We start from the raw sequence: 72089 nt of genomic DNA, 5'->3' as shown, positions 1-72089 counted from the left end.
TCCCAGTCAGACAATGGCACTATATGGCAGTAGCAAAAATTGTAGGTGCACGTAATCCCAATATATTCTTTGAATTCCCAGTCAGAAACTGGCACTATATGGCAGTAGCAAGAAATGAGGGTATTTGTAAACCCCAATATATTCTTTGAATTCCCAGTCAGAAACTGGCACTATATGGCAGTAGCAAGAATTGAGGGTATTTGTAAACCCAATATATTCTTTGAATTCCCAGTCAGACAATGGCACTATATAGCAGTAGCAAAAATTGTGGGTGCACGTAACCCCAATATATTCTTTGAATTCCCAGTCAGACAATGGCACTATATACCAGTAGCAAAAATTGTGGGTGCACGTAACCCCAATATATTCTTTGAATTCCCAGTCAGACAATTGCACTATATAGCAGTAGTAAAAATTGTGGGTGCACGTAACCCCAATATATTCTTTGAATTCCCAGTCAGACAATGGCACTATATGGCAGTAGCAAAAATTGTAGGTGCACGTAATCCCAATATATTCTTTGAATTCCCAGTCAGAAAATGGCACTATATGGCAGTAGCAAGAAATGAGGGTATTTGTAAACCCCAATATATTCTTTGAATTCCCAGTCAGAAACTGGCACTATATGGCAGTAGCAAGAATTGAGGGTATTTGTAAACCCAATATATTCTTTGAATTCCTAGTCAGACAATGGCACTATATAGCAGTAGCAAAAATTGTGGGTGCACGTAACCCCAATATATTCTTTGAATTCCCAGTCAGACAATGGCACTATATACCAGTAGCAAAAATTGTGGGTGCACGTAACCCCAATATATTCTTTGAATTCCCAGTCAGACAATTGCACTATATAGTAGTAGAAAAAATTGTGGGTGCACGTAACCCCAATATATTCTTTGAATTCCCAGTCAGACAATGGCACTATATGGCAGTAGCAAAAATTGTAAGTGCACGTAATCCCAATATATTCTTTGAATTCCCAGTCAGAAACTGGCACTATATGGCAGTAGCAAGAAATGAGGGTATTTGTAAACCCCAATATATTCTTTGAATTCCCAGTCAGAAACTGGCACTATATGGCAGTAGCAAGAATTGAGGGTATTTGTAAACCCAATATATTCTTTGAATTCCCAGTCAGATAATGGCACTATATAGCAGTAGCAAAAATTGTGGGTGCACGTAACCCCAATATATTCTTTGAATTCCCAGTCAGACAATGGCACTATATACCAGTAGCAAAAATTGTGGGTGCACGTAACCCCAATATATTCTTTGAATTCCCTGTCAGACAATGGCACTATATACCAGTAGCAAAAATTGTGGGTGCACGTAACCCCAATATATTCTTTGAATTCCCAGTCAGACAATGGCACTAAATAGCAGTAGCAAAAATTGTGGGTGCACGTAACCCCAATATATTCTTTGAATTCCCAGTCAGAAACTGGCACTATATGGCAGTAGCAAGAAATGAGGGTATTTGTAAACCCAATATATTCTTTGAATTCCCAGTCAGACAATGGCACTATATAGCAGTAGCAAAAATTGTGGGTACACGTAACCGCAATATATTCTTTGAATTCCCAGTCAGACAATGGCACTATATACCAGTAGCAAAAATTGTGGGTGCACGTAACCCCAATATATTCTTTGAATTCCCAGTCAGAAACTGGCACTATATGGCAGTAGCAAGAAATGAGGGTATTTGTAAACCCAATATATTCTTTGAATTCCCAGTCAGACAATGGCACTATATAGCAGTAGCAAAAATTGTGGGTGCACGTAACCCCAATATATTCTTTGAATTCCCAGTCAGACAATGGCACTATATACCAGTAGCAAAAATTGTGGGTGCACGTAACCCCAATATATTCGTTGAATTCCCAGTCAGACAATTGCACTATATAGCAGTAGTAAAAATTGTGGGTGCACGTAACCCCAATATATTCTTTGAATTCCCAGTCAGACAATGGCACTATATGGCAGTAGCAAAAATTGTAGGTGCACGTAATCCCAATATATTCTTTGAATTCCCAGTCAGAAACTGGCACTATATGGCAGTAGCAAGAAATGAGGGTATTTGTAAACCCAATATATTCTTTGAATTCCCAGTCAGACAATGGCACTATATACCAGTAGCAAAAATTGTGGGTGCACGTAACCCCAATATATTCTTTGAATTCCCAGTCAGACAATGGCACTATATAGCAGTAGCAAAAATTGTGGGTGCACGTAACCCCAATATATTCTTTGAATTCCCAGTCAGAAACTGGCACTATATGGCAGTAGCAAATATTGTGGGTGCACGTAACCCCAATATATGCTTTGAATTCCCAGTCAGAAACTGGCACTATATGGCAGTAGCAAGAAATGAGGGTATTTGTAAACCCAATATATTCTTTGAATTCCCAGTCAGACAATGGCACTATATAGCAGTAGCAAAAATTGTGGGTGCACGTAACCGCAATATATTCTTTGAATTCCCAGTCAGACAATGGCACTATATACCAGTAGCAAAAATTGTGGGTGCACGTAACCCCAATATATTCTTTGAATTCCCAGTCAGACAATGGCACTATATAGCAGTAGCAAAAATTGTGGGTGCACGTAACCCCAATATATTCTTTGAATTCCCAGTCAGACAATGGCACTATATACCAGTAGCAAAAATTGTGGGTGCACGTAACCCCAATATATTCTTTGAATTCCCAGTCAGACAATGGCACTATATAGCAGTAGCAAAAATTGTGGGTGCACGTAACCCCAATATATTCTTTGAATTCCCAGTCAGAAACTGGCACTATATGGCAGTAGCAAGAAATGAGGGTATTTGTAACCCCAATATATTCTTTGAATTCCCAGTCAGACAATGGCACTATATGGCAGTAGCAAAAATAGTGGGTGTATATAGCCCCAATCCTATTGCTAGGGGACTTGCAGGGTATTTCTGAGGTGAAGGTGGGGGGGGGGCACACCGTTGGAACGGGGATTTGGGGTGTATATATGGGGTATACGGGAATACACTGTCAGTGTATTCCATTCAGGATCCTGGGAAAGCTGGGTTGCGGCGATTGAGCCCGTCAGTGCCACGTTACACTGACAAGCTTCTCCCTGGAATTTAGCTCTTACAAGAGCTGTTGGTTGTCTTCTCCTTCCTATCCTAGCCTGTCCCTGCCTACCCAGAATCTAACCCCTAGCTAACTGGACGGAAACCTCCGTCCCCGGTGAATTGCAAGCTCAGAATGACGCGAAGCTGGGCGTCGCTGTTCTTTTAAATTAGAGGTCACATGTTTTCGGCAGCCAATGGGTTTTGCCTACTTTTTTCAACGTCACCGGTGTCGTAGTTCCTGTCCCACCTACCCTGCGCTGTTATTGGAGCAAAAAAGGCGCCAGGGAAGGTGGGAGGGGAATCGAGTAATGGCGCACTTTACCACGCGGTGTTCGATTCGATTCGAACATGCCGAACAGCCTAATATCCGATCGAACATGAGTTCGATAGAACACTGTTCGCTCATCTCTAGTAAAGGCCTCAGAATGGAAAGTAACCAATGACACTGAGCCACTGGGAAGAAGACAAAGGAATTTTTGGCCAGCTTGGAAAGCGATCTATCCCTCCCCATTGGTTAACAGCACAGTAACCGAAGGCTGTAAAATGGAGTTTTGAATCTCTAACATCTAAGATTTATGACTATGAATCACCTTTCTTCAATATATCTGCTGGCAGTGGAAAAAAAGTTAAGATTCTACTCCAAAGACGAGTACTGGTTCTGGCAGAGGAACTAGTATAAGGCTTTGACGTTTACTCCCTAGTTGTTCTGATTCAAAATCTAAGCAAATCATACAGAGCCATTATAAATCTAAGAGAGATAAACCAATTTCTAAAATACAAGTGGTTCTAACTGGAAGCTTGTTGCTCAATGGTGGACTTGCTGTACTTGAAATGTTTGGTGTTCTTGGATCTTTCTGATACCACATTACTAGAGATGAGCGAGTACTGTTCGGATCAGCCGATCCGAACAGCTTGCTCCATAGAAATGAATGGATGCACCTAGTACTTCCGCTTTGACGGCGGCCAGCCCCTTAACCCCCCGCGTGCCGGCTACGTCCATTCATTTCTATGCGAGCGTGCTGTTCGGATCGGCTGATCCGAACAGTACTCGCTCATCTCTACACATTACCAAATTCCTATTAATCAGGATTCTGAAAAATTGAGAATTGTCCTCTGCATGAATCAACTTCTACATTTCCAGTTGGAGGTTCTCCGTTTTGGCCTCTGTGCAGCCCCAAGAGTCTTGATAAACATGATGGCTAAAGTCATGGGATTTCTTCCCCTTAATAGCAGCTTCATCAAACTCCTTGATAACCTCTCCTCTGCAAAGGGTTCCAAAAACTCTTCTCGATCTGGGGTGGCTCATAATTTGGGAGACTTCAGAAAACTGCCCCAGTCATAAATATTTTTTTTATTTATTTATTTTAGAGGTACCAGACAGAAGTACTTCGGCTGAGCCTAGTCTTTCAGGTACTCAGATGTCTATCAGAGCCCTTTGCCCCATTCTTCCCCTATCTGCTGATATAGGGAGTGGTATGAGAGGAGGAGTAGACGAAGTGTATTCTGCAGAGTCTGTGTCAGCCCTGGCAAAACCTCCTAAGATCAAGGCGTTGGGGAGTACAAACTACCTGTACCCATCTGCAAGCTGCTAGTGAATCTGTGAATAACTCTATATGTGTACAAATATTTTTTGTGCTGGGGAGGACATTTGCCTTGTTGCTTGTGCCAATGATCTTAAAGACCCCAGGAATGCCTCTGAAAGCACCAAAGATCAGCAGTACAACCCACTGAATTGACAGAATGTGACAGTGTTATAGATGCAAAATGTTAGCATTTGGGGCCCCACTTTTTAATTTTGCCCTGGGCCACACTTTGTCTAAAAACAGCCCTTGGCACAGTTTCTTGCCTGCGCCTAGGGCCCATAGTACCCTCAAAGGGGTTTTCCAAGCAAAAATTATTATTTTTTTAAAAAAGCTGTTAGTTCTATTAATGGGTTAATAAATACACCCAAATACCTGTAGCAGTGCTTTGAGTGATTTCTGTGATTCTCTAGGAGCTCCTGGCATGTTCTGTATTTGTTTACTTGGTGTCGCTTCCTGTGCTACTGTCCTACAACTACCATAATGCTTTGCTCCCTCCCCTCCCTCTCTCAATCCCTCCCTCAAACCCCCTCCCTGTCTCCCTCGCTAGCCTGCCCATTATTAGCCCTTCCATCACAATTTTTTTTACTTTTCTAATGGAAGAATGAAAAATGAAAAATGAACAAACATTACAGAAGTAAGCGTTTATTGTGTGGTTTCCATTATAGTCAATGAGAAGCGGCACACAAGGAAGGGGCTCCACCTGAGTCCGTCACAATATCACTGTTAGAGTCTGTTACTTTCACCCTATAACGAATGTCAGTAATGAGAATTCACAACAGTAGTGTGAACATCCCCTTATTAATGTGTGTAGTGAGCAGTCATGCAGGTGGTGTCACCATCACAGTCACTTTGCTCTGTATTTCATCTTTATCTTCTTGATTTCAAACCACATTGAGGAAATTTACTCATTTATTAGACCACCACATGGACATCCCATAGGAATAAAGATACAGACATAAATATATAAGGGAGAAATTGACATTTTATTTCTAGCTAATACTGAGGCAAACAGGGAACTTACCTGACCTACCTGGTTATTTTATCCCTCTATATTAATATTATTGCATCATTCTAATATATAGACTTCATTTTATTGCTCTAAACCTATTTTTTAAATGTATTATTATATAATAAGTATATAACATTTATATATGTAAGCACATGGCTAAACTCAGTATCTAACCTATCTGGGGTTTTTTATTTTAAATAGTTTTTATTTATTTTTATTTTATAAATGTATACTATATTACTGTGTATATGTGTACAATATAAATTGTGTCAAACTAAACCTATTTATAGACCGTGTTGATACAGAGGAAGGCGAAACCCCACCCCCCCTTGAGGAAAGAGCCAATTGTCCTCATGAAGCGGGGAATTTCCTTCCTGACCCCAAATATGGTGATCAGAGCAAGTCCCAGGATCAAAAGCCAGTCTGGTGTGAAAAAAAGTTTATTATTTGTATATAAGCTTTACATTATACGAAACTAAAACTAATTTTTCTTTTTTTCTATTGTTATATTCTGTTATATGAATTATTACTTATCACCTTAGGATCTATTACACTAAACCTATTTAAGGCTGAGTTGATCAAGAGGAAGGCAAAAACCTTTTTGAGGAGTGAGCCAATTGTCCTCAAGGGGAAAAATTCCTTCCTGACCCCAAATATGGCGATCAGATCATGTCTCAGGATCAAAGCCGATATCTAAATCTAACTTTTATCTCTATCTATCTATCTATCTATCTATCTATCTATCTATCTATCTATCTATCTATCTATCTATCTACTTGTATCTGTGTGTATCTATACTTATCCATCTACCTATCTATCTATATCTATATGTCTATCAATGTATCTATGTGTCTATACTTATAGCTAGGTGTGTGTAATGTATGAGTATACCTTACCTGGCCTGTGCTGAGATGAACACATGCACAGGGCACTCCTGGGGTCGCGGGCAGTCTTTAGGAGGTAGTGATGACTGATGCCAGCCAGATATTCGAGGATGTGGGGACAAGCAGGGGCGGATCCAGCGCGGGGCCCCGTGGCCCGGCCCTAACAAAATGGTCCCGGTTAGCCTCGGCATAGTCGGGCAAATGCCGGGGCCCACAGAGCCTCTGGGGGCCCCCAGCACTTGCCTGTCACGATTTCAGCTCATCGGCGTCCGTCCGCCGATGAGCTGAATACATACGCGATGCAGGAGCTGTGAGATCAGCTCCTGCTTTAAAGCTCCGGCCCGGCTTGCGTGTGTAGGCGCAATGACGTCATCACATCACGCTTACACACGCAAGCCGGGCCGGAGCTAAGCAGGAGCTGAGATCACAGCTCCTGCATCGCGTATGTGACTGGAGAGAGGAGCGTCGGGGGAACGATGGAAGGTGAGTGATAGAAGGTGAGTGTATGTGTTTGTTTTGTATTAAATATTAAGGTGGAACATAATGAAGGGGGCCCATGAAACTGGGGGGCAAATGAAGGGGAGGGGGGGAACGGCATGACACTGGGGAAGATGAAGGGGGTGGGGAGAGAACAGCATGAAACTGGGGACAAAGATGGAGGGGGCCCAAAGAAACTGGGGGGCAAATGAAGGGGAGGGGGGGAACAGCATGACACTGGGGCAGATGGAGGGGGGGAGAACGGCATGACACTGGGGCAGATGGAGGGGGGGAGAACGGCATGACACTGGGGCAGATGGAGGGGGGGAGAACGGCATGACACTGGGGCAGATGGAGGGGGGGAGAACGGCATGACACTGGGGCAGATGGAGGGGGGGAGAACGGCATGACACTGGGGCAGATGGAGGGGGGGAGAACGGCATGACACTGGGGCAGATGGAGGGGGGAGAACGGAATTACACTGGGGCAGATGGAGGGGGGGAGAACGGCATGACACTGGGGCAGATGAAGGGGGGAGAACAGCATGACACTGGGGCAGATGGAGGGGGAGAACGGCATGACACTGGGGCAGATGGAGGGGGGGAGAACGGCATGACACTGGGGCAGATGGAGGGGGGGAGAACGGCATGACACTGGGGCAGATGGAGGGGGGGAGAACGGCATGACACTGGGGCAGATGGAGGGGGAGAATGGCATGACACTGGGGCAGATGGAGGGGGAGAACGGCATGACACTGGGGCAGATGAAGGGGGAGAGAACAGCATGACACGGGTGGATGGAGGGGGAGAACAGCATGACACTGGGGCGGATGGAGGGGGGAGAACAGCATGACACTGGGGCAGATGAAGGGGCGAGAACGGCATGACACTGGGGCAGATGAAGGGGCGAGAACGGCATGACACTGGGGCAAATGAAGGGAGAGAACGGCATGACACTGGGGCAAATGAAGGGGGGGAGAACGGCATGACACTGAGGCAGATGAAGGGGGGAGAATGGCATGATACTGGGGCAGATGAAGGGGGGGATGGCATGACACTGGGGCAGATGAAGGGGGGGAGAATGGCATGACACTGGGGCAGATGAAGGGGGGGTAGAATGGCATGACATTGGGGCAGATGAAGGGGGGAGAACGGCATGACACTGGGGCAGAGACGGAGGGGGACATGAAACTGTGGGCAGATAAAGGGGGAGAATGGCATGAAACTGGGGACAGAGATAGAGGGGGGAACATGAAACTAGGGATAGATGAAGGGTGTATATGAAAATGGGGAGAGATGGAGGGGGGACATATAATTTACAGGTGACTGTAGGAGGATTATACTGTGTGGAATCACATGAAAAATGAATGAGAATGGGCGGAGTCAACATAAAAGTGGGCGGGGCCTAATTTGCTACGGCGCGCTGCGCGTAAGGCAAACCCTGGATCCGCCGCTGGGGACAAGGTCCAGGACAACAGCTTGATAGAAGATCTGCAGCACTGGGATGGTTAGAGAGAATGTTGCAGGCAGCCAAGGTGTCTTCCAGCAGCAGAGGTATGGGTCAGGAGGCACAACGTTCTGGGCTGATCCTGTAAGACACAAGAGGGAACACTTTAACATATTATGAATATAGACATGTGAACTAATATAATAGGATGACTGGTATTCTGAGCAGATTTCTACCTGATATGTAACAGTGTGAATTTCTACGATGGTCTAAGCCTATCATTTTTTTAAATTTTTTTTAATGTAGATTGTGAGCCCCACATAGAGCTCACAATGTACATTTTTCCCTATCATTATGTCTTTTTTGGAATATGGGATGGAAATCCATGCAAACACGGGGAGAACATACAAACTCCTTGCAGATGGTTTTATGCCCTTGGCGGGATTTGAACACCAGGACTCCAGCGCTGCAAGGCTGCAGTGCTAACCACTGAGCCACCGTGTGGCCCCTGGTCTAAGCCTTTCATTCTTATGTGTCAATATTAATAGTTTTGCAAGTTTGCTAGTCATATAGAGGAGGTTGTTAACCACATTTACTAACACGAGATATAAGTGAGGAGGGGAAGACTCCAAGAATTTAGTAATGGTACAGGAAGTGTTCTTTATTAGAAACTTTCCCAGGTGTGTGAGATTCAGTTACAATGTTTGAATATAATGGTTGGAGCTCTGTGTATATAGGTATATAGGTGTATAGGGGATACTCACCAGATGGTCGTGGATGCCTTCCCAATCGGGATGTTTCCATGATCCTAAGAAGGCATAGAAACATAGTAATTGGCAGGAGAAATGAGAATAAAGTGCAGAAGGGAGAAGACTAATGAGCGAGCCGCACCAGGAAATTTTCATGTATTCTCATGAATATCATCACTAGAGCAGGAGGATCTTACCGGGTCCACCTTGGTGACATGTACGAAAAATTGGACGCAGCGTGAAGGGTCTGTTCCTCCGGCCACAGAAGGTGTTTGTTCTCCAGAACTGCCTGGGGTGGTATAAATGGCGGCTGTGCTCTCCTCATCTCCAGATCCTCCCAGCAGATACTGTTGAAGAAGGGATGGTCTCTGATGTTACCATTTACACCCAGCCTCTTCTTAGGTTTTCTCTGAAGCAGTCCCATGAGCAGGTGTTGTACATCGGTGTTCAGCCATGTTGAAATTTCTAGTTTGGTTGTGTTGATGGATAATGTCACCGTGTTAAATGGGAAGCATCCTGTTGACATTCTGGACACAATAATCCCTAGGCTCCACCAGTCGACTGCTGCGCCATAATCCTTTCTTAGAAAGATCTCTGGGGCCATATAACGTAAGGTGCCCGCCACTCCATGGATCTTATTGGAGGAGGTGACTTGAGCTTGTTAGATGCCCCCAGGTATGCTTCCCCTGCTGTCCCAGTTGCATTGCAGAGGTGTTGGCATCATTTCCTGAGGTGTCATAGTGGACTTGGTGGCCCTCCTGAGTCGAATGGTGGGATCCCCTGAAACAAAGCATTTTCTCCCATAGACTATAATGGGGTTCGATATTCGTTCGAATAGTCGAATATTGAGCGGCTATTTGAAACGAATATCGAATATTTTATTGTTCGCTCCTCTCTAATGGTTATGTATTTGATTATTTGAAATGCTGTGACCCTTATGCCTTATTTGTATCTACAGTCCTATGAAAAAGTTTGGGCACCCCTATTAATCTTAATCATTTTTAGTTCTAAATATTTTGGTGTTTGCAACAGCCATTTCAGTTTGATATATCTAATAACTGATGGACACAGTAATATTTCAGGATTGAAATGAGGTTTATTGTACTAACAGAAAATGTACAATATGCATTAAACCAAAATTTGACCGGTGCAAAAGTATGGGCACCTCAACAGAAAAGTGACATTAATATTTAGTAGATCCTCCTTTTGCAAAGATAACAGCCTCTAGTCGCTTCCTGTAGCTTTTAATCAGTTCCTGGATCCTGGATGAAGGTATTTTGGACCATTCCTCTTTACAAAACAATTCAAGTTCAGTTAAAAATACAGTTAAGACGAGAAATGTCATGTGTTTTTCTTACCGGACATGCCTGGGGGCTGGGCTTACCTTCCGGCCTCTGGGCTCTCTCTTTTTAGCTTCTGGCCTTGTGCGGCCTGAGTTGGTCTGAGCTGGCGCGGCCTACTTACGGGCGCAGTCTAGTTTCGGCTGCGCACTTTCGGGATCGCGCTGCCAGCACGGCCTACTTTCTGGTGCAGCCTAATTTCGGCTGCGCACCTCGGCCGAAACAGGCCGCACGTCCGGCACGGCCTCAGTAGATGCTTGGGGCATGTCTTGAGACCGCACCCCAGCAGCCTGCGATTGGTCACTCTGGAGGTATGGCCTTGTGGGGTGTGTCTTCCCACCCTAGGGGCCGGTTCCTTGGTGGCCCAGGGGTCTTTTGGCGGCCCGTTTTTGCCGTTTTTTTCACCACCCCAGCCCCAATTTCAGTTTTCTTTGTCAGTCTTCTTTCCTACTCCCTCCTCTCCTGAGGAGGTGAGACTTCATTCACTTGACCTGGGTAGATGTTTGCGCATTTATCTAGAACGTACAAGGTCTTTCAGAAGATCTGAGAACCTCTTGATTAACCTGGCTGGAGGTTTTAGAGGGCAGAAGGCCTCTAAAGCCTCTATTTCCTGTTGTGTTAGGGAAGCCATCAGAGTGGCTTTTTCCTCTCAGGGCCTTTCTCTTCCAGATTGCCTCACGGCGCATTCAACAAGGGTAGTCTCGACTTTGTGGGCAGAGAAGAGGGCCATACCGTTGGAGCAGATCTGCGTGGCAGCTTCCTGGTCCTCTCATAACACCTTTGTGAAGCAATACAGACTGTGCTCACATGCTTCGGACGCTACTGCCTTCGGGTGGTCAGTCTTCAGCTCCGTAAGTCAAGAAAACCCTCCCTAAGGGGATTACTTGACATCTCCCCATATTGTGCTGCTGGTATGATGACAGGGAATGGTGGATTATGTAGATAATCTGTTTTCCCTTAGTCAAAACAGCAGCACAAGGCTTCCCTCCCTATTGTAGGTTTATTGTACTTGTTGTTTTTTGTATTTTGTAACACACAGTGGGGAGGTCTCTGTGCCCTCTTATAGGGCCGAGTCATGCATATTAATTAATTGCTGATTAAAAATTCCGCCTGTCCTACCAGCACACAGGGGCAGAAGTACCCCATACTGTGCTGCTGTTATGACTAAGGGAAAACAGATTATCTACATAACCCACCATTGTTGTACCCAGGAAACCCCACTTAACTATCATATGTGGATATAAACTGCTGTTTTGGCACACAGCAGGATGCAGAAGAGAAGCAGTGCTGTTTGCGTTGGATGTCATGCCAATTTTGCAGAGTTCCTGAAACACAGTGGTGTAATGAGCATGGTCTCAGTAGGTGTGACCGGGCCCGAAGGAGTATGGGGCCTGTGGCCAGCTAGAAATGGCATGACGCCAGGCCCCTTTCCAATGATTGCCAGAGTAGGTGAGACTGCTAGAAATAAGAAATGCTTATATTCACCTCTCCTGGGTTGCTGACAATTTCCAGAATCCTTTCCAGATCTCCTCTGACTTGTGACCTGTTCCTTTATGGACACTTATGCCCTGTCCTGTTGTTAGGCGAAGGCTCACACACAAGGTCCTCCAGTGATTAGGAGGCCAGGGGACTTGATGTTTATTACTCGACCCTCCTGCCTGTTTTCTATTTGTACTTCTGCAATGAACCTCTAATGAAGTGGCCCAGTGCCAGGGATCACAGCAGCTCATGTATAAAGTGACAAGCAGGCACCTCTATGAGAGACAACATGACAGCAAATAACAAGCACACACTTTCTTGTTCTCTGAGCAGCAGTCTTTCCATCTGCACACTGAACGTCTCGGCCTCTGAGTCCTCATCCACTCACTAGTGTTCCCAGCCTATTTACAACAAAATCACAATCAAGGTTTTATTTTACAATAAAATCACAATCAGGGTTTTATTTTTGCCATATGATATGGACGTCAGGTAAAAAAAAATATTTGCAGACTGTAAATCTACTGACAGTTGACAACCATGACTATGTATACAGTGATGTAGAGTCTATAGCATGTGAGGATTTGCTTTATCTGTGTTACATATCTGCTTATTATTCTTTACTCTTATTCTTAAAGAGGACCTTACACCTTCTCCACCAACTCCAACACTTTGCATCCTTAAATAGATGCTTCTCCACTGATTCCCACACATTTGGAATTCTGTAGCCCCCTTCTCTGCTAGCTTTATTAGTATCTCTACTGTCAGGTGGGCAGTCCTTGATTGGAGCAGACAGTCTAGGACCACCCATCTGACAGTTGACTGTATAGTGGATGCTGAATCAAATAGCACTGATTTAATCGAAATTCCATCTGGATGGAATCGCTGCAGCACTGACTGTCAAAGGATTGCAAATTGGTGGATGCAGTGAAAGATCCTCTTAGATTTTTTTCTTTTGAGTGATATTTTCAAACTTATAGCTTTATGGTCTTAAAATTACTACAGTCGCTGACAAAAGTTCTGTCGCTTATCCATGTTGTGGAATCAAAAGCTTATAAACTGACTTTAAATTCATCCATTGGTTTTAGAAATGACTCATATGAAAGCTGAAACCCTCCCAAATGTTTATTTTGTTGAGAAAATAAATTGGCTTCAGCGCTGAAATATTGATCATTTAATGAACACAGAAAGGTCAGATTTTGGCAAGACAAAAGTTTTGTCGCTCACCTAAAGTAATGTGAAAATCAAACCAATAATTCAGTTCCAATACAAAGATATGTTTCCTAACATTGGTGAATGAGGTTGTGGTGCTATTAGAGCAATATTTAATATTTTGTGTGACTTCCATAAACTTGAAGGACGGCATCCTTGCGTTTCAACAATGATTCATACAATTTATTGATGAAGTCATCAGGAATAGCACAGAATACAGTCTTACATGCCTCCCCGATGTCTGCCAAGCTTCCTCTTTCACATCCTACCCCAAATGTGCTCAATGATGTTCATGTCTGGTGACTGGGCTGGCCAGTCCTGGAGTACCTTCATCTTCTTTGCCTTGAGGATCTTTCATGTAGAGATGGATGTATGAGATGGAGCACCATCCTGCTGCAAAATGTGACCCCTTTTATGATTGGGAATGTAAGAGGAAGCTAATACTTCTTGATATTTTAGGCTATTGATATTGCCTTCCACCTTGCAAATGTTTCGCATACCCCCATACTGAATGTAACTCCAGACCATGATCTTACACCCAGAAAACAGTTAAGTTTGGTGGTGGAATCTTGGATCCATACGGGCTCCAGTAGGTCTCCTGCAGTATTTGCGATGGCTGTGATGTAATTCAACTGAAGATTCATCTGAGAAATCCACCTTCTGCCACTTTCCCATTGTCCATCTGTTTAGTAGGCTGTGGGCCTTTAATTGCTTTGTTCAGTGCTGGCTTCTGGGCACTAATTTGACCATGGAGGACATTTCGAGGCAGAATCCTATAAACTGTTCTAGTTGACACAGGGACTTGAGGTGACCAGGCCTGTTGGAGCTCTGCTGCAGTGGAAGAGGGGCTGTTTTTTGATTTTCTAACCAACAAACGTTCCTCCTGAGCAGTTGTCTTGCGGGGTCTGCCGGACCTGGGCTTGTCAAAAACATCTCCAGTCTGTTCAAATCTTTTTTTTAATTCTTTGTTCTTGACACTGGGACACATTAAAGGTGCCAGCCACCTCTGCAGTGGATCTGGTCTTTAGCTTCTTGATAATCAAGGCTTTGGTCACAGGGTTGATTTTTGGCTTGTTGTCAGAGGTGAAGTTGCAGTTCAAGTGAAGGTTTGGGGTGCTGGAGTTCTTCTTATACACACCCACTAATTAACCAATCAATTAGTGAGTACAGGTGAGGCTGTACACTAGGATTGGGTGCATTACATGACAAGGCGACAAAACTTTTGTCTTGATAAAATCTGACCTTTCTGTGTTCATTAAATAATCAATATTTCGCCATTGAAGCCAATTTATTTTCTTAATAAAATAAACATTTGGAAGGGTTTCAGCTTTCATATGAGTCATTTCTTAAACCAATAGATGAATTTAAAGTCAGGTTATAAGCCTTTGATTCCACAACATGAATAAACGACAGAACTTTTGTCAGGGACTGTATACAATATTTTTTTCAACTTACAATGGTCTTCCTGGAACCATTAATATTGTAACTTTAGAATAGAAGCTACTACTGTACGTAATTGTATATGTCTTAATTAAACACCTTGATGCATTTTCACATACATGTACATTGGAGAATGCAGATAATGCCATCCCCATGTACATGTATCTGATGGCGATCAAGTAAGCTAAAAAGCTGAGCCATTTGGAGCTGAAACCGCGAAGATGGTGATAACGCTAATCCCAGGTCTTTAATCCTGAAGATGCAGTGGTCAGTATTGACCATGGCATCCTAAGGGTCTGTAACTAAAATTAAAACCTCTATTAGCCCCAGAAGCGTGATTGCGGGGTGCTCATGGGTTGCTGAGACAAACAGGACGCTAATAATGATAACCCTGTGGCCGCCATCATACCCTTTCTATGAGGACCTACCAAAGCTCAGCAAAAGCTTTTCTTGCAAAAAGAGGGGGTATTTAGTGCTAAACTAGAATGACATTAACCCTTTCCTGACATCAAAGCGGGTGCCAGATCTTTAAAAATGATGACCACTCTGAAGAAGAGCGGCTGCTATAGCTATCTGGTCTCCACTGTAATGTCCACTCTGATTACAGACATTGAATTGTGATGTGTCTCCCCCACAGCCCCCAGACCCTTGTTCCTTGTTTTGATTGTTCATTCAATGTTCATTCATTCAATGATCTCTTTAATGTTTTACTCTGCATCCCCATAATCTGGTCTCTCAGCCTCTCACTAAAACCAAATCAATTCTCTCTAGGCTGTGCTGTTGAAGTCCAAAGAGACAGAAACTGTGCCGTCCGTAGCTGAGAAATTGATTTGGTTATAACCTCGCATCATGCAGTGAAGGCTTCTGGGAAGTCGGGCATGTTGTTCAGGGTGCTTCCCATAGAGGGCAGCAAACAGAGGCACTATCTCCCTGTTTACATCTTGGGAGACAGATTTGCATATTCTTCCCATGTTACTCTGCTACTTCAGAGTATTTGCTTGTCCCCTACCCCTCCCCACCTAATCTAGCCCCCCCCCCCCAGTGACCGTACCCCTCACGTCCTTCACTGTACCCCTCACATTGGTTTTATCCTTTTGTGGAAAACTTTAACAAAAGACTTTAATGAAAAAAGTTCTGTCCTTGCTTTTTTCTTTTCTGTTTGTAAATATATAATGACTGGCCTGTGATATTCTGTTTTTAGGTTTTGTTAAACAAATGTACTAAACTTCTGCATAGCTGCTTCCAGGAAGCATTATGTGCAGTCACACAGTCCAGGCAAACAGGAAGAATAATAAGTATCATACAGATCCGTCTGCTAACAGGCAGCTGACAGCCGGCATCAGTTCCAGTACATTTACACTTGGGTGCCTAATTAAATCTATTCTTCAAAGACCAAATTCACTTTATTGTAAGTCTAGAAAAGTAAGCAAATGCTCTGAGGTACAAGTGTACCAACCATCTACAGCGTAAGTGATGTAAAGCCCTTTCTTACGGGCCTGGGTGACAAAAGTGCATAAGCACATTACAAATTTATGTTGTTGTCACTTTTGATAAGGCTGTGGTGCTGTGTGTAAGGAGCACTTTTTCCTTACTGTTCCGTGAATATACTTAGAAAAAACCTTGGCTATAATTGGGATGAAATCTCTGAGTAAGGAATGTGCAAATTAGACCTCATTGGTAAAAGAGATGAATTTGCTCCTAGCGTCACCTATTGGAAGGCGGCTCCCTATAGACTAATACCTGGTTTGTAAGAGGAACCTAAGGGCATAATCTGGGAATAATAGCCAAGCTAATATAACTCCACTAAAAGGGAGAAGTTCCCATCCAGCTGCTTCGAGGATGGGAACTCACATAGTACAATCGAAATGGGTTTACACAGATTAGCCCTAAGTGGTGGTAGCAGAAAACTTTACAAGCCAAGGAGGGTCAGTGAGACCCATGTTTGCTAGGGGTCTAAATGTAGATGGCTGATATACAGATATGAGGGCAATGATTTGTTACATTGCATGCCATAGTGAAGTAAAATTTAACTTGACGCCTAATACATTACATTTTATTGAGGTTAACATGGTGGTGTGTTGGGCTGTAGTCTGCTTCTTCTACATCTGGAATTTACAGGCACTTTGAGAGGTGCTTCACATACTTAGAGAGGCTTGGAGCAAACTAGTACCAGGGGCTTGTGGGGGGTTTAGAAGGTGGAGAGGATTTAGAGGAACAAAAGGAGAGTTTTGTGGAAAAATAGAGGCCAGCATTGAGCCAAGTATCTAAAGAGGGCAATTTTACAAGGTATAAAAAGAGGTAGCTAAGTAAAGTGGAAAAAGAAGGGTGTTTTGTTATTCCCATCAACTTTTTCTCAAAGTCTGATGGACACCTCATATACACTCACCGGCCACTTTATTAGGCACACCTGTCCAACTACTCGTTAACACTTAATTTCTAATCAGCCAATCACATGGCGGCAACTCAGTGCATTTAGGCATGTAGACATGGTCAAGACAATCTCCTGCAGTTCAAACCGAGCATCAGTATGGGGAAGAAAGGTGATTTGAGTGCCTTTGAACGTGGCATGGTTGTTGGTGCCAGAAGGGCTGGTCTGAGTATTTCAGAAACTGCTGATCTACTGGGATTTTCACGCACAACCATCTCTAGGGTTTACAGAGAATGGTCCGAAAAAGAAAAAACATCCAGTGAGCGGCAGTTCTGTGGGCGGAAATGCGTTGTTGATGCCAGAGGTCAGAGGAGAATGCCCAGACTGGTTTGAGCTGATAGAAAGGCAACAGTGACTCAAATAGCCACCCGTTACAACCAAGGTAGCCAGAAGAGCATCTCTGAACGCACAGTACGTCGAACTTTGAGGCAGATGGGCTACAGCAGCAGAAGACCACACCGGGTGCCACTCCTTTCAGCTAAGAACAGGAAACTGAGGCTACAATTTGCACAAGCTCATCGAAATTGGACAATTGAAGATTGGAAAAACGTTGCCTGGTCTGATGAGTCTCGATTTCTGCTGCGACATTCGGATGGTAGGGTCAGAATTTGGCGTCAACAACATGAAAGCATGGATCCATCCTGCCTTGTATCAACGGTTCAGGCTGGTGGTGGTGGTGTCATGGTGTGGGGAATATTTTCTTGGCACTCTTTGGGCCCCTTGGTACCAATTGAGCATCGTTGCAATGCCAAAGCCTACCTGAGTATTGTTGCTGACCATGTCCATCCCTTTATGACCACAATGTACCCAACATCTGATGGCTACTTTCAGCAGGATAATGCGCCATGTCATAAAGCTGGAATCATCTCAGACTGGTTTCTTGAACATGACAATGAGTTCACTGTACTCCAATGGCCTCCACATTCACCAGATCTCAATCCAATAGAGCATCTTTGGGATGTGGTGGAACGGGAGATTCGCATCATGGATGTGCAGCCGACAAATCTGCGGCAACTGTGTGATGCCATCATGTCAATATGGACCAAAATCTCTGAGGAATGCTTCCAGCACCTTGTTGAATCTATGCCACAAAGAATTGAGGCAGTTCTGAAGGCAAAAGGGGGTCCAACCCATTACTAGCATGGTGTACCTAATAAAGTGGCCGGTGAGTGTATGTATGGAGGATGCCAGGGACTGCATGGAGCATGGTATAAAATAGAGTCTTGAGTAGCCCTTTCCTTCCTCCCCTCCTTTGTTTAAGGGGGCTTGCAAGAATATTTTCTGAGGTGGCCATTGGTATGCTCCAGGACTTCCCGTCCCTTCCTTGGGTAGCATACCGTAGGTGGCATGGTCCAATGATTGATATGGCTCATGAGGAGGCAGCCTGCCCTTTTTTTGGCTACCTCCTTGGGCTTACCTCTTCTAAAACAAGTTGCTTAATCGTTGTTTAACATGTTATAAGATAAACAAAATGAAAACTGTGGCCGACCTTACGGTCGACCTTAAGGTGGTAAAAGATAATATCCAGGCAGTCTGCGATTTGGTCAGGGAGATTATAGATTTATAATTTACGTCTCATGGCTGTGTAATAGTATAAAGTATGAACTGGATTGTGTAAGGTGGGCATTACAGCACTTAAGGCACCGCAATGTTATGGACCCATTTCAGAGTCAGCAAGGTGCAGAGTTGTCCTGTATGATATATGGGTGTGGTAAATGACCAGGTGGCAGGTATGACCTGGCTGAATTTGAGGTGAAGGGTCACAGTTTGATTCAGCATATTTTTTGCAATACAGAGTGTGGGTGGCTATTACTTGGAAACAGATGGAAATGACAGTTTTGTTCCTTAAAGAGGACCTTTCACCATATCTGGGCACAGGCAGTTCTATATACTGCCAGAAAGCTGACAGTGCGCTGAATTCAGCGCACTGTCGGCTTTCCCGATCTGTGCCCGGTGTGAAGAGCTTACGGTCCAGTACCGTAGCTCTTCTATGGTCAGAAGGGCGTTTCTGACCATTAGCCAGAGACGTCCTTCTGCCTCGCGGCGCCAATCGCGCTGTACTGTGGAGCCGGGAGGAACGCCCCCCTCCCTCTGCTCACACAGCTCGTCCGTAGACGAGCATTATCAGGAGAGGGAGGGGGCGTTCCTCCCCGCTCCACAGCACAGCGCGATTGGCGCCGCGAGGCAGAAGGACGTCTCTGGCTAATGGTCAGAAACGCCCTTCTGACTGTAAAGCGCTACGGTACTGGGACCGATAGCGCTTTACACCGGGCACGGATCGGGAAAGCCGACAGTGCGCTGAATTCAGCGCACTGTCAGCTTTCTGGCAGTATATAACACTGCCTGTGCCCAGATATGGTGAAAGGTCCTCTTTAAAGAGTGCAAACACTGTAAAAAAAAAAACCCTCTTCCAGATGGTGCTCTACAAGAAATGTGCAAAGGCATCATGTTTTAGATGAAAGAGTTTAAGTTTTCAGCTAACGAAATAAGGAATTCCCTAAAAAAATTTGCTAGAACAAGAACATGGTACCCAAAGACCTAAGTATAGAAAAATGCACATTGTGTCATCTCATGAGGAATGAATACATTTGAACAAGGTGTATGTTCAGTCCTTCAGTCCTGATTCTCCCCAAATACAGTAGGAGCCTTTTACTGATCTCAGAGGATTTCAGAAGAACAATAAGGTGTCTCTTTGGCTCTCAAAAAGAATGCCAGAAATCTGGCACTAAGGGTTTTGGTTTTTTTCTTTCCAAATTGTAATATCTGGCTAAAAAACAACTTTGGTTCTCTGAATTATGTGAAATATTGGATAGTACATCGCAAAATGAAAAGACTGCAGAAGGTTCTCCAAGAAGAACTATATTAGTTCCAGTTTAATTTCATATGGTATAGCATCTGAATAGCTCCATTTCTGTTAGCCAAACTAATATGCTCATTCACGGCAGTCCTAATGGACAAAGGTGTCACCCTAATGCTGTACTTAAATAACTCGATGTTGGTGGGCTCAACTATTCTAAGATTTTGCATTAGTAATAAACCTGAAAAAAACTACTCAAGTATATTTCTCAAGGAAGACCTTTTTGAGATTCATTATAGATTCCAGCCTCCACCTCAATTCGTGAGATTAGTCTGTGATGCAAAACATAGCTAAGAGTTAAACTCATACAGTCAAGGCCATAAGTGTTGACACCTGTGATGAAGATACCATCAGTTATTTCCAGTTCTGTATTTTTCTTTTGCGTATTACCCCTTCCTGCCGATGGCACTTTTTGACTACCTGACCAAGCTCGATTTTTCAAAACTGACGTGTCACTTTATGTGGCAATAACTTTGGAATGCTTTAACTTACCAAAGTGATTTTGAGCTTGTTTTCTCATAACACATTGTACTTCATGTTAGTGGTAAATTTTGGTTGATACGTTTTGTGTTTAATTATGAAAAAATAGGAAATTTGGTGGAAATTTTGAAAAATATGCATTTTATAAAGTTTGAAATGATTTGCATTGCATACAGATAGTCAGACCGCCAAAATTATATCCTAAATCTCATGTCCCAGATCTCTGCTTTATGTCGGCATCAAACTTTAGTCACCCTTTTATTTTTTATGGACATTATAAGATTTACAAGTGAAACAACAATATTCAAAATTTTCAAGAAATTTCCAAAACCCATTTTTTAAGGGACTAATCCAGTTATGAAGGAGTTTTGAAAGACCCTTGTATTAAACCCCCCCATAAATCACCCCATTTTCAAAACTGCACCCCTTAAATAAACATATACCTAGTATTTAAACCCTATAAGTGCTTAACAGGAATTAAGACAAAACGGAGGTGAAATTTACACGTTTGATTTTATTTTACTAGTATTTTTGTTTAGCCCTAGAATTTGCACATTCACAAGGGGTTAAAGGAGAAAACGCATCCCACAATTTGTTATGCAAGTTGTCCGGACTACCATAGTACCTCACTTGTGGGTGTAAACTAATATATGGACGCACTGCGAGACGCAGAAGGGAAGGCGCGCCAAAGAGCTTTTAGAGGGCAGATCTGGCTGTGATCAGTTTCAGGAACCATGTCGCATTTACAAAGCCTTTGAGGAGTCAAAACAGTGGAAACCTCTAGAAAGTGACCCCGTTTTGAAAACCGCACCCCTCAAAGAATTTATCAAGTGATGTAGTGAGCATTAGTAACCCTGAAGTGAATATGTAAGCTGTGCGGAGTAAATTGGGTACACCAAATTCCATTCTATTTTCCCACTAGCTCCTATGACACGGATGGGGAAGAGGGGCATTCTGGGGGATCAGCGCTGCTGTATTATCTCTCATAAGCTCTAAATATGGGGTGTCCTCTGAAAACGCTCGCACAGCTTATACATTTCCTTCTAGTCGTAACCACTTATGTCCTAATGATTTGGCGACTTTTGGGGGTTTTGTCTTCACATTGTACAAGCAAGATTTTTATTTTTATTTTCTGGCAATCTGGCCATATGAGGGCTTGGTGTTTGCGGTATTAGATGTACTTTGCAATGCCACCATTTTGGGGTGACTGTAACTTATTGACTACATTTTATTAACTCTTTCTCGGTGGGATGTAAAAGGAAACATCAATTCTGGCATTGTTTTTTAGTATTTTTTCCCGTGCAGAGTACAGCATAAGTAACATGTTACCTTTATTCTGTGGGTCGGTACAGTTACGGCGATACCTCTTTTATATTATTTTTGTGTTGCTATTTGTGCAGAATAAAATTCAATTTAGGGGAAAAAATCAATTATTTTTGCGTCACCATCTTCTGAAAGGTATAACATTTTTATTTTACAGTAGACAGAGTGATCAGACCCCTGGCTGCCCATTACCAACCCAGGCACCCCGAAATCGTCGCGGGGGGTGCGGAATCGATCGAAACCGAAACCCCTGAGATGTCGGTGGTCATGTTTGACCACCGGCATCTCAGGGGTTAACACCCGTGATCGGACCTGGTTCCCGACCGCCGGTGTTACAGGTCATTGTCAGCCGTAACATAAGGCTGACACTTGCAGGGCATGATACGCACACAGGTTCTGTGTGCGCACCATGCAGCCGTCGTAGTACTACTGCGGTTTGCGGGAAGTCCTTCCCGGCAGCGCCGTACTATTACAGCGGATGTCGGGAAGGGGTTACACCTTGTACGTATTAACCCATGTGAACATACCCTAACATATACAGAAATACATATCAGTGGATGACAAGCAAATACAGATAAAAGCACATTACAACACATAAAATAAAATGGGAATAAAAAATAGAAAGAAAACAATACCAAAAAGAGTCTCACTGAATCCTGATTCATGGGCCGCAGGGTACTTGCTGAAGTCAGTAAGGGAGCCTCAGTATCCTCACACAGCTTCCAGGACCCAAACTCCCTTTGTATCCTCATGTGATACGATTTAACTCTCCCAGTCTCCTCCCAGGTTACTCCCTGACTATTGTCATTAGGGGGGTAAGTCTAACCCCCCATCATCCTTGAAACCAAATAACCATGAATTGTCATATATCCTCGTCAGATGACCGAATGAATGGGCCTAATTGGGAGGCAGCCTCGTGCTGCGGCTGAATCAGCAGTGGAATCTGCGGCAAGATAGGGCAGCTAGCTTCTTTTTTCCGCTACTAGCTAGCAGAAAAAAGAAGCAAGCGGCTCCCATTGAAGTCAATGGGAGCCGTTTTTGGTATCGGATTTATTGGCTCCCTCAACTTAATATTTAGATTCACATCCTTTGTTTGTTTGTTTGTTTGTTTTTTTAAAAAAACTAAAATCATTCACTTCCTATGACCAACAATAAGTTTTAAGTTTCTTTTACCTTTCAGCTGGAATTTTGGACAACTTTTCCTTTGCAAACTGCTCTGGGTCTCTCATATTCAGGGTGCCTTCTTCCAACTGCAATTTTAAGATCTCTCCACAGGTGTTCAATGAGATTTAGATATGAACTCATTGCTGGCCACTTCAGAACTCTCCATCGCTCCATTTCCATCCATTTCAGGACGCTTTTTGAAATATGTTTGGTTTTATTGTCCTACTGGTAGACCCATAACCTAGGACACAAACCTAGCTTTCTGACACTGGATCCTATATTGAGATTTCATGATGCCTTGCACACAGTCAAGGCACCCAGTGCCAGTGGAAGCTAAACAACGATTGGGAAGGCAAGGACAGTAATAAACTTCCCCTGCATTCTCTAGGGGAGCTCCGGCTGTAGTTACAGCTGGTTCCCGCTTCTGCAGCTGCACAATTTCATGCAGCTGCTTAAAACTGCTAGGAAATACTGGTACTTACTTGTAGAACTAGATAACCACTATCCGGACATAAAAACCCAATGGGGGGGTTCGGAAGTGGTTAAAGGGGTTTTCTGGGCAAAAATCCTTTTTTTAAAAAAAAGAAAAAAGAAAGAAAAAAAAGGGTATTTTAGTGCTATTAATGATTTCTAGCTTTCACTTGGAGCTCCTGGCTTCCTCTGCATTTGTTTACTCTCTCTCACACCCCCTCCCTGTTTCCATAGCTAGCCTGCAGATTACTAGTCCTATCTATCTACCTACCTAACTAACTCACTCATCCTCCCTTCTTCCAATCATACTTACCTATCTTCTGTGTCCTGGAGATCAGTTTCTTCGGTCCCGCCGCCACCTTTTCTTTGGAATTCTTGTGCATGCTTGGTATGCACTCTTTACTTCTTCCGGGAACTGTAGTATAAATATCTATTGCGTAGGCGCTGGCAGAAGCGAAGGAAGTAATGCTTCATGCCAGAAGACTGAAGATAGGTAAGTATGATGGGTGAGTATTGGTTAACAGAAATGCGGAGACACAACATCACAGGATCTTTTTTTTTTTTTAAATAAAGTCAATTAGAAGTTAGGCAGGGTAGTGGGTTTAGTTTAGGGATTCATTTTCTAATTATCCCGGAGAACCCCTTTGAGGGTGGAATTTTGTTTTTTCCTTCACTACCAGGTATCAACAGCAATTTGGTGAATGCAATTTAACTTTTCTCACAGACGATATTTCTGCTTCCGCAATTACCCTTGCCTAGCCACCCATGATAGCCACTCTTGTGTCCCATATTCGTGGCCCAAGTTCATTGTTTTGTTTTTTTTCTATGGGAAATCTGGACATTTCTGTCTAGAATACTGATGCCCTCAGTTAAGCCAATAGTTCCTGAACACTGTGCATTTAGTTTTTGTGTTAATCCCCTTTTTTGTTCTAAATTGTAAGCTCTTTTATGTTCTAGTCTCTTTGTAATTGTCAAATTTCTTCAGCATTTGTAATTTTGTTTTCTGCACGGCTGAATGGAAGTTATTATTAGTGATATGGACACTGCAGCTATTGTCTCAGTTTTGTGTATGAGCTTTGGGGAGGGAGGAAAAAGCTAATGTTAATTATAGGAACTCTGTGATTTCTAGTAAAAACCAAAGGGATGAAAACTGAAGCACTGGTAGTACTAAAGCTGGATGTCTGAGGGACCAAATAGATATAATGTGCTTACCAGAATTTTCAATCACACAAATGGGTTAATATCCCAATGGGTGCAATTAGAAAAAAAACAGGTTAATAAGAAGCAATTAAGATCAGTTATTTAACCATGTACCATCTTTGGTCTCTTTTTGCATGAATTTAAGTGTAGTATGGTCCCCCATTACTTTTCTGTCTTCTCGTGTTCTCCATTGTTGTGGAGGCAGGATATATTTCCATCTCTCTGTTTTATGTATTTGCATGAATTTTGTGATTTAATAAATATTTATTGCCCATGGATATTTGTATATATCATGCAGGGAGTTTTTGGGTGATGTATTTTTTTGAGATATTAGTTGTCAATAAACTGTATTTATTAGATCCCCTGCAATACAAATTAATAAAAGACAAGCCTTTGATGGGCTGCTGGCTTTCATAACAACTGATTGCCATCCCAGGATCTTATTATGGGTGCAGGCAATTTACAGAAAAGTGGCGGCGTCCAATGCATAAACAGAAATAGCGCCTCGGTCAGCTTTTACTAAGAATGCCTTAATGCCCATGATCAGTGCAGCAGTGCCGGGTCTTTGCTGTATAATACACCATAGACCCAGTGGCTGCTCAGCTCGTGAGTTTTAAACTATAGGAAAAATGGCCATATGTAGGTATGTGTCAGGTAACAGTATGGAACCTATAAATCCATTTGGCTATAGAGGTGCTGTAGCTGATAACAGTCTCGATTTTGACCTTAGATGTTAGACACTTTTTCAGAATTGCTAAACCCTTAAGGCATCTTGTTGCCTGATTTTGGCAAATGATAAATTCAGAAGTAGATTCTCTTGCCTATTTAATAATGAGTAACTTGCTCCAGAACATTCTTGCAGTTGACTCATGATATCTGGAGTCTGTCTAGTGGAAATTCTGGTGATCTAGAGTGTGTATCTTTTCATTATAACGGAAGACCCCTTATTGTTGGCCTTTGGAGCCTGGCTTAAGTTTTCCCATCATTACTTCGATTCCATCCCACTTTGTTCTGGAAACAGACTAATTCTCTTGAACTTTTCAGATGTTCCATATTAGTGATATAAGGACAAGTGTAGAAACTTGTGGCCGTTACCCTCTGAGGGTCCATTCACATGGAAGAAAATGGCACTTTATTTGTCGCTGAATTTTCCATGCTGGAAAAAAAGCCTCAGTGGGTGCCACTAGCTTTTTTTTCCATTAGCGGAAAATAATCTAGCAGAACCCATTGAAGTCAATGGGAGGGGGATTTTTTCAGCGCTGAAATTCCACACCAAATTCCTCACCATTTTCCTCCGTGTGAATGGACCCTGACAGGTATTCCAGAGTTTTTTCCCCTTGAAGGCTAAATAGATTGTTGGTCTGGAAAGTTAAATTCAGAAGTGATCTTTGATGGGAGATAATTGCTTTAAGACTTTATGTACATTCGAATATACAACAGTAAAAATTGGCATGGATTAAGTTAAAACGGAATGACATTTAATCCCACAGGATTCAGCCCTGTGTTATATGAATAGAAGGCTCTCTACAATCTCCACTCTGTAGATGCCACGTTGCACACTGGCAGAGCTATATTCTCAGAGCTATCCAATAGAAGAAGTAAATGTAATTCTTACTGGTTGCAGAAGATTTTTTTAATGCCAATCCTGTTATAAACATTCAGTATACAGGGAATGACCTGAAAGCTCTTGCCATGAGGATCAGAAAAATAAAAATCCCTCTTTATTCGTTTTTCCTCTGTCAGATACAGATCTCGCTACCATCTGATTCCACCTCCTTTAACACATTTTCCTTGAGAGGAAACCCCACTAGAGGCTACAGTGGATTTTCATATTTTATGTATGAGCAGCTAACACTAGGGAAAGAGCTGATCTGTAAACCAGAAAAGGCACAAGATAAAAATAAAATATTGCTTCTGCCTCATCATTTCCAAGCAAATACTATAGGGGTAAGTTCACACGGCAGAATTTGCATTCCGCGTGTGAACATTACGTTGCGGTACTCCGCTCTGGATTAGGCTCAAATGAACGGGTCTAATTGAGAGGGAGCCTCGTGCCGCAGACGTGCGGCTGATTCAGCTGCGGAATCCGTGGCAAGAAGGGTCGTGTTGCTTCTTTTTTCCACTACTAGATAGTGGAAGAAAGAAGTGAGCGGCTCCCATTGAAGTCAATGGGAGCCGGTTTTTGGCAGCGGATTTTGAGGCAGATTCCATGTCAAGATCCGCTGCCAAAAAACTCAGTGTGAACTCAGCATAAGACTGGCAGAACTGGCTAACAGGCAGATTTACAGACTGTGCGTCACTTAATGCTCCTTTACTCGCCTGTCTAGAGATAATATCTAGGAGTAAAGACACAGAAATCATTATATCCTAATTGACACCTGAGAACAGGGGCAACTGAAGTAATATACTGCAAGATACTACAGCTTATTTGTTCATTACATCAGAGAGCAAAGCACAGCCAATATCAGTAGTGTATATGACATAATACATAGACTGTGGGGCATAATAGAGGTTTCAGGGGGCCGCTGTAGGGCATAATAGAGGTTGCAGGGGCCACAGTGGACCCTGCAACCTCTATTATGCCCCACAGTTGATCACCCAACTATTATGCCCCACAGTGGCCAACCCATGAGCTATTATTATACTCCAGGGTCTTTTCAGACCCTGGAGTATAATAAATCAGAGACTCAGGGGAGGTGAGGAAGCATAATAAACACTGTTACTTACCTCTCCAGGATCCTAGCAGGATGTTACTCCTAGCAGGCTTTGGGCCTGTATGGAAATGTCCCATACGTCACATGGTCTTGGACATTGCCAAACAGGCCCGAAGCCTGCTAGGATTAACACTGGATCCTGGAAAGGTGAGTAACAGTGTTTATTACGTTCCCTCACCTACCCTGAGACTCCAATTATTATACTTGAGGGTCTGAAAAGAACCCTAATTATAATAATAGCGGTAGTGGGTTCGCGGCCTGGGCCCAGGCCTGCTCATAGCCACCTCCCGCATCTTATAGCAGAAGGGGAAGCTGGGGGCGGCCATGAGCAGGCCCGGGGAGGTAGGTAAATAGGTCGCTATCTGCTGGTGATACTCCAGCAGGTAGCGGCCTATTTTTTTTTTTTTAAAAAAGTATGTTACTTACCTACCTTGCTGCCGCCTCCTCTTCATCGGGCAAAAGACATCTGCATCTCAGTGCAAGAGGCATAATGACGCCTCCTGCGCTCAGACGCAGAGGTGTAAACCAGCTCAGGATAGGGCCGCTCGGTTTCTTTTTAGAGGCGCTGTGTCCTGTGCTAGTTTAGAAAAAAAAAGTAAAAACACCCAAAACATATAATAAAAGTCCCGCAGCTGCCGCCCCCTCCAAAAGTGCCGCCTGAGGTGCGGTCCTGAGTACACATGATATATCATGTGCAACATATGGGACCTAATATATGAACACATGTTCTATAATACCAGACACCAGAGAGCATTGCAGCTAACACTAGCAGTGCATAGGCCATGCTATCTGATCCCAGGGGTTATACACTCATTAACCCTTAAGGGCAGAAGCAAAGATAACACTGCTTACTGAGGATAACATTGCTACAATACTATGATAGACTGCGGATATCTCTAATCCTCAATAAGCAAATGAAACTCCACAGACTGAGACTTGCTGCAGGATTCTACAAGAATACACACAAAGCTAAATCTAACAACAACCAGGATCACTCTCACTCTCCACCTATGAACCCACCAAAGCAGAATTTGGGGTACTCTCCAGGGAACCCTCATTTTGTCCTTCTAAAACCATGGATAAAATTGAACGGTGCAGTGACATGGAGAATTTTTTCAGGAGACTGCCCCTGAGGGAATATTTTCATGAGACAGATGACACAGAGGAAACCCAACCTACCCCTTCAGAGGCTCAAATCTTAACAAAAAAGGAGACATCTGATTGGGCACCTCCAACTGGATGAAATTTTGATCTGGATAATTACATAGACTGTTTCAGACACATGGTCAAATCAACTATACTGGATACAAATAAAAGACTGGCGTCTAACATCAGTGCCCTGGAAAGAAGGGCCATACAATCCCTGAGAAATAACAAAGACATCATCATTAAGCCAGCGGACAAGGGTGGTGCAATAGTCATGATACATACAGGAATCACACAGACAACTGACTGACCCACACTACTACTCCAAATTGGATTCAGACCCCACAGTGGAATACTCCAAAAAACTGAAAAAGGTTAACTCTGGCCTTTCTGATGGAGCCAAAGGCCTAAGTGGCCTCATACCAGCAAGTCCAAGGACAGGGACTTTTTATATGCTTCCAAAACTGCAAAAATCTGGGAACCCAGAGAGACCAATCATTTCATGTGTTGGGACTCTCACTGAATAGATCTCTGGATGGGTGGAGGATACTCTTAAACCCTTAGTGAAGGATACAGCCAGTACCTTCAGGATACTACAGACCTATTAAATAAACTATCCACTATAGGTCCCCTTCTAGATGGAACCATCCTGGACACCATGGATGTAGAATCCTTGTACTCCAACATCCCACACCAGAACGGTGTAAATGCCTGCCAGTTTTTCATGGAAAAGCAAGGTATGAACGCTGAATCGGTGGTGAAACCCACAAAATTCATCCTCGCCCACAATTACTTTTCTTGACTGCACCTATTTACAGCAGACTGGCACCGCAATGGGGAGTAAAATGGCGCCACAGTACGCTAATCTTTTCATGGCCAAGCTTGAGAGTGACTTTGTAACAACCTGCACCACAAGGCCTCTGGCCTACTATCGCTTTATTGACGATATCCTAATCATTTGGACTGGGTCTGAACAACAGCTGAAAACCTTCCATGAACAATTCAACCAGTTTCATCCCACCATCAACCTGATGCTCAATTACTCCTTCTCTGAAATAAACTTCCTGGATGCAGTCATCAAGATACAGGACAACAAAATTGAGACATCGCTGTATTGGACGCCGATTGACCGACCAACCTACCTAAGATGGGATAGCTTTCATCTTAAACACATAAAGAACTCCATTGTCTACAGCCAGGCTATCAGATACTATCACATATGTTCAAACCCTGCAGATAGAGACGAACACCTTGGAGGTTTCAAAACACATTCTTGAGGCAGGGTTACCATCCAAGAACATTTGATAACCAAATCACCAGGGCCACCAGAATACCAAGATCGGATTTATTAAAATACAATACCAAACAGGAAAACAATCGGGTGCTCCTGGTCGTCACATATAACCCACACCTGGAGATGCTTAGAGGAATCACATGCAAATTACATCCACTACTGCAAAAAGACCACCATCTAAAATTCATATTTCCAGACCACTCTCTCCTGTACTACAGACAGCCACCAAACCTCAGGAATATGGTTGTTAGCAGCTCACTGTCACCTCCAACTAACACAGGAACATTTCCATGCAGACAGAAAAGGTGCAAAACCTGCCCTCACATACTGACCACTGACAGGATAGAGATACCAAACTCTAACAGGGAATATCAAATCTGAGGTATGTAGGGGCCACACGGTGGCTCAGTGGTTAGTACTGCAGCCTTGCAGCACTGGAGTCCTGGTGTTCAAATCCCGCCAAGGGCAAAAATCCATCTGCAAGGAGTTTGTATGTTCTCCCCGTGTTTGCATGGATTTCCATCCCATATTCCAAAGACATACTGATAGGGAAAAATGTACATTGTGAGCTCTATGTGGGGCTCACAATCTACATTTAAAAAAAAAAAAAAATCTGAGGTACGTTCACCTGTAACACAACTAATGTAGTGTATTTAATAATGTGCACCAAATGTCCCACTGAAAATCTGTATGTTGGAGAGACCGGACAGCAGCTTAGAATGCGCATGAATTCACATCGCCAAATAATTAGAGAACGAAGAATGGACCTTCCGTGTCAAAACCTTTCTGCAATGAGGATCATAATATCATCGATCACATGAAAATTTTGGTTTTAAGAGGGAATTTTAAATCAAGGAAAGAGTGATGGATTTATGATTATAAACTTATGACCCTGGTTCAAACACTGGAGAAGGGGTTAAATCTGTCACATGGGTTTATGGCATCTTACAGAAATCACTGACCTGAGACCCTGAGAACTGATTAGAACCTGGAATTGTTTACATTGTTTCTACCAATAACTAATAACCCTCTACCCCCCCCCTTCCTCCTAGAATTCTATTCCTATGTGTCCTTTTGTACATAAACATGCATCCTTCAGAATTGGGTTTTAAATTTACTTGAGAAAGAAGAGTTCCGAAACGTTGTAATCTGTCATCATTATTAGTTGGCCATTAAAAAGGTATCAACTACTGAAGACTATCAAGTTTTTTTGATTTTTTTTAAAATATATTTCCTACCCATTGGCTAACACGGTACGAGAACAAACATTTTCCTTATACTGCTTACTGAGACAGTTAATCTCAGCTGAGTATATAAGGCACACAGAAGGTAAGTATGGATATTACACATTTACACATTACACATTTTACTTTATGTGACAGAAGGATCTGGTGCCTGGTAAAGCTGCCATGACTAATCCGCTTAAAATGTATTCAAGATTTGGGAGTAGAGGCATAAAGTAACAAAGCTTAACTTGTCAACAATTAAGTTTTGTTACTTCTGTTATTTTGTTATGTTATGTTACTTTGAGTTAAGCTATCAGTAGTGTATACAAGGTATGCAGCAGGTAAGTCTGCAGTCTAGGTAAGTCTGTAAGGCATTCAGTACAATTGTCAGGAAATTAGTATAAAGAGGCAGCTTACGGAGCTCCTATAAGGATGCCAGATATAAGCATACCTTAAAACTGAAGGAACTGCTGCCTTGGCACAACACCATCAGAGGCACACACCGCTGGTTTAACCACTTCAGTACCGGGCCAATTTGTGGTCCAGGACCAGCCACATTTTCGGTTTATTTTGTATGTGCGGTTTAGAGGGCTGTAACAATTTTCTTATACATCTCATTCAACTAATTTCTGCGTATTTTTTCGGGGATATATAGGGCTTTATTTTTATGTTGGTTTTATTTTCAAATATGTTTTAATTTTTTTTTTATATCCGGGAAATTATAAACAAAATAGGAGGGAAATTGTGTCTGGTTTTCACTTCTTTTTTTTTTTTAATTTAATAACACACAGTGCCACTGAAAAACTTTATAAAATAGTTTCTCCTCTCAATTACGCTAATTTTTATTTTATATGTCGTAGTGGGTGGGGCTATAACCTTTTATAACGCTTTATTGGCGCATTATTTTACTTATTTTTTAAATTATTTTATTTAAATTTTTTAAAAACTTTTTTTTTTTTTTTTTTTTCAGATGGTGTCCCCATAAGGTCATAAGAGACCTTTGGGGGCATCTGATCACTTTTTTCTTTGTTAGGGAGGCTGATTTCCCCTGCAACTGGGGCTGGTACATTTAGCCCCAGTTGTAGGAGGAATACAGCCTCCTGCACATTGTATACACAGTCAGTGGCGTAACTAGGAATGGCGGGGCCCCGTGGCGAACTTTTGACATGGCCCCCCCCCCCCCTTCCTGACTGACACTAAAGACCTCGACCGACCGACGTCCGCCGCATTCCTACGCGACGTCCGCTGCATTCCTGCGTGCTCTGTTATGTCCCATAGTGGCCCCTGCACACAGTATTATGCCCCATAGTGGCCCCTACACACACCATTATGCCCCATAATGAACACCCATGAACAATTATTATACTCTGGGGCCTTTTCAGGTCTTTTCCAGAGTATAATAATTGGAGACCTTGAAAGAAACCGCTTTTTAATGCGTATAGGTTTCTGTTTGAGGGGATCCCAAGCAGACTCCACGAACGGAAACCTGAACGCAGATGTGAACCGGGCCTAAACATCACAGTATAAAACAGATAGATAGATAGATAGATAGATAGATAGATAGATAGATAGATAGATATGAGATGGAGATAGATAGATAGATAGATAGATAGATAGATAGATAGTAGATAGATAGATAGATAGATAGATAGATAGATAGATAGATAGGAGATAGACAGATAGGAGATGGAGATACTGTAGATAGATAGATAGATAGGAGATAGACAGATAGGTAGGAGATAGATAGACACAGGGGCATAATTACCGTAGAGGCAGAGGAGGCAGCTCCCACAGGGCCTGGGCCATTAGGGGGCCCGGTGACAGCTGCTACCGCTGCATTTTTTTTTTTGGTTTTTTTAATAGGCCGTTACGGGCCCTATTCACTTGCCGATCCTGGCTGGGCCGGGATCGGTAAGTGACACCGCGGGCCCCACGAACACTATTATTATACTCGGGGGTCTTTGCAGACCCCCAATGTATAATGATCGGTGGACCAGGAGAGGTAAGGGAACGTAACAAACAATGTTACTTACCTCTCCACCATCCTGCCAGGCCTCCTTCCTGATGTCCTTTCTGACGTCTCTGACGTCACATGAACCCAGCCTGCGTCCCGGGTCATGTGACGTCTGACGTCATTGCAGAAGGATGGCAGCGGAGAAGACAGCGTAGGAGCCGGGGGACAGGTAAGAAACAGTAATTTTTTTTATGTTTTTATTCCCCTGGGTCTCCGATTATTATACTCTGGGGTCTGAAAAGACCCCAGAGTATAATAATTGTTTATGGGTGTCCACTATGGGCTATAATACTGTGTGCAGGGGCCACTATGGGGCATAATACTGTGTACAGGGGCCACTATGGGGGATAATACTGTGTGCAGGGCCACTAAGGGACATAATACTGTGTGCAGGGGCCACTAATGGACATAATACTGTGTGCAGGGCTTACTAAGGGACATAATAGTGTGCAGAGGAGGGGGTCGGTCGAGGTCTTCGATGTCGGTGTCGGTTGGGGGGGGGGAGGGCCCATGTCAAAAGTTCGCCATGGGGCCCCGCCATTCCTAGTTACGCCACTGGATAGATAGATAGGAGATAGATAGATAGATAGACAGACATTGATATGCTGTATATACTTACAAATATACATATCTACTCACACACATACATACATATACAACATATACACACACCTATCTACACACATACAGGACTCACACAGTATATAAGACACATAATGTAAAAATCCAAAAATAGACTTACATGTGGCTGTGCAGCTCTGTCTAGCAGTGAAGAGAGCAGATACATTGCAAAGGATTCTCCTTTCACACTCCGATACTGAGGAGGGGGAGAGGCGGAACAAGAAGCTGTTGTGTGCAGAAGCTTTTACAAGAAGCATCTGCAGCCCTGCATCTACTGCCAATCTTCTACTTATGGTAGGGAAGGTATGGGGCCCTTGAGGGTGTGGGGATATTAAGGAGCCTATTAAGGAAGAAAAAAACAGCAGGGGTAGTGGCTGTCACCAGGCCCCTAATGTCCCGGGCCCTGTGGCAGCTGGTACCACTGCTACCACGGTAGTTACGCCACTGTACACAGTATACAGAGCTGATCTGGGTCCTGTAGGACCCACCAGCTCTTGCAAGACACTGATCCCGTCGGATCACGTGACCGCCGGGTTGGAGGGCGGCCGCATTATGGCGGCGCCTAATAGCTGTGTCTTCTCTCTGGGAGCTCCAGCTGAAGGTACAGCCAGTTGTAAGTTTCAGCAATTGCACCACTTCCCAGACTTATATAGTCTATGGGCAGTCCAGAAGTGGTTAAATACACAAAGCCACAGCAATACATTTTTCACTCCCAAATCACTCCCAAACAAAATAGATAAGGCAGCATCATAAAAACTGATTGGAGATTCGCGAATTGGTTTCACAACGAACTGGATTCAATCCCAAGGTCGTAAACTATTAGTTCTTTAACAAAACCAACAATTTGTAATTCATCTTAAAGGATCTAAAAATGGCCCCCACCAATAAATGATTATGGTCTATATGGTCTGAAGAGACCCCAGAGTATAACAGCTGGAGGAAAAGGGAAAGGAACAAAAAAAAATTATATTAAAAATTATACTCACCTTTTATTACCTCTTCTGGTCCTCTTTGCAGCATCCAGCACTCTGTATCTTACTCCTTGCGGCGTCCAGCACTCTGTATCTTACTCCTTGCGGCGTCCAGCACTCTGTATCTTACTCCTTGCCGCGTCCAGCACTCTGTATCTTACTCCTTGCGGCGTCCAGCACTCTGTATCTTACTCCTTGCTGCGTCCAGCGCTCTGTATCTTACTCCTTGAGGCGTCCAGCGCTCTGTATCTTACTCCTTGCGGCGTCCAGCGCTCTGTATCTTACTCCTTGCGGCGTCCAGCGCTCTGTATCTTACTCCTTGCGGCGTCCAGCGCTCTGTATCTTACTCCTTCCGGCATCTGGCATTCTTCTCTGACATGATGCATCTGTGGTAGCACATGGGCACTCTGAGCGTCATTATGTCAGAGAAGAGCACCGGATGCCACGAGGATGCCCAGAAGAGGTAACAAAAGGTGAGTATAAATGTTTTTTTTTTATTATTATTTTGTTCCCTCCCCTGGGCCTCCAGCTTTATACCTTCTATTCAAACAAGTCCGGACGGATTCTGTTCTGTTTTCATCCGTTTAGCATCTTTTGTGACCCAACTCACTGATCCGCGTTTAATAGACATAAAACAGCTGTCAATACGTTTTACATCAGTTAAAAACAGACCCATTGACTTCTATTTGATCTGTATGTCTGTAAAAATGGATAAAGACAGAGCATTCAGTTTTTCATGGTCGTTAAAAATAGTCAGTCAAAAAACGGACATGAGAATAGACACACTGAAATGAATGTGTTCTTAAAATGGACATGTGACGGCTGTGAGTAAGCCTTTACCCTTCCAAAAATGTATAGCGGGCTCATAATACTGATAATCCCTCTGATAGAGATCAAAGACACCTTTGCCTCATAAGAAAACAGTAGTATATGGTATTATTATGGTAGGTGAGGGCAAAGTTACAGATTTTGCATTGGGGCTGAGGGTCTTCAGGTCAGGTCTCTGTTAAAAGTGCTTTTCAAAAATCAATATAAGAGCAGTTGTTGATATAAACACTATATTCCTATTAGAAGATATTCTAAGATATAGTACTGCATATTAATTGATAACCTATCACTATATTATCTTACAAAGCAGCATGACATGCAGGGGATCCACATACCATGCAGACACAAAAGCACAATGGAGGTGGAGCTCTGAAACTAGTCAAACTGGTTGAAAAGGAGAGCCGCCCCAAGGTGGATCCCAGGGACAGAAATGTACCAAGAGAGACTACAAGAGAGAACATAGGAAAGCTACATCACTGCAAAGCGATCATGTGTGGCCCCAGTAAGTGACAAGCTGCTAAGCATTTCTAGTATATCGGGTGGGGTGTGTGAAAGACATTTCCTTACTTTATATATTCCTTCTTCTCATAAAAATGTTCCTCTTGGGGTTTTACATGTGTTGTGGTGTTCTTTTAGAAACATCTCAATGATTAAGGAGTTTCTAGCGACATAACTTACTAAGCTGAAGCTTCTAAACTTTACATAGGAAATGGTTGATATTTTCACACAGATATTTTATCATATGCAATGTTTGATGTGAATTGGATATTACACGTATGGATGGATGAGAAATAACCCAATAATACTTCTATAAGTTCTCTTACTTTACCAAATAATTTGTACTACATAATTCCTTCTAAAAGTCTGGACTCTTCTCAGACAAGCCTGGTCCCGCCGCTAGTATCTGATAGCAATAAACAGTACAGTAGTCTGCGCTTATGCTTGTAAATAGATTACATAGACACATAGTCTCATAGTACATTCATTTAGGTAAGTCAGGATTGATCTACTGTATACTACTTTTTATATCCCTCAGGGTCTTGAAATTTATATAATTCTGAAATTTCTCATTGTCTCTTCTGAGTTTAACTCTAGATTCACACCTGCGTTTGGGTTTCCGTTCTTTGGGTCTGCTTGGGGACCCGAAGAATTAAAACCTAATCTGCTTAAAAAGTGGTTACCCACAGAAACCTGCAGACCCCATTATAGTGTATGCCCAAATTCTGCCCAAAAAATGCAGAAAAATATGGATTTCAATTGGATTCATGGATAGATGTGAAGCTAGCCTTTGGCTCACAATCACTGATGAAAATCACTGACCAAACACTGACCATGTGAAAGCGACCTTAGTTGTAGAATTACTAGTTGTTGTAGCTTCTGTATATTGGGGGGCTTACAGTGTAGCCAGAGGTGTAAGTTGAACTCCTGGGCCCCAATGCAAAATTTGTAATGGGGCCCCAACTTACTATTGACCATGTATAATACTGGTGTCTTATATTATACAGAAGCCTTTGGGTCCCCATATGCTCCAAAGGGCCTGGTTGCTACCTCTGCATCCCCTATATTTATGCCCCTGAGTGTAGTAGCTCAGTCTATTTCATATTATCATTATTACTATTATTATTATTATTATTATTATTATTATTATTATTATTATTATCTCTGTTCTTGGAGATCAGATTGTAAACGAACATTCTTTACAAAGTTCACTTCATCAGGTTTTTCCTGACTGCTGTCATGAGGATTAAGTGGGGACCCCTCAGGGGATAATCCCTTTGAAGAGGTATTCCAGTTTCTTGCCAATAATTACCTATCCACAGCATAGACTATTAATCAGAGATCGGTGGGGTTCCAACACCCAAGACCCCCACTGATCAGTTGTTTGAGGGATTGGCGGTTGTGTGAGTATCGTGACTTCTTTACTATTTACATCATACGCCATCTGTTTTATAGCGGCTGTGCAATGTAATTACAGACTTGTCCTAAGGAAGTCAACAGGGGTTACCCTTCTTTTAAAAATTAATGGCCTAGGGGGTTAGGACCCTGGCAGATCAGCTTTTGCACAGAGGACACTACTCCTAGCCTTATGTAGTTTCTGAGCACTGCACTGCTTATACGATATCTTTATTTAATATTAATGGTTTATCATAAAGGTTGTGGGTACTATAGCTGTACCCCATTCAAGTCTATTGGACACCACAGCAGTACCGATAATGGCTGCTATGAAGACACCGTTATGCCATAGGGATGGTGTAGGTGTCCTCATCCAAAGGATTTGGACTTTTGGACTTTGCCAACAGTTTGTTTACAAAACATTAATTATTCCATTAATATTAAGGTAATATCTAAAGCAGTAAATTATTCCCAAATAAATTTCTCTATATTTTTACAGCATCAGAAAAAAAAAACACCAAAAAAAACAGATTTGCTCCTAAGCTCAACCTTGCATAGATCTTGTTAATAATTACATATTGTTTGTCTAATGTTAGGTATCAGTGTGACCCTGTACCTTCCACAGATGGCTCCCTGCATAGTCACCGGTCACATCACTTATCTAACAGTCACCCACCAGCTGCACTAAATCTTGTAATAAAAATGTAGGTTACAAATGTCTCAAATATTCATTCACAAAAATGTCAACTGCTATTGTGACAAAGTAGCAAAGAGACAATCGCTATGAACTAGAGTCAATTGTGTTCTGCTTTGTTAGCAGAACACACACACACACACACACATATATATATATATATATATATATATATATATATATATGTTAATATATATTTCTATTCATATTAAGCAAAACCTCCCCGTCTATAAAAGGAGGCATAACTTTCCGAAAGAGAGGTTTTGTGTTTAATGTCAATAGTAGGTTAAATAACTAAAAAATGTTTCGTTTGGAATCCCTTCCCGCATAATAGATAAAAATTGTAGAATTCACTGGCATAGCTATAGGGGTCGCAGCTGATTCCGAGCCCAGAAACCACAAGGCCCACAGGTCACCCTCAACCCACGAGGGCTAGTTAACCCCTTCCATCCAGAGGAATTTTTCATGTTTTATTTCATTTAAGTATTTTCATCTGTGTTCTTGGGAAAGGGGTGATTTTTTTTTTTTTAGATTTTTTTTATTTTACTTTTTTGCATTTCTTAGACCCCCCATGGGTCTTGAACCCTAGGGAGCCTGTTCACTAATGCAATGCAATACAGTACAATGTTAATGCATTCCAATGTATTGTCAAATGGGCCTTTCCCTCCCCTTTGTTTGTTGCCCCATATGGTGCACATTATCATGACCCTCAGAACTGACTATATCTGTCCTACACAACTCATAGTCAAACAGTATATACTATGAGTGACCCTCTTCTCTCGGGCTAATATTTGTTACCTTTAATGTCTCGAGTTTCCTCTGCCTAATGTTTTTAACTTATTAATAAAAGTTAAGTTTTATGTTCATATTAATATTTCTTGAACTATTTCATAAACTATTGACTATTGACACTACTAGAACTAGTTTTGGGATCTGAGGAGGGGTCACAATTCTCCCTTCAATGTTATGACCTGAATCATTTCAAATGTCAATCAGAAGAATTCTGGTATTGTTGGGACCAAGTGGGTCGAGAATTGCCCATGCAAATATTATCCTACAAAGGCAGAGTCTACCTGATAGTACTAAGGTTACATTCCATGTAATTGTGAGATGAGCAAAGTTTGATTTGTCAACATGATCTCAGTACAACATACACCCACTACAACCCTACTTTCCAGAAAGCTTTGCACCCTGCTATGGCAATACTTATTCATTGCATCCCCTTCATCAGTTCATTTATAATGTCTTTTTCAATCTCTAGGTGGGATGCTATAACTTAAAGAGATTTTCCAGGGCAAATTTAATTAAAAAAAAAATAAAAAATCTATTAGGGCTATTAATGGGTTAAAAGTACACTCATATACTTTTAGAATAGTTTGGAGTGATTTCTGAGTTTCTTCTTCTTCTTTTGGCATCTTCTACATTTGTTTACCTAGTGTTAGCTTCCTGATATGTAGATTCCTGGTGTGTCTTCCTCACTACCTCTCTATCATTGCTCCCCCCTCCTCTTTCACTCTGTTAGACACCCTTCCCTGTCTCCCTAGCTAAGCTATCCCACCCACTAATAAGACCCCCCCTCCACCCCATCACATCATACTTGCCTATCTTCCACTCTGGGAGACCGTTCCTCCTTTCTCCTTACGCAGGCTGGAGTTGCTGTGCACAGACTGGAAGTATCTGTGAGGCCTGGGCCGTTGAGGTGGAGTGCCATCTGTACTGCGCATGTCTCATAGCCACTTCCAGACTGCATAAGTGCTTGACGAGAGGAAGAGGGGAGGAGCTGTTCCCAGTCAGGAAGGAATATAAGTATTGATGGGGTTGAGGGAGAGCACTGGTGACGTTCTGTTTCAGAAGCAGTCACATGCCCACTCCAGGGATATGGGTAATGATACTTTTTTTTAATATGAGTAAATTAGAAGTTAGACGGGGAGAGGAGGTTGGGGGTTTAGTTTGGGGGTTAATTTGTATTTTATCCTGGACAACCCTTTTAACAAACAGTATTTATATAGAATTGTCCAAAGTTTATGTGCATGATTGACAGACACAGTGTTATGTAGGGCCTCAGGATGGTTTACTGATCTACTACAGAAATATTACTCAAGAAGTTAGTATTGGATAGAGTCAAAGGAATATTATTCAACACTAATCTTCCCTCCTGAGCATCATCTCCTTACTATCACTGAGGAGCCCTGTCACCAATCATTAGCTCACAGAGGTAAGGGTCCCTAGTCTAAGCAAAGGGGTAGGTATTAGGCTAATACTTAAAAAGATGGGAGGAAGGCAATATTTGCATTGAGCAGGTGGGCCCCCATTATGAATTCTCCTGGTGGACCCTAAGCACCACCATTGGACATAAAGTGCTCTTTCCAGCACGTCTGTGAGAAATAATGACACTATAACACTTATTCAATTCAGCTACCAAGGAACACACAGATTCTTCTGTACTATCTGTAAAGACTATATAGGAAAGTAGGTATGTCCATAATGACCGGGACAATACAAGTTTTTTCAAAATAAAAGCTATAATTTAATACAAGTTCAGGAGTACATGTATTTAATATATATGTGGTCTATATGAAATGCTTGTTATGTAACCAATTTGCATGTCACATTTATTTCTCTTTCTTCCCACAGAGGTCCTGGATAACACCCTTTATGGAAAGGTTCTGATGAAACAAGGCCTTGCGCTTATTGTCATTGGTCACCTTAACTTTATAGTCGGGGCTATAGTTCATGGATTGGTTCTGAGACATGTGGCAAAATTGGTGGACAATTTATCACTACAGTATTCTGTAACCAACATCACTGCTGTGGCATCCGCAATTCTGGTAGGTTATAGGAAGTATGTTACAGTAGCCAATCAAAGGCTTAAGGTGTATTTTGTAATTTGTTTTTTTTTTTGGTTTTTTACATTTGATGGGCTGTCTGGTCTATAAAAAACCTTTTCAAAAACTGTACTAGTGACTTATAAGTTAGTAGAACATTCACCAATAAGCCAGAGCAAAGAAAGGCTCCAAAGAGTGTCTTCCCCATGCTAGGAGACTCAACATATCCATACATCCAATGAACGCCACATTGATTTTTGGTCTAGAGAAAAAATTCCTATGGAAATAAATATGCAACAAACTATGCATCTAGTTAATTATACAATATCAAGAATTATTCTAATAATAATGTCAATAATTGTTTAATATTATTCAAAATAATAAATCATATTATTTTGAAGCTGGAGTAGAAGTCGGTGATTTGTTTCCATTTCCAACTCCAGCCAAAATTCATCCCGACTCCAGCTCCACAGCCCTGTTCCTAAGAATAGAACATAGATTTCAATGAATCAATGGCAAGTTAAACAGAATCTTTTCACACAATACTATACGCTCCAGCTGCCTGGAGAAAAAAGGTTTCATCTCAAGAGCCAACAAGGCCTCTTCACTTTAAGGACTATGGAATAGCTTACCCCAGAAGATGGTCACAGTAGTCACCGCTGACAGCTTCAAAGAAGATACTGTTATAGAGAAATATAGCATTGGTGCCCTTTCCCATCCCCTGGTTGAACTTGATGCACATATCTCTTTGTTCAGTCGTATTAACTATGTAACTGTGTATACACCAATCTGCTCAGCATATCCTACTCTATAGGACAGACATTATATGCTAGTTTTGGTGATTCTTGCAGTGACAGAAGATTCACTAGATTCATGACAAGGCGCAGGCCTCATCATGAATCAATTGGAGCCTCCATGGAGTTGTGCGCCTTTGCAGAAATCTATACCAGCTCGTAGCTGGCATAGATTTTTGTCAAGATTTACACCATAAAAGTGACATAAATGTTACATAAATGTTAGTGAATTTGGCTCTGGCATTGATGTCATTCACATCCGCCCAATTTTAGAAAAGTAAAATAGTGCAGCTTCTTAGTGTTTTTGTCCAATGCTTTGTGTAATTCACTCAATTATGGAAAGATTTTGAGATTGAACTCTGTGAAGAATGTATTTCCTCTGTTTAACAATAGATTCCTAATAATGCAACTAGCTGACTCCATATATGACTTTCAGAATCTCTAATGTGTCACGCGAGTGACTAATATAAATGAGAGCCATTTTGGGTGTGTAGACAAACAGGTTTTTATAGCAAGTTTACTCAAAGATAGTCAAAGAATGACTATAATCGCAACATAATGTAATAAAATAATAAGTGTTTATTAAATGAAAAGAGATGATACTTAGCTGTGGTTACCAGTGATGTAATAGTTCACTGTATGGGGAGCCCCGTTATATATCATGCACTGATATACACATCAATGACAGAGGTGCTGAGCATCTTTCTCATGATTGCAGCTGAGACTGCCAAACAAAGGCCCCCACAGTCTTTATAGTGCCTATGGGGTCGGTTAGGGGCTGAGAGGTCATCTTGTGACATGACCATTTCTGGAGCGGGGATTGTAAAGCGAGGTCATGGGCTGTAAACCCCAACAAACACTGCTATCATTATACTCTGGGGTCTTTTCAGACCATGGAGTATAATGATTGAAAATCCAGGGGAGGTGAGGGAAAATAAAAAACCAAACAATTGACCAAACAATGCCACAGTAAGTTCAGTGCAGATACAGTGACTGAATAACTAAATAAGTAACCCATTACAATGCCAATTTTAGTACAAAAGCAACGACAGTCATGCTGTCCCCAAAAAGAGCACACTTATGTGCAGTGCCTGACGCTAGGTTCACACTAGCGTTCAGAATTCTCTTCTTTGGGTTCACTTAGGGACTCGAAAAACGGAAACTAACCCGCTTAAAAAATGGTTACCCATGGAAACCCGTGGTTTCCACACAAAAAGTGCAGGACTTTTCTCTCAACATTTTTTTAGAGGATTCAAGGATGGAAACCCCGAACGTATAATAAACACTAGTGTGAATCTAGCCTGACAGAGATTTTTTTTTTATCATAAACAGTTTCAGTTGTTTCTCTTATCTTCCACACTCATCTACCTTGTTCATCATATTTCCACCAGTTTTCTCAAACAGAATCAGACTCTTTGATAATTTTTTTTTTTTATGTAGATGTGAGCCACATAAAGGGATCACAATGTACATTATTTTCCCCCTATCAATATGTCTTTGTAGAATGGAAGGAAATCCACGCAAACACAGGGAGAACATACAAACTCCTTACAGATGTTGTTCTTGGCAGGATTCAAACCCAGGACTCCAGCGCTGCAAGGCTACAGTGCTAACCACTGAGCCACCATATTGGTCCAATAGACACTTTGATAAATCTGACACATTTTCCACTCCATTTCTTAATGGCCAACCCCCCCCTCCCCCCCAACTTGTGGACTTAGCCTTTGGCTGGATTTACATGGTACATTTTTGCTCAAAAAACATGTTAAGATGCTTTTTGTAAAAACACACGGGTTTATCTATGTATTTTTGTGCAAAAAATGCACCGTATAAACCAAACCCAAGTATCACATAGTCAAGAAAAAGTTCTAATCAATCCTTTGCAGAAACCTAGTCTACCTTTATGATACATATGAATTTATTTACGATACATATTAATACTCCATTCCGCTATATCCACTCTTGGCTTTGGCAACAACAACAAAAAAACCCAAAAAAACAGCAAAATCTGCAACAAAAAAGCAGCTTTTCTGCAAAGTGGGTCCTTAGCCTTAGGCCAGGGCCCCATGGGATGTAAACGCCGTGATTTGCCCACGGTGTTTTACAGTGCAAGCAAAGGGGGTGGGATTCATGCGAATCCCATGCCCACTTTGCGGAAAAAAATACAATGCGGACATGCTGCGATTTGCAAAGCCGTTGTGGCTTTGCAAATCACTGCATTTCAATTATATCTACGGAAACGGCAGCTTTCCCGTAGTTATAATGGGAAGAGAAAGACTCTGGAGGAAAACTCTGTGAACTTTCTATTCAAAGCGCTGTGGAAAGAACCGCAATGAGATCTAGTAGCGGTTCTTCTCGCAGCGCTTTATCACTGCGTTTCCGGCCCGTGGGACCTTAGCCTTAGGGCTCGTTCACACGGTGTAACGTGCTGCGTGATGTGGCACGTGTACGCCGCGTGACCCTTTGCGTGCCGTACACGCTCCCATTCATTTCAATGGAAGCGGGGATCGTATGCGCCGCGCTAGTTTGCGGCCGTGAATAAATGCACGGCCGCAAACTAGCGCGGCGCATACGATCCCCGCTCCCATTGAAATGAATGGGAGCGTGTACGGCACGCAAAGGGTCACACGGCGTACACGTCCCACATCACGCGGCACGTTACACCGTGTGAACAAGCCCATAGGGTTAATTTTACCCAAATCCACCGCTTTTGGTTGACCACGCCCATTTACACTCATTTCAATAAAGGGCAGACGTAACATGCAAATCTATCGTACAAACAGAACAACAGACAGGCGTATCAACACTTCTTTCAACTGCACCTGTCAGAGAACAGGTTAACCTAGTATAGCTTTATGATACATAGTAATTGCTTTAGGACTAGACATAATTTAGTTCTTTTTACTATGTTTGTTTAATGGATATAATAGAAATGTAATAATCATAACTACAATTAAAAACTGCATGCAGTTCTTCATTAAAAGAGCGGGGTATAAACACAGTCCAACAAAGACATGATCTTTGATTGGGTCCGATTTACTAATGGTAAATTTAAGCAGGTTGTCTGAAAATATGCCAGATTTATCACAATTGCAGATTCTGGCGTACCTTTAGACTGTCTCGTTTATATTTATACTACTTTTTAGTTGGTGCTTCTTCAGGGATTTAAGCCACTTGTCTAGTCAGAACCAAAGTAATAAATCTGGGCCACTGGGATCTACTGCTCCTGATAATATTACGGGGGGTCTCTGTCACATGTAAATTGGTTATAAATAGAGATGAGCGAATACAGTTCGATCGAGTAGATATTCAATCGAATATTAAGGTATTCGAGATATTCGATTCCAATCGAATACTACGCGGTAAACGCAGTGAAAATTCGAATCCCCTCCCAGCAGGGAAACCTAGGCACGAAAAAAAATATGGGAAAAAGTCATTGGCTGGCGAAATCAGGTGACCTCCGATTCATAAGAATAGTGTTAGCCATATTCGTGTCATTTGCGGTTTGGAGTTAGATAGGGAGAGACGTTGTGCTGAAGGCGAGAGAGGATTCAGGTTTGGATAGGCAGGAAATATTAAAACCAACAGCTCTTTTAAGAGCTAAACTACTTCACCAGTGTATATACACCACTAGTATATACACTTAGCTCATAAAATTTCACAAAAGCCCTTTTTAGGGCTCAAATTCTCCACCAGTGGTATATTCTGTATACCTGTCCCATAGGGGAAATAAGAAAGCTGTATACTGTTATCCGGTATACACGGCAGTATATAGGTCCAATATATCTACCCTCTGTATACAAAAAAACATAAATTTGTATACAGTCCATCAGTTTGTCAACTCACTCATTCCTGTATACTGTCATACTAGTATATACAGCAGTATATAGGCCCAATATATCTACCCTCTGTGTATACAAAAAAAAAAAACCATCAGATTGTCAACTCACACACAAAAAAAAAATTAACATTTGTATGCATCCCAAAATGCGCAATTCTAGCGAAAAGGGACATGGATGGGGACAGGGACGAAGCCAGGGGCGTGGAATGCAGCTGGGGAGCAAGGTTGCGGTCAAACTACAGTGCATCCAATTGCTACTGGTGAGGGGCAGCCAGCATCGCGCTTCTCCACAATCCCTGGCTTGATGGTTACATTAAGCAGGGTGCAGGGTACGAGATTGACCAGGCCTTAGCACCAGGAACAGGTGTTGCAGTGGCTAGCAGATAACGCTTCCATCAGCTTTTCCACCAGCCAGTCAGCCACTACCTCCAGTTGTCTTCCTAAGCAAGAGTCTGCCCCTCCTTCCTCCCAACATGCCCAATCTTCCCAGCAGAGTCATCCCACCTTTGCCCCCTCCCAGGAGCTGTTTTCGGGTCCTTTAACTGTCCCTCACTCTGTCCTACCACGTCACGAATCCCAGGAGCTAAGACTTGAGATGACTTTGTGTGTCCTGATGCCCAAACACTGGAGCATCCGCCATCTCCTGGCGATTTTGTGGTTGTGGCCCCGCAACCCGTCATCAGTGATGATGACGAGACACAGTTGCCATTAGGGCAGGCTGTTGTCATGTGCAGTGTGCAGGAGGAGGGACAGATTGAGGAATTGGAAGAGGAGGTGGTGGACGACAAGGCCACCGACCCGAACTGGGCAGGGGTGATGTCTAGCGGGGAAAGCAACGTAGATCTGGAGGCAAGCGCAGCACCAAAAAAGGTGGCTACAGGCAGAGGCATGTCCAGAGGCAGAGGACAGCTGTTTCACAGAAGCCAGGGCAGACCCAGCAAGGCCCAAGATGTTCCCTGTCCTAGCCACTCAAGAAAAACACCCCCATCCAGGTCACGTTCCTCCATGGTGTGGAGATTTTTCAATGTATGTGCGGAGGACAAATTTAGTGCGGTTTGCACACTGTGCAGCTCCAAACTGAGTAGGGGCTCTGAAAAGAGCAACCTTAACACCTCAGGCAAGCGCTGTCATTTGGAAGGCAAGCACTGGGCTCAGTGGGAGAGAGCAAACACAGGACAATCATCGTCCGGTGTTGCCGCCACTGACTCTTCCACTGTGTCCAGTGCTGTTGCTACAGTCCAGACCACCAGCCAGGACACCTCCACATCTGCCTCTGTCACTTTGGGGACTTCATCCTCCTCCTCCCCTTTTCCTGCCTCCGCTCCTTCTCTTACACCATCATGCACCTCTTCCCAGCAACCCACCATCTCCCAGGCAAAAGTATAGCACAACCCACCCACATGCCCAAGCCTTAAACAGGCACATCTCCAAACTGCTGGCCCTGGAGATGTTGCCGTTCAGGCTTGTGGAGACTCAGGCCTTCTATGACCTGATGGCAGCTGCGGCACCTCGCTATGCCATCCCTAGCTGTCACTACTTTTCCCGATGTGCCATCCCCGCCTTGCACCAGCACGTGTCGTGTAACATCAGGCGTGCTCTTAGTTCCGCACTTTGCACTAAGTTCCACTTGACCACCGATGCGTGGACAAGTGCATGCGGACAGGGACGCTACATATCACTCATGGCACACTGGGTGAATGTAGTGGAGGCTGGGATGGGTCGCAAAGTGGGGCGGCCTACCTCCTCTCCGCTCCCAAGATTCCTGGCATGGGTTCAGAACCACTCTCCTCCTCCTCAGCCGTAACAACAACCCCAGCTGCGAGCTGGAAACACTGCAGCACTGGCGTGGGGAGACGTCAGCAGGCCGTGCTAAAGCTCGTCAGCCTGGGGGACAGACAGTACACTGCCTCCAAGGTGAGGGTTGCCATCCTCGATGAGACGGCAATGTGGTTTGCGCCGCTGCACCTGGGCCCAGGCATGGTTGTCTGCTATAACGGCCGGAACCTGGTAGCGGCTCTGGAGCTTGCCAGCCTCCATCACGTTCCATGCCTGGCACACGTTTTCAACTTAGTGGCGCAACGGTTTTTAAAAAGTACCCCAACGTTCATGAGCTACTGGTGAAAGTGCGGTGTTTGTGCGCCCACTTTCGTAAGTCGACAGTAGCCGCTGCTAGCCTCCGAAGCCTCCAGCAACACCTACATCTGCCCAAACAACGGCTGTTGTGCGACGTCCCCACACGCTGGAACTCAACGTACCATATGTTGAGTAGGGTGTGTGAGCAGCAGAGACCCTTGATGGAGTACCATCTCAAAGTCAACTCCAACAGTTTCTGCACCACGAGCAGCTGTGGATGGCACACTTATGCGTCTTTGAGGAGTCCACCAAGAGGGTCAGCTGTGATGACACACTAGTGAGCGTAACCATCCCGCTCCTGTGTGTGATGCAACTTGTGCAAAATATGATGGAAATGTTTCCATCAACTCTTGTTGGCGGCAGAGAGGACAGTTCCTCCAAGAAGCTAGCAACTGCCATCCGGTCCACACCCACCAGGGGCACACTCTCCAAGGTGTGGGACACCTTAATAGCACCCCCTCGCCAAACTACCACCACTGATTGGCCTAGTGTCACCAGGAGGGACAAGTATAGGCGCGTGTTGCGGGAAAACCTGGCCGACCACAGCCCTGCCCTCTAAGATCCCTCTGCGCCATACACTTATTGGGTGTCAAAGTTGGACTTGTAGCTGGAGCTTGCGCTTTACACCTTGGAGGTGCTGTCTTGCCCTGCCTCCAGCGTTCTATAGGAAAGTGTCTTCAGCGCAGCCGGTGGCATCATCACAGATAAGCGCAGCCGTCTGTCAGCTGACAGTGCTGACCAGCTGACGCTGATCAAAATGAACTGCCACTGTATTGACCCATCATTTGCATGTCCACCAGTGCCAAGGACTAGAGATGAGCGAACAGTGTTCTATCGAACACATGTTCGATCGGATATCAGGGTGTTCGCCATGTTCGAATCGAATCGAACACCGCGTGGTAAAGTGCGCCAAAATTCGATTCCCTTCCCACCTTCCCTGGCGCCTTTTTTGCACCAATAACAGCGCAGGGGAGGTGGGACAGGAACTACGACACCGGGGGCATTGAAAAAAATTGGAAAAAGTCATTGGCTGCCGAAATCAGGTGACCTCCATTTTAGACGAATAGTGGATTTCAAATCCGGGTCATATGAGAATGTGAACTTTGTGACTATGAGACAGGGATAGCTGTACAGGCAGGGATAGCTAGGGATAACCTTTATTTAGGGGGGAATGTTATTAAAAATAACTTTTTGGGGCTCTATCGGGTGTGTAATTGTGATTTTTGTGAAATAAACTTTTTCCCATAGGGATGCATTGGCCAGCGCTGATTGGCCGAATTCCGTACTCTGGCCAATCAGTGCTGGCCAATGCATTCTATTGGCGTGATGAAGCAGTGCTGAATGTGTGTGTTTAGCTCAACTACACCGGTGGAGTAGTTGAGCTAAGCACACAGATTCAGCTCTGCTTCAATCAGCGCTGGCCAATGCATTCTATTAGCTTGATGAAGCAGAGTGTGCACAAGGGTTCAAGCGCACCCTCAGCTCTGATGTAGCAGAGCCGAGGCTGCACAAGGGTTCAAGCACACCCTCGGCTCTGATGTAGCAGAGCCGAGGGTGCACTTGAACCCTTGTGCACCCTCGGCTCTGCTACATCAGAGCCGAGGGTGCGCTTGAACCCTTGTGCACACTCTGCTTCATCAAGCTAATAGAATGCATTGGCCAGCGCTGATTGGCCAATGCATTCTATTAGCCCGATGAAGTAGAGCTGAATGTGTGTGCTAAGCACACACATTCAGCACTGCTTCATCACGCCAATACAATGCATTAGCCAGTGCTGATTGGCCAGAGTACGGAATTCGGCCAATCAGCGCTGGCTCTGCTGGAGGAGGCGGAGTCTAAGATCGCTCCCCACCAGTCTCCATTCAGGTCCGACCTTAGACTCCGCCTCCTCCGGCAGAGCCAGCGCTGATTGGCCAAAGGCTGGCCAATGCATTCCTATGGGAATGCAGAGACTTAGCAGTGCTGAGCCAGTTCTGCTCAACTACACATCTGATGCACACTCGGCACTGCTACATCAGATGTAGCAATCTGATGTAGCAGAGCCGAGGGTGCACTAGAACCCCTGTGCAAACTCAGTTCACGCTAATAGAATGCATTGGCCAGCGCTGATTGGCCAATGCATTCTATTAGCTCGATGAAGTAGAGCTGAATGTGTGTGCTAAGCACACACATTCAGCTCTACTTCATCGGGCTAATAGAATGCATTGGCCAGCGCTGATTGGCCAGAGTACGGAACTCGACCAATCAGCGCTGGCTCTGCTGGAGGAGGCGGAGTCTAAGATCGCTCCACACCAGTCTCCATTCAGGTCCGACCTTAGACTCCGCCTCCTCCAGCAGAGCCAGCGCTGATTGGCCGAATTCCGTACTCTGGCCAATCAGCACTGGCTAATGCATTGTATTGGCGTGATGAAGCAGTGCTGAATGTGTGTGCTTAGCACACACATTCAGCTCTACTTCATCGGGCTAATAGAATGCATTGGCCAATCAGCGCTGGCCAATGCATTCTATTAGCTTGATGAAGCAGAGTGTGCACAAGGGTTCAAGCGCACCCTCGGCTCTGATGTAGCAGAGCCGAGGCTGCACAAGGGTTCAAGCGCACCCTCGGCTCTGATGTAGCAGAGCCGAGGGTGCACTTGAACCCTTGTGCACCCTCGGCTCTGCTACATCAGAGCCGAGGGTGCGCTTGAACCCTTGTGCAGCCTCGGCTCTGCTACATCAGAGCCGAGGGTGCGCTTGAACCCTTGTGCACCCTCGGCTCTGCTACATCAGAGCCGAGGGTGCGCTTGAACCCTTGTGCACACTCTGCTTCATCAAGCTAATAGAATGCATTGGCCAGCGCTGATTGAAGCAGAGCTGAATCTGTGTGCTTAGCTCAACTACTCCACCGGTGTAGTTGAGCTAAACATACACATTCAGTACTGCTTCATCACACCAATAGAATGCATTGGCCAGCACTGATTGGCCAGAGTACGGAATTCGGCCAATCAGCGCTGGCTCTGCTGGAGGAGGCGGAGTCTAAGGTCGGACCTGAATGGAGACTGGTGTGGAGCGATCTTAGACTCCGCCTCCTCCAGCAGAGCCAGCGCTGATTGGTCGAGTTCCGTACTCTGGCCAATCAGCACTGGCCAATGCATTTCTATGGGGAAAAGTTAGCTTGCGAAAATCGCAAACTGACAGGGATTTCCATGAAATAAAGTGACTTTTATGCCCCCAGACATGCTTCCCCTGCTGTCCCAGTGTCATTCCAGGGTGTTGGTATCATTTCCTGGGGTGTCATAGTGGACTTGGTGACCCTCCAGACACGGATTTGGGTTTCCCCCTTAACGAGTATATGTTCCCCATAGACTATAATGGGGTTCGAAACCCATTCGAACACTCGAACAGTGAGCGGCTGTTCGAATCGAATTTCGAACCTCGAACATTTTAGTGTTCGCTCATCTCTACCAAGGACCCCAACATGAAGTTGGATGTGTGTGCTCCAGGTCTTCCGCTCCTCCTCCTCCACCATCACAGTTGAAAAACAAAATTTAAATAGAGATGAGCGAACACCGTAGGATCGAATAGGTATTCGATCAAATATCAGTACGTTCAAGGTATTCGTTTCCAATCGAATTCCACGTGGCATACACAGTAAAAATTTGCATCCCCTCCCACCTTCCCTGGCGCGTTTTTTGCACCAATAACTGTGCAGGGGAGGTGGGACAGGAACTACGACAACGGAGGCATTGAAAAAAATTGAAAAAACCCATTGGCTGTCGAAAACATGTGACCTCAGATTTATAAGAATATCCAGCGCCATCTTCATATCATTTTGTGGCTTGTAGACACAGATGTGCTGCTGAGGGCTAGAGAGGATTAGCTTCTAGTAGACATGGAAAAACTGAAGAAAAACAACAGCTCTTTTCAGAGCTATACTGAAGGGAGAGGAGTCGAGCTTTCCACGGGGTGTCCCCCAAAACAGGAATACAGAGCAATTCAGTCCAGTTCTATACGCTCAACCCAGCTTTGCAGGCGGTGTCCCCCAAACACCTAACAGGGATACAGAGCAATTAGGTCTGGCTATGTACGCTCAATCCAGATATCCCCGGTGTGTACCCCCAAAACCTAAGTGAGATACACAGAAATACAGTCAGGCTATGTACGCTCAATCCAGATATCCCTGGTGTGTACCCTCAAAACCTAAGTGGGTACACAGAAATACAGTCCGGCTATGAACGCTCAATCCAGATATCCCTGGTGTGTACCCCCAAAACCTAAGTGGGATACACAGAAATACAGTCAGGCTATGTACGCTCAATCCAGATATCCCCAGTGTGTACCCCCAGAACCTAAGTGGGTACACAGAAATACAGTCCGGCAATGAATGCTCAATCCAGATATCCCCGGTGTGTAATCCCAAAACCTAAGTGGGATACACAGAAATTCAGTCAGGCTATGTACGCTCAATCCAGTTTTTCACAGTGTGTAACCACAAAACCTACCTAGGAGACACAGAAATTCAGTCAGGCTATGTATGCTCAATCCAGATATCCCTGGTGTGTACCCCCAATACCTACCTGGGAGACACAGCCGTTCAGTCAGGCCATGTATGGTCAAACCTGTTTTTAATGCTGTACCCCCCACAGCTATGTGGTGTACACAGAAATTCATTCAGTCCATATACGCAACATCCAGCTTTCTTCCACTGTACCCCCCAATGCTAATTTGGAGACACAGCCGTTCATTCAGGCCATGTATGGTCAAACCTGTTTTTAATGCTGTACCCCCCAAAGCTTAGTGGTACACACAGCAATTCAGTCAGTCTATATATGCAACATCCAGCTTTCCAAATGCTGTACCCCCCAAAGCTAAGTGGGAGACAGCCGTTCATTCAGGCCATTTATGGTCAAACCTGTTTTTAATGCTTTACCCCCCAAAGCTATGTGGTGTACACAGAAATTCATTCAGTCCATATACGCAACATCCAACTTTCCTCCACTGTACCCCCCAATGCTAAGTGGGATGCACAGCCGTTCAGTCGGGCCATGTATGGTCAAACCTGTTTTTAATGCTGTACCTCCCCCCCCCCCAAAGCTAATTGGGAGACACAGCTGATCAGGCTATGTCAGCTCAATACAATTTTTAAGGGTCTATCCCCCAAAAGCTAAGTATGATACACAGCAATTCGGTCACGCTATATAAACTCAATCCAATTTTTTGTTCAATCCAGTATTGTTTGCACTCCATGATGTGAACTATGCCTTTGTCTCTTGAAAAGCAACCCAACATAGTCAGCCATGTGTGCCAGTGTGTTACTTGCCTTGACTTTGCTGCCCCCAACTGTATGGGGGAGTTCACACGGAGGAAAGTGGAGTGCAATCTGGCAAGTATACACGTGCTGGCAGGTGACGCGCTCAAAATGCTCCCATTCATTTCAATGGGAGTTAGGAGCATATATGCCGCGTTATTTTGCATCTGTGATTTTGCGGCCACAAAATCACGGGTGCAAAATAACGCAGCATATATGCTCCTAACTCCCATTGAAATGAATGGGAGCATTTTGAGCGCGTCACCTGCCGGCACGTGTATACGTGCCAGATTGCGCTCCACTTTCCTCCGTGTGAACTCCCCCTTAGGGTCACTCTCCATTTCCTCCATTTTCCACTCCCCTTTACACCATCTGTGCTGAAGCAATGGGATGCACTGAACTTCACCCTCAAGCCTCGTGTGGGACAGTGACATGAAATGCCACTTCATCCCCCTCGTCTCCCTCCGCCAGCCAATGGTGCGAAGATGACAGGAGTGTGCTCTGAATGTCTTCAGCCTAACAGAGGCTACTTTTCACTTACGAAAATCGCCGCACTTTGACCAGTATATCAGGCACAATGGTGTAGGTTTCAAAGAACCTTTGCACCATCAAGTTGAAAACGTGGGCCATGTGTGGACTGTGAGTCTGGCAAGCTCCAGATCTGCTACCAGGTTCCTGCCATTATCACATACGCAAACATGCCTGGGCCCAGGTGCAGCAGGGAAAACCATATTGCCATATCATCCAGGATGGCATCCCTCACCTCGGAGGCAGTGTGCTGTCTGTCCCCCAAGCTGATGAGCTTCAGCACGGCCTGATGACATCTCCCCACACCAGTGTTACAGTGTTTCCAGCTCGTAGCTGGGGTCGAGGTTGCAGCGCAGGAGTAGGCTTTCAGAGAACCCCTGCCATGAATTTTGGGCTGGGAGAGGAGACAGGCCACTCCAGTTTGCACCCCGGGCCCAGACTCCACTACATTCACCCAACCTGTCATTAAAGAGAAGCAGCATCCCTGACCGCAGTCGCTTGTCCATGTGTCGGTGGTCAAGTGGACCTTGCAGCAAAGCGTGGAACTCTGGGCCCGACTGATGTTATGGGACACGTGCAGGCACAAGGCGGGGACAGCACACCAAGAGAAGTAGTAACAGCTAGGCCCAGCAGAGCGAGGTGCCACAGCTGCCATCTGGTGACGGAAGGCCTGAGTATCCAGAAGCCTAAATGCCAACATCTCCAGGGCCAGCAGTTTTTAGATGAGGCTGTTGAAGGTTTGGGCATGTGGGTGGTTTGCGCTGTACTTCTGCCTGCAATGAAACGCCTGGAAGATGGGGAGTGGCTGGGAAGAGGCGCATGATGGTGCAGGCAAAAAGGGCAGATGGGAGTGAACTCCCCAAAGTGTTAGAGACAGATGTGTAGGTGTCCAGGCTGGTGGTGTGGACTGCAGCACCAGCACTGTAAACAGTGGAAGAGGCAGTGTCGGCAACGCCGGGCGACGATTGTCCTGCGTTTGCTCTCTTTCCAACTGAGCCCAAGGCTTGCCTTCCAAATGACAGCGCACGCAAGAGGTGGTAAGGTTGCTCTTTTCAGAGCCCCTACTCAGTTTAGACTTGTAAAGTGTGCAAACTGCACTAATTTTGTCATGTAACTGACATGTATATGATGGGTCTATCCATTGGCTGTTCATTTTGATGAAAGTCAGCTGGTCAGCACTGTCAGCTGACAGCCAGCTGTGCTTATCCATGATGATGCCACCGGCTGTGCTGAAGACACTTTCCTATAGCACGCTGGCGTCAGTGCAGGAAAGGACCTCCAAAGCGTATAGCACAAGTTCCAGCCACAAATCCAACTTGGAGACCCAATAAGTGTAGGGCGCACAGGGATCAGAGAGGACAGGGCTGGGGTCGGCCAGGTACTCCCGCAACATGCGCCTATACTTGTCCCTCCTGGTGACACTAGGCCCCTCAGTGGCGGTAACTTGGCCAGGGGGTGCCACTAGCCTCCTGTGTGACAATGAGATCATCTGCCACTTCATCATCTTCCTCTTCCTCCATTAAAATACGCTGTGAAGCGGATAGGAGTGTGCACTGACTATCCTGCTGGGATGGTTCTGCTCCTATGCCCGACTCCTCAGCGTACAATGCGTTATCCCTGATGGCGAGGAGGAATTCTTGCATCACACACAGGGTTAAAAGGTTAAAGGCTCAACTCACCCCAAAGGCCAAAAACACTGCTGGTTAAAGGCTCAACTCACCCCAAGGGCCAAAAACACTTCTGTTTAAAGGCTCAGTTCACTCGAAGGACCAAAAACACTTCTGGTTAAAGGCTCAACTCACCCTAAGGGCCAAAACCACTACTGCTTACAGGCTCAGTTCACTCGAGGGCCAAAAACACTGCTGTTTAAAAGCTCAACTCACCCCAAGGGCAAAAAACTCTGCTGGTGCAAGGCTGAACTAAGTTAAAGGGCCTCAAGCTCTGCTGGTAAAAGGCTGAAGTCACCTCAAGGGCCTCAGTCTCTGCTGGTAGCTCAGCTTAAGGGCCTCTAATTTAATTTGGAAGGGCTCACGTGAAGGGCCAGAAAAGTAATTTTTGGAGGTCTCACCACATCGCACACACATAAACAATGACAGTTAAGGGTGGGGGCTTTTGGATTTCCCATTGCCTATTCCATCTGTGGTTGTCATGGGCAACGTGATTTAAAGGGGTGCATGCTAATGTTTCTTTAGCTTTAAATTTGTGTTTCTGTCCATACTATTGTGGAGGAAAGAAGGTTTCCAAGTATTTTTCCACTTTCATAGAGGTTCTATTGAGCCTGGAAAGTGTCTAGTTGATAGGCTGTGATAGTAGGGTAATACTGTGACTTGGGCATGTTAGATGCCTCCAGGCATGCTTCCCCTGCTGTCCCAGTTGCATTCCAGAGGTGTTGGCATCATTTTGTGGAGTGTCATTGTGGACTTGGTAACTCTCCTTAGTCGAATTGTGGTTTCCCTTGAAACAAGCTTTTTTCCCCATAGAGTATAATGGGATTCGATATTCGGTCAAATAGTCGAATATTGAGGGGCTACTCGAAACGAATATCGAATATTTCACTACTCACTCATCTCTAGTTATAAACCTTATACTGATGATTCTACAGTTTCCATATATGCCATTGTTTTTCAGCTTTGGAGCCACATTTTCATGTAAATCACTTTTTATTGATATGTAAATGAGGGGACAAGCGTTGAGGCCTTAGCTTTTCCTGGCTTCAGCTCTTTTTCCCTCATCTGCATAAACATAAAACATCGACTTACATGAAAATGGCGTAAACTGTAGAATCCCTCTACAAGGTACTGAGATTAGGCTATAATAAATTCACTGCTAACATACTGACAATGTTTTATTGAGGATTCTTGTACTGCATATACTGAATTTTACATTACAACTATTTACTTCTAGTATAGGCTTTGTGCGTGTTGATCACATATACACAAGAGTATGTTGATATTTTTGGGTAGAAAATTCAAGTCATATGATTGTATTATGTGTAACAATCTACATTACTGACCTAAGTTCAATAGATCTTCCAGGACCGTAAATGGTTAATGGCATTCTATCAAACTAAAGCCCAGTTCACATCTGTCCACATTTTTCATGCAGAAATCAAGCGGAAGCCGCACGGACCCCATTATAATCTATGGGGTTTGCAGGTTTCCTAAGGTAACCGCTTTTTTATGCGGATTAGGTCTCCGTTCGGGGGTCCCCAAGTGGACTCTCCAAACGGAAATCCATGCGCAGATTTGAACCGGGCTTAAAATTTATTATTGAATTATTAGTTAATAATGCAAGCAATTTCATTGTTCCAAACTATCAGATTGATACATACAAATTGACTTGTGTTCCACTATTTCCTATACAAAATAAAATGGAAAGCCAGTGGAAGGAACCTTCTGTTTTTATCTTAGGGCTCGTTCACACGGGGCAAGAGGTGGTGGATTTTGGAGCTGAATCCACGTCAGAATCCGCCCCTCACAATGAAGGTATATGTAGACCGCTAGCTGCCCTTTCTTCAGGCGGATTCTGCAGCTGATTCAGCCCCGGCGTCCGCCTCACGGCAGCACCCTCCAGACTAGAGCCATTCATTTGGGCCTACGCCGGAGTGGGAAGCCGCAACTGTCGGCTGTCACAATCAGGACCAAAATACGCCATACTGTGCCCCGTGTGAACTAGCCCTTAACATAGCAGTCAGTCAGGATTGCTGCAAACAGAAAATCTTCCGTCTGTGTCAATTTGGTAAACTTTAATGTCCATTGTTCTGATCCTCTGTCAGAAAAATGGACGTGGTAGTGTGAACTTACCATTGGACTGATGCTGGAAGGGGTAAGACTTGTGTCCGATTCGCCATTCTTAATAAATCTAACCCAATGTACCAACACCCTTTATGTTAAAAATGCTAATCATTCTCTACCACTGTGTGACAAATGGATGACGTACAAAACACGTTTTTACTAGAAACATACTGCAGTTATACCATGTGTGGTGAAACTATCAGATTATACCAACTGCACTACTGATACACGACCCCCTGGCATGCAAATAGGGTTAGGTGACTTTTCCATATAAATAAAATCTCAGTTTTATTAATGCTCGTGGGTGATTATTGATTTATGTATTGATTTCCATGTTATTACTAAACGGGACTAAAAATATTCAGTGAGTTTGCACAGAATGGAGGAGTCAGATATATAAGATCCAGGATTCCTTGTCTTACCACCCAACTACTGACCACAATAAAGCGACTGGTGATCATAGTTTGCAGCAGGAGGAAAAAGCCTGAATGGAAGATATCAGACTCTAAGGCAGAGCTAAGAGCAATTTCACACTTCTGATGAAAATCATTCATGGTTCTTTGGAATTGGGAATCCATTAGATTAAGGGGATTATCCGGTTTCTAATATTAGATGTGCGAGGGTCCGACAGACCTGCTTCCTCAAGACAGCACAGCTTCCAATATTGTTTACATGCTGGGACCCACACAGCTCATTCGCCATATGTTATGTAGTTGCCAGGTTTTGGTACTATATTTACTGCCCCATTGAAGCTTATGGTGCTGGTAGCCGGGAGCAATGCTGCTTCCCTATCGTCCGTACCAGCGGCACAATGTGGGGTATTTCTGCCCCTGTCTGCTGGTAGGACAGGCGGATTTTTAATTAGCCAATCAAATTCGTGGCAGGCCCTATAAGAGGGCACAAGAACCTCCCCTCTGCGTGTAAATACAAAAGTACCTCCATATTATTACATACAGTTTTTTTCTGTCCTGTGTGGACAGAGGACAGGTGGGAGGACTTGTGTCCTCTTAGAGGGCTCAGTAGGGTCACTTACCCTCTGAGCCTTCTTCTTTTTCTTCTTTCCTTCTTTTTCAGGTTGCCTGTCACCTTCTCTGCAAAGTAGAAGGTGTTTATTAGCCATGCGTGCGCTCCCCTAATCACCCCCCCCCCCTCCCTCCGTCACCACCTTACCTTCTCCTGCCGCCTCCTGCTCCCTCCGGACCTGTTGCCAGTATACCTGGCATTGCGCAGGCCTGTCTTCCAGCCGCAGCCATCCGTGGCTGCGCAGGTGCCGTCGGCGGCCAGAACTTTTGTTTCCAGCCGTGTTGCCCGCACGCACTTCCGGTTTTCCGGAGGTGACGCGTTGCTATGGAGACGGGCCGGTGCCGCGATGTCGGCTATGAAGAGCGGGTTATTTCCCGCTTTCTTTGTACTTATAGGCAGGAGTGAAGCGCGGCTGGTCCCCTTGTAGGGCCCTGGGGGGAGAGGTCTTTTTCTGTATAAGCCCCTATTCAGGGTACTCTTAGGAGTTGGCTCCTCCCATTTCCGGCCGGCCAGTGTAAAAGGTCAGGCCGGCCTGTCTTAGTTACCTTCTGCAGTTCCTTGCTGAAGGCTGAAGCTGTTTGGCTAGTCTTGGATTGCCAGATTGCATCTTTACCATTTTGCTCTGATACCTTGCTGTCGGTCTACAGTAACCGGTAAGATCTACCCTTTTTTATTTCAAAGTGGTATGATGTCATGGTGCAGTCTTGCATGGTCTATTATCTCTCTCTGTAGGTTATGTCATCCTCTACTACCCCTCCTGGGGACCGTAGGAGGAAAACTACTTCCAAAAGGAAGCATCTTTCCTGTTTTGATTGCGACATACCGCTCCCTGATGGTAGATAGCGGCTTAAAGAGTTTGATCCCTTCGGGGTACTTGTGGTCCTATAACTTGCCTATTATTTTAGGCTACGAATGGGCCCGTTGTCGCGGGTGCAGAGGCCCTCCACCTGAGGATCCCTCTCCCAGAGAGATGATGACCTGGGTCAAGGATTATATGGTGAGTTTGGGCATCGCTTGGGTAAATTAAAATTCCTTTGCTTGTACTCTCCTTTTTGTTTTGCAGGATGATTCCCTTAAAGGGATCCATGCCACCTTGTCTCAGCTCACCAAGAGACCATGCACTGAGCACCGTTCCTCGTCTCTCCCCCCCCCTGGAACATCTGCGGGTGGCTGAGGATGATTCCTCCGAGGACGACTCAGTTATTGCCAGCAGACCTGTGTTCCATTATGAACAAACGGGCAGGCTGCTGAAGTCCATCCGGTCTAAAGTGGGCCGAGATGTTGACGGGGAAGCCTCCACGTCTGCCTCTGGGGGACATATTGCCTTCCATTCGGACGCCACGCTGACCGATCTCATGGGGCAGCAGTGGAAACAGCCAGAGAAAGGACACTCGCTTTCCAGGATTTTCAAGACCCTATTTCCTGTTGATTCCGCCCAGTGGGATTCCTGGGGGCCTCCCCCGAAGGTGGATTTGGCCGTAGCGAAGTTGTCCCGCAGAACCCTGGTGCCCCTGGAAGATGGTTCCAATCTTCAGGATCCCCTGGATCGTAGGGCTGACTCCACATTGAAGAAAGTCTACTCCGCCTCTTCTGCCCAAGCCTCAGTGGCCATAGCCTCCACCACGGTTGGCGACTTTTTGCGCGACCGTTTAGCCGCTCTGGAGAGGGATATAGATTCAGGTGTTGACAGAGACGACATTTTGGCCTCTATGAAAAGTGTTCATAGGGCTGCTGATTATTTGGCGGAATCTTCCCGCCATCAGTTAAAAATCTCAGCCAAATCTATGGCGTTGTCAACTGCGGCCCGTAGACCTCTGTGGCTAAAGCCTTGGTGGGCAGATTTTGCTTCCAAGGCTGCTCTCTGCGCTCTCCCCTTTGAGCCGGGAAGAGTGTTTGGCCAGGGTTTGGATGCCATTATGGAGGGATTAGCTGAAGGGAGGGGAAAATCCCTACCTCAAGCATCTAGGGGCAGACGTGCTCCCTCTAGAGGCAGAGGTTCTTCCTCTAATTATAGACGCCTACTTCAGCACTGGCGTTCTAGATACCGCCCTAGGGGAGCTGGACGAGGCGCTTCCAGGGAGGACACCAAGAGGGAGCTGGAGTTTTGACATGGGGCAGCTCCCTGTGGCCCCCCTTCCTGTGGGAGGACGTCTTTCCTCCTTTTCAAGAGCATGGTTCACCCATATCCAAGACCCATGGGTGTTGAAGATCATACAGCACGGGTATCACATCGACTTCCAACTTCCACCTCCAGATCGGTTCGTTTCCACCCGAACTCTTCCATCTTCCCAGCAGGCCAGTCTAGAAGCCTCGGTCGCCGAGTACATCACCAAGGGCGCTCTGGAGAAGGTACCAGCCTCAGACCATGGTCTGGGAGTTTACTCCCCCATCTTTCTGGTCCCCAAAGTCACCGGGGGCTGGAGGATGATAATAGACCTGAGGTATCTCAATCAGTTCATCAGGAAGAGGTCATTTCGTATGGAAATGGTAGATTCCGTGACTGCTTTTCTTCAACCTGGAGAGGTGATGGTTACCCTCGACTTGAAGGACGCCTATTTACATGTCCCCATTGCTCGTTCCCACAGGAAGTTCCTCAGGATTGCCGTTTCTATGGCCGGCCACAGGGAGCACTATCAATTCACAGCTCTGCCGTTCGGCATCACATCCGCCCCACTGGTATTCACCAAGGTGATCGCTCCGGTCGCCGCGGCCCTCAGACTTCAGGGTCTTTTCATCGTTCCTTATCTAGACGACTGGCTACTGAAAGCTCAGTCTCCTGCTGCCCTCCTCCAGCAGCTCAACCTTGCCATCAACTTCCTACAGGAGTTAGGATGGATTATCAATTGGGAGAAGTCCGAGATCGTTCCATCCACCCAGAGAAAATTTCTCGGATTTATAGTGGATTCAGAAGCGATTCAGATCTTCCTTTCCAGTCCAAGGAAGGAAAGAATCCAAGCCAGTGCACAATTCCTATTACGCACTCGGCGAGTAACCATCTGGACCGCCATGAGAGTCCTCGGCCTGATGTCATCCTCGGCCAGGGCGGTCCCTTGGGCTTTATGGCATTTGCGTCCCCTCCAGATGGAAGTGTTGAGAACCTGGAACAGGTCTCCACGGGGACTGCACAAGAAGATCTGCCTTTCTCCCGCTACCCGTCTTTCCCTCAGATGGTGGATACAACTGAAAGACGGAAGGTCCACGGTCCCGACATTGTGGACCCTGTTGACAACAGATGCATCCCAGTGGGGATGGGGAGCCCATTATCAGGACAAGACTGTACAAGGACGATGGAGATGTCCGGAGCTGGGGTCATCCAATCTCAAGGAACTCAGAGCAGTGTACCTGGCCCTAGTACACTTTGCCCCAGAATTGAAAGGCAAGTCTGTCAAAATCCGGTCAGACAATATGACGGTGGTAGTCTACATAAACAAACAAGGGGCACCAGATCACCAACCTTGCTGAGAGAGACGAATCTGATATTTTCCTGGGTAGAGAAGAACCTAGCCCAGTTATCCGCTGTTCACATAAAGGGCTCCCTGAACATAGTAGCGGATCAGCTGAGTCGGGGTATTACCGTATCAGGAGAATGGTCTCTCAATCCAAATGTATTTCAACAGATCGTCCAGAGAAGGGGTCTCCCAGAGGTCGATCTTATGGCTACCCGACTCAACGCCAAGGTAGGGACCTTCTGCTCCCTGTACCAGGAGGACAATCCCTTGGCAGTGGATGCCCTGTCCATCCCATGGAGGTTCAGGCTGTTTTACATATTCCCTCCAATTCCAATCATACCGAAGGTATTGATCAACACATGACAGGACCAAGCCTCGGGAATAGCCATAATCCCGTTCTGGCCAAAAAGGGCTTGGTTTGCTCAGCTCATACAAATGAGTCAGGGCATATATTGGAGGCTTCCCCCTCTCTCAGACCTGGTAACCCAAGGAGAGCTGAGATGCCAGGATCTGAGGAGACTCAACCTGACAGCCTGGAGGTTGACCAGTCCCTACTGAGGAATAGAGGACTGTCACAAGCAGTTTTGAAGACCCTATCCAGCGCCAGAGCAGATTCGACTAACAGGAACTACCGTCGAATTGGCAACATCTTTAATGCCTGGTGTCTGCAGCATCAAGTGGACTCCACCGATCCCCCCACGGAGGCGATCCTGGATTTCCTTCAAGACGGACTAGACAGAGGTCTTGCTGCGGCCAAACTTAAAGTACACGTAGCGGCCCTGTCCGCCTATCTGGGGAGGCGTTTGTCTCAGGATCCTTTAGTGAGCACCTTTATTAAAGTGGCAACTAGGCTGAGACCGGTGGTAAACACCCCTGTCCACCAATGGGACCTTACTCCGGTCCTGAACTCTCTATGTGAGCAGCCATTTGAACCTCTGGAGGAGGTCTCTCTTAAGTCACTAACCGGCAAAATGGCGCTGCTATTGGCAGTCACAACTGTCAAACGGGTTAGTGAACTACAGGCCTTGTCCGCTGAGGAGCCATACACTACCTTTTTTTCTGATCATGTGCAGCTTAGGTTCCTCCCGGGGTTCCGTCCCAAAGTACCATCGGCTGCAAACAGGAACCAAATAATTTCCCTTCCAGTCTTTTTTCCTTTCCCTTCTTCATCTGAAGAAGAAAGATGGCACAAGCTGGATGTGGTCAGATGCCTGCAGATTTATTTGCAGCGCACTCGCCCTTTTAGGCGAGCGGAAAACCTGTTGATCAGCTACACGGGGAAAAACAAGGGCGCCAAAGCCGCCAAAGCTACTATATCCCGGTGGGTTACCGAGACTATTAAAGTCGCCTACACCGCCCAAGGGCTGCCGGCTCCATCATTCCTTCATGCCCATTCAACCAGGTCAGTGTCCACCTCTCGAGCAGAGAGCAGTGCCTTATCTTTGGATCAAATATGTGCAGCCGCTTCCTGGGCATCTGAATCTACCTTCATCCGGCATTACCGCTTGAAGGACCAGGTGGCAGACTCCACGGCCTTTGCTCAGGCCGTTTTAAACTCAGTCTTGGAGTAGGACCCACCCATTTGGGGACCTACTTGCTATATCCCCACATTGTGCCGCTGGTATGGACGATAGGGAACAAGTGATTATGAAGATAATCTTGTTTCCCTTAGTCCTAACAGCGGCACAAGATTTCCCACCCTGGGAATCATATCTTGTGTATAAAACTGTATGTAATAATATGGAGGTACTTTTGTATTTACACGCAGAGGGGAGGTTCTTGTGCCCTCTTATAGGGCCTGCCACGCATTTGATTGGCTAATTAAAAATCCGCCTGTCCTACCAGCACACAGGGGCAGAAATACCCCACATTGTGCCGCTGTTAGGACTAAGGGAAACAAGATTATCTTCATAATCACTTGTTATTTACTACTAGCTGGTACCCGCGACTTCGTCTGCGGTGATTGTAGCAGTGGGTATATACAGGCGTGGGTAAGGTTTTCGTAGTGTGTATAAGGTATGGGATATGAAATGTAACTTTGTATCTTGTTGCTGTAATTCTGAGACTGTTGTGTTGAAGTTACTTTGTATTAGAGCTGCTATACGGTGTTGTGAGAAACTTTACATAGTGACTTTGGGACAGAAGTATTTGAAGTTAACTCTTTCCCACCGATGGCATTTTTTGATTTTCGTTTTTGACTCCCCTCCTTCTAAACCCCATAACTTTTTTATTTCTCTGCTCCTAGAGCCATATGAGGTCTTAATTTTTGCGGGACAAATTTTTCTTCATGATGCCACCATTATTTATTCTATATATTGTACTGGGAAGCAGGGAAAAAATTCAGAATGGGGTGGATTTGAAGAAAAAATGCATTTCTGCGACTTTCTTACGGGCTTTGGTTTTACGGCGTTCACTGTGCAACCAAAATGACATGTCCCCTATATTGTGTGTTTCGGTACGGTTCCAGGGATACCAAATTTTGTATGGTTTTATTTACATTTTGACCCCTTAAAAAATTCCAAAACTGTGTTAAAAATTATTTTTTGAAAAGTCGCCATATTCCGACAGCTGTAACTTTTTTATACGTGCATGTACGGGGATGTATATGGCATCTTTTTTTGCGTGACCGGGTGTACTTTGTAGTTCTACCATTTTCGGGAAATATTATTGCTTTGATCACTTTTTATTAAAATTTGTATCCGAATCAAAACAGTGATAAAATGGCGGTTTGGCACTTTTGACCATTTTTCCCGCTACGGCGTTTACCGAACAGGAAAAATATTTGTGTAGCTTTGTAGAGCGGGCGAATTCAGACACCGGGAGACCTAACATGTATGTGTTTCACAGTTTTTAACTACTTTTATATGCGTTCTAGGGAAAGGGGGGTGATTTGAATTTTTAATCCTTTTTATTTATTTTTTTATATTTTTTCTTTACTTTTTTTAAACATTTTTTTGCATTTATTAGACCGCCTAGGGGTATTGACATGGGTGGGCGGTGTCGCGGATTGTCAGAGCGGTGGGGGTCGGCAAACATGGCTGCTCCGGAGCGTTAAAGAGAGCCTCCTGGAGTATCGTTAAGGTGAGGGGCAAAGTGGTAAAGTATATGTATATGAGATTGTGTGGGGTAAGGGGCGAGGCTGTAGAGGGTAATAGGAATTTTGGGGCTTGCTATGGTCCAAAGTGTGTGAGATTGCAGAGATAGTGGTGTGAGTTTGGGTTTTGTGGGGGTCCTGGCACAAACATATGTGCGCTATTGTGACGAAAAGTAGCCTATTGTTTAATCGGGTGTAATGACTATGTTTACGGAAAATTTCAGCCAAATCGGTGGAGCGGTTTTTCCGTGATTGAGGAACAAACATCCGAACATGCAAACATCCAAACACACAAACCCACAAACCCACAAACTCACAAACTTTCACATTTATAATATTAATAGGATACAGTGAAGGAAATAATTATTTGATTTCTTGCTGATTTTGTAAGTTTTCCCATTGACAAAGACATGAACAGTCTATAATTTTAAGGGTAGGTTAATTTTAAAAGTGAGAGATAAAATATCAAAAATAAAATCCAGAAAATCACATTGTATAAATTTATGTGCATTTGGCATAGAGGAATAAATATTTGATCCCCTACCAACCATTAAGAGTTCTGGCTCCTAATCAACTGCATTAGAGCTGCTGTCTTATATTGTCGCCTGTATAAAAGACTCCTGTCCACAGACTCATTGAATCAGTCAGACTCTAATTCTACAACATCAGCAAGACCAGAGAGCTTTCTAAGCATGTCAGGGACAAGATCATAGACCTGCACAAGGCTGGAATGGGCTACAAAACCATAAGTAAGATGCTGGGTGAGAAGGAGACAACTGTTGGTGCAATAGTAAGAAAATGGAAGAAATACAAAATGACTGTCAATTGACATTGATCTGGGGCTCCATGCAAAATCTCACCTCGCGGAATATCCCTGGTTATGAGGAAGGTGAAATCAGCCTAACACTACATAGGGGGAACTTGTTAATGATGATCTCAAGGCAGCTAGGACCACCATCGGTAACATTACACTGTAATGGATTAAAATCCTGCAGTGCCCACAAGGTCCCCCTGCTCAAGAAGGCACATGTGCAGGCCCGTCTGAAGTTTGCCAATGGATGATTATGAGAGTGATTGGGAGAAGGTGCTGTGGTCAGATGAAACAAAAAAAAAATTGACCTCTTTGGCATTAACTCAACTCACCGTGTTTGGAGGAAGAGAAATGCTGCCTATGACCCAAAGAACACCATCCCCACTGTCAAACACAGAGGTGGAAACATTAGGTTTTGGGCTGTTTCTCTGCTAAGGGCACAGGACTACTTCACCACATCAATGGGAGAATGGATGGAGCTAATACTGAGTGACAACTTCCTTCAGTCCACCAGAACATTAAAAATGGGTCATGGCTAGGTCTTCCAGCAGGACAATGACCCAAGACATACAGCCAAGGCAACAAAGGCTCAAAAAGAAGAACACTAAGGTCATGGAGTGGCCTAGCCAGTCTCCAGACCTTAATCCTATAGAAGAGTTATAGAGGGAGCTGAAGCTCTGAGTTGCCAAGCGACAGCCTCAAAATCTTAATGATTTAGAGATGATCTGCAAAGAGGAGTGGACCAAAATTCCTTCTGACGTGCGCAAACCTCATCTTCAGCTACACAACCGTCTGACTTCTATGCTTCCCAACAAGTATTCAATCTTGTTTGCCAGAGGGATCAAATATTTATTTATCTATACAAAATGCAAATAAATTTATAAAATTTATACAATGTGATTTTCTGGATTTTATTTTTGATATTTTATCTCTCACTGTTAAAATTAACCTACCCTTAAAATTAAAGACTGTTCATGTCTTTGTCAATGGACAAACTTACAAAATCAGCAAGGGATCAAATAATGATTTCCTTTACTGTATAGCAAATAAGCAGCATGGCTCCCGGCATAAAAGCAATATCAATATTACAATCTGGATATCCCCTTTAATAGCCTTACACCAATGTTTGACATAGTTGTTGGTTGCTAACAGTAATAGATATAATATGTGAAATATTATTGCAGTTGTTTTGCATCCATTTGCAATGATGTTGTTTCTTCTCTTTTCAGAGCATATCTTGTGGAATAGTGGCCATCGTTCTCTCGCGGTATCTAGCACACACTTCTTTGGTGAGAAAGAACATTTGACATATGGGTACTATTTCAGGTTGAGAATAAAGGATTAATGGGATTAAATGGCTTCTGTTTAATATTTTATGATACTTCATACAGTAATGGTGTTCATACAGTCTGACATTATCTCTTCTTTTTGCAGCGTTGGGCCACAGTGATTCTAAGTATTATTAATGCAATAATCTCCGCGGCCTGTACGGTAGGACTTGCTGTCTCTGTTATTATCACTGTGGCAAATGAAGGCCGTACCCTGTTGTCCACATGTACATTCACCAACCTACAACTTATACAGATATCACACGAATGTCCCTTTGATCCTACTCGAATCTATGTAAGTAATGAAACACATGAGTGCTGTCATCACCTATATATCTATAGTGCAGTGATTTACTTTCTGCATGATCCCAAATGTAAAGCACCATGGGATTAATAGTGCTATATATATAAATAAACAATAATAATAATGATCTCTATGTCATATTACAGAGCACCACATTATGTCTCTGGGTGATTTCTATACTACTGGATGCCGCAGAAATGGTGTTCAGTGCACGCTGCTATTTTACAGTACTCCAGCTAATGGATGTTCATCTGTGTCACAAGACAAGAAAGAAAGTAAGTAACATCACACACAATACATTTTTTATACATTGCAAACACATTTCAAAGAGACACCATAGAAAATGGTTATCTTTTCCCTAGAGGTGTGCTGTTCCTACTTTTACATTCCTCAACACTGAAATTGGCAACACGAAGAAGGACAAGCCATATAGTTAAAATAATGGTCCCACAGTGGGGAAATTTCAGTGTGTTACAGCAGCATGATAATACGGATACAGGATAATAACAGGAATATATTACAGAAGGAGACACACATAAGCTCAGAATAGCAGATAGGAGTCATAGCAGCTAAAGAAAAAAGAAAAGCATCATTTAGTTCTCTGTTTGGACTGCTCTTCACTTTGCCTGATGTAGATCATGTAGCCTGATCGCGGTTGGTAGGAAGGACCTCTGATAGTGTTCCAGTTGGAAGGAAGGACTGCTCCTTCTCACACTTGGGGTGAAGCAGTCGGTCACTTACAGTGCTGCCAAGTGCCATCAAGGGGTGGGATTTATTCTCCAGCATAGAGCTCACCACGGACAGTATCCTTCTGTCACCCACCACCTGTACTGGGTCCAGGGGGCTCCCCAGGACAGAGCTGGCTCTTCTGATCAGCCTGTCAAGTGTATTTCTGTCCCTGGCTGGTGTACTACTCCTCCAGCAGGCCACACTGAAGAAGATGACTGAAGCAACCACAGTTGAAAAAGGTCCTAAGAAATGCCCCCTGGACTCCAAAGGCTCTCAGCCTCCTGAGCAGGTAGAGCCTGCTGTGGCCCTTTCTGTGCAGTGCATCCAGGTGATCGGCCCAGTCTAGTTTATTATTGAGGAGCACGCCCAGGTACTTATAGGTCTTGATTATCTCAATGTATGTCCCCTGGATGTCCATCAGGATCGGAACACTTCTCCCCTTACTGAAGTTCACCACCATCTCCTTGGCCTTTCCAGCATTAATCGTGAGGTGGTCCCGCTGTCAGCAGTCCACAAAATCCTGGTTTAAGTCTCTGTACTCCCTAAAAATGCAAATCGAGGAAGTGCCAGGTAGTGCTAATATCTGCAAACTATGAAATTTTCAATCTGTGGCATGTGGGAGGAGCATAAAAGCCAGCAAAGTTTGAAAGCAAAGTTTTTTTTAGCCACATGAAGCCTCAAAAATGATATCAAGCAATATGGGATGATGGTGTGTTTGTCTCCTGCCCATCACTGGGCCAGCTATCACCACTTGCCACAAACTGGGAGGGACAGAATTTATGTACTGAGAAACCACTGTGCTCCTTGACCAAGATGTCAGCACTGTTCAATGATGCGTGTCCAGTGGTTTGGAAAATGACTAACTGGAATGACAGCAAGTGATGCTTAGGAATGAATCATCCAATAGGAAGAATGGCATGTAGTGGTCCATTCTGTACTGGAAGTGAAATTGGACATCACATTCCAAGCACAGGGTTGCAAACAATGTCAACAAGGCATTTGCATGACATTGAGCTATGAGCCATATGTCCAGCTACAGCTGTTCAATTGACTTCATGCCAGTGCTCTCAAAGGATATCATGGTGCACAGCTAAATGGCAATGGATACTGGAATGGAGTCCAGCTATTGTCCCAGATACAATGATGAGACTGGTCTGAAGACCACATGGTCATTGCCATGAAGAGGCCTTTACAAAGGAACGTCTCACCAGCCTTACTCTTGGGGTTATGAGTGAATGTGTGAGGGGTGGAATAATGTTTGATAGCTGGACCTCTCTAGTCTTAATCCAAGATACAATGTTAGATACAATAACAGCTTGGTGTTACATTGATTTGGACTTGCAACTAGTGGTACGGCCATATCTCCAAAGTGTCTCAGGAGCCAATTATCAAAAGCACAACTCCAGACTGCATGTTGTTGATGCTTCTTTGAGCAGCCAGTGTGGCCTAAATATGTTACCATGGCTTGTAGTGTTTCCAACCTTGTCTCCCATTGAGCATATCTGAGACATCATTGCTCGTCAATTGCAAAGGGAGCTGACAGCAGCCAATCTTGGTGGTGCGTGTCCAGGTATATTTAACATGTCACAATATTCCTCAGACAACCATTAATAACCTCACTGATAAGATGTAAGGGCGTTTATTTCAGCGCATGCCATTATACTTTATACTGAATAATTTGATATGTTTATATGAAATATATTTTTCCATTTGTTTATCCTTGGCATACCATTAACATTTTTATCGATCGTGTGATTTCTAAAATTCCAAGACTTTTTCTTCTTTGTGTGACAATTTCAATGTTGAGGATGATAGTAAGAATCTGAGACATCTGAGAAGTGATCAGGTTCTTATTCCTCTGGTATGAAGTCCTTTAAGATCCCCCATTTAGTCATGGTCTTGCACTGACTTGTCTTACAGGTCAGAATACAGATACCACTAGAAGAAAGAAGTACGAGCGCTGAGGAAGAAATGCTTGGAGGCCATAGTGAGTGGCTTTGACGTTGCAAGGACTGACTATTGGCTGGAAATTAGGTTTGCCAAATGTATTACCCTACTACAACCCTCCGGGGTACATACAAAGACATACATCTGGAAGGTCTGTCAAACTCTGCAGCAGGATCCTGTGGACAAATGTCTGACAATTTGCAGGGTATGAACCCATATTTTGTATGAACATGTTGGAAGTGGATAGTCATTTGAAGTTTCACAGCCAAGCATGATGGATGTTCTGAGCTCCAGGATATTCTCACAATGTGTAATGTTATTTTTTGAAGGAATAATACATATAAATATATATATATATCTAGTAGGTTTCCCAACACACCGATGACTGCAACATGTGTAGGACAGCATTTGGACTCGATCAAGACTATTCCTCATAGAAGAGATAACCGTGTCTCTTTCACCTGTTCTTGGGCTTTTACAATGACAAAGTTCTTTACTTCTTCCTACCTCCATGTAACACTACATAGTAACAGAACAAACCTTTCTCACTGCAACCATAGAATTAGCAAAATATGCCTGACAGTGTATTAATATGCATTATCCATACCATAACCAAACTATGCCAACTAGCATTTGAACAGTGCGTTCAGGTTTATCAGTACAAAATATACTTCTGGCACTGAAAGGTTTTGTTCACTTCACATTTTAGCCCCTTTGCAGATCAATGGATTATGCTTGAATGCCCCAAAACAGCATATAAAAGAATATCGCATTGGGGTTATCACTTTAACTGAGCAAACAAAGTCCAAAGGACAGAAAAACATGAAAAGTGTCTGCCCACTTAAGTGCACATACCATTGTGGTATACATCTGAATGCCAATTGTGGGCACTCAAAGACATATCCTCAATGGAAAGCAAACACATCTACAAAAAGAGAATACTGAGGGATGGGGGCTCTCTACTCACCACAGGGCCAGAGGCACAGCAGGGATGGTAGGGGGGAGGTAGAGGGTAAGCAAAGTAAATGAGCTACTAGCATAAATCCGAGTAAACGCGATACTGGTGACCGTCCTAATAATGCATTGAACATCAGTTCAGAAAGGGCGCAAGAAAAAACCTCTCCACCAGATATGTGCCATTGTGCCACAATCAGTGGTATTGCTGCATTTTTTTTTTGCACATTTTGTTTTGGGTTTGTTTTTTTGAGTCTAAGCTAAGAATGGCTACAAAAGGGATGAAAAATGTATTGCAAGTTCTTCTACATCTCTCTTTTGCTCAATCCATTCCTGGCTTTGGCTGAAGAAAAAAAAAAAAAAAAAAAACGCAGCAAAATCTGCACCAAAATAAAGATGCACGTCTGCAACGTGAGGGCCTCAGCCTAATAGACAGGTATTTGAAGCTGCTGGTGCTTCTGGAGTCCCACAAACCTCAAAGTGCAAGATCCTCCAGAGGCTTGTATTTGTGCATAAACCTACTATGCAGCCACCCCTAAAAAGTGCTCACAAGCAGAAACGATTGCAGTGGGCCCAGATATGCATGAAAACTTTTGAAACAATCTTATTTACTGATGAGTGCCGTGCAACCCTGCATGGTTCAGATGTATGGAGTAGGGGATGTCCCAACAAAGCTGCGACATCATCAAGCAAGGGGGGCATAGTCATGGGGGAGAGAGTTGCTAGGCCCCTTTAGCTAATTTGAATAAGAACAGAACACTTATTTTCATCAAAAAGGACCTGCAAAGAAGAATAGTAATGGTATATTTGGAAAGTGTAGAAGCCGCTCTACTATTAGTTTGATAGCAATTTTCCTACTGAGACTCCCTTTAAAAATGATCACACATTATATAAATCTATTCATTTTAGCAGAATTTTAACTTATGCAAGGGGCTAGTAGTAACTTTGTATAAGAGTATATTCTCATGGCGCAATTGGTACAACATAAAATTTATTTAAAAAAAAATAAAAAAAAATCAGCATCAGTAATTTAAAGCTGATTTTTTTTTCTGCTTGACCATTCTGCTATAGATTCAGCACCAACCAGGCAAACATTTTTTGGCTCCCATTCACTTTAAGGGAGCCTACACACGGAGTTTATGCTCGCTCATTCTGAATGTAATACTCGTTCAGATTGAGTGGCGTAAAAAACAGATCCCATT

The 72089-nt window shown here is 44.1% G+C and overlaps 1 protein-coding gene across 1 annotated transcript; it reads left to right on the top strand.

Moving 5' to 3' along the window:
• The first annotated feature begins 35914 nt into the window (after positions 1–35914).
• On the top strand, positions 35915–70174 carry TMEM54 (transmembrane protein 54). Its single transcript, XM_075264714.1, has 6 exons — positions 35915–35961; positions 40681–40874; positions 66855–66914; positions 67060–67248; positions 67404–67532; positions 69907–70174. Exons 1-6 carry the CDS (start codon positions 35949–35951, stop codon positions 69985–69987), a joined length of 666 nt encoding a protein of 221 aa, XP_075120815.1. The 5' UTR covers positions 35915–35948; the 3' UTR covers positions 69988–70174.
• Positions 70175–72089: the final 1915 nt, after the last annotated feature.

This window comes from Leptodactylus fuscus, chromosome 2, assembly GCF_031893055.1.
Source record: "Leptodactylus fuscus isolate aLepFus1 chromosome 2, aLepFus1.hap2, whole genome shotgun sequence".
In the NCBI taxonomy this organism is placed as follows: Eukaryota; Metazoa; Chordata; class Amphibia; order Anura; family Leptodactylidae; genus Leptodactylus; species Leptodactylus fuscus.
Note: the sequence above shows the minus strand (reverse complement) of the source record. Positions and strands in the feature narration are given on the sequence as shown.

Excerpts from the sequence above, each read along its gene's own strand:
- TMEM54 (XM_075264714.1), top strand. Across the intron at positions 40,875-66,854 it reads CTGTGGCATCCGCAATTCTG|AGCATATCTTGTGGAATAGT; the intron begins GTAGGTTATAGG and ends TTCTCTTTTCAG. Across the intron at positions 66,915-67,059 it reads ATCTAGCACACACTTCTTTG|CGTTGGGCCACAGTGATTCT; the intron begins GTGAGAAAGAAC and ends TTCTTTTTGCAG.